The following is a 71,290-nucleotide window of genomic DNA, read 5'->3' on the forward strand; positions in this document are numbered from 1 at the left end:
TTGTGTTATTAGACTTTCCTCTCAAGGTCAGAAGTGTTTTTGTTTTTAAAATCAAAGTCAGGATGGCCCAAGATTGTTTACTTTATGATCAGCTAATGAGGTTCTCGCATGGGGCAGGGCATAAGCCACAGTAAATATTGCCAAGCTTTTACTGCAAGCCACAAAATTTGGCAACAATGAAAGATTTCTTTCTTTTTTCCTTTTTTTTTTTGAAACCTAGGTTCCACTAAAATCATTCTCACACACACACACAAAATAAAAGATTTAAGTGCATGAAACATTTAATATTAATGACATTTAAAAAGTCACATTTGAAAAACACTATAAACTGGCTTGCCAGAATATAACAGGAAGCCAACAATACTTGTGTGAAATATTTAAGGCACTTGAGGGTAGTCTGTTTTTAAAACCAGATAAGAAGACGACACAGCCACCTTCAAATTCTCATTTAAATAAGAACCACAACAAAAATAAAGTAACACTGAAAATAAAAAGGAGGGGGGAGGGGGGAGAAATTCCTCCAACTGTAAAGTTCAGGAAATAAACACAGAATAAAATTCTAATTTTTACACCAAAAAGTGGCAGAAACAGAGCATATTGAACTGCTACAGCAGACATACTGTAAATATCTTTCAAATACAATAATAATGTTCCTTTCTTTTCAGGTTGACAGACAGCCAATAAAGCATTTGTTAGGGAGAAATAATCCAGTGCAGTTAAATATTGGATTCCAGTTTATAAACCAGAGCAACCCCTGATTTTGTATCCTTTTGCCTGGGATATTTCCAGTTAGCTTTCTGGCCTTTTTTTTTAAGCATTCAGTTTTGTTTTCTCCTCTCCACACACATGAGGCTGAATGCCTCTGAATGAAGCAGCCACATCACCCTTGGAATCTCATCTTTGGTACAAAACAAAAGCGAACCCCTGAACAGAACAGCGTCACCCCCAGTCACACACCAAGCTCGTTCCTATAGACCCCACACAGTAACAAGCTCCTCTGTGATGGTGAGAGTTTCTCTCTTCCCAGTCTCCAAAGTTAATCTCACAATAAAATACACATACAGCATTCTCTTTAAACAGGGGTAAGACACTGGAACAGGTTGCCCAGGCAGGTGGTGGAAGCCCCATCCCTGGAGGTTTTTAAGGCCAGGCTGGATGTGGCTCTGAGCAACCTGATCTAGTGCGAGGTGTCCCTGCCCATGGCAGGGGGTTGGAACTAGATGATCCTTGAGGTTCCTTCCAACCCTAACAATCCTATGATTCTAATTGAAATTCTCACTCAGAATTCACAAGTGGGTTTTCTGACCCACTAAGCTTATGCACAGTAAGGTTTCTTGCCACTTCCAGGGCAGAGGGATATGACCAGCAGCCCTGGGGCACACTTTCAGAAGTCTGCTCCCAGAGATGAAACAGCTGTACAAGGTCTGCTCAGTGGTTTTTGAAAGGAGGAGGGAAGGAGGGAAGAGAAAAAACAAATGGGAACTCAGCAAAAGGAGTCTTGCCCTTCTCTCAAATGTTTGTCCATTTGTCACTCTTCTCCTGACACCTTTTGCCTATGTATGAGAGGCTTCTTCAGTGTAAAGCAGTTCCTGGCACGAACTTACTTAAACATTCTCATTTAAGCAGATTTTGTCACTGTGTGGCTGCTGCCTCACAGCTGAGGAAATTAAAGGGTGAACTCCGAGCACCATCACCAGCCTCAAGGCTCTTAGGGTCTCTGAGACAGCCTGCCAAGATGTCCTGAGGATCCCTCAAGAACACCACTAGAACAGTGATGTTATCACTGGATCCATTTTCCTTTGCAGCAGCCACCAGTCTTTCTGCTGCATTAAGACCCACTCCTTTGGTTTGCATTAAATGATCTAGGACCAAGTCTACAACCTCATATGGCTTGACAGCATCAAAGAATCCATCGCAGGCTAGGAGCAAGTAATCTTCAGAGCCGGTCAGATCAAATGAATCTCCATCTGCATCACCAGAGATATAGGGCTTCTGGCATACATCCCCTAAAACAAACAATCCAAACAAAGGCTTTCTTATTTCAAATGTAAACAGTTACTTCTCTCACTGATTGTTTTCACCATCCCCAAGGACAGCCAGAGCATATTCCAGAGGTACCTGGTGCAGGACAGAAGTAATGAAAAGCTATAGAACAAGCAGGGCAGGCCTTTGTTTCTTTAGGAATGCTTGGAACCTACCTAAATGCAGCAGCTCTCTATGCAGTTACCATAATTTATGCTTTCCTATTTTTTGCAGGGAAACTATGGAAATGCTTTCAAAGTTTTTTCTCTCTGAAATATATTTGTGCAAGGAGATAGTCAGGCCTTCATTGTGCAGGTGTGCCTCTTGGATTGCCTTCAGAATGCTATGAAAACAAGAATTTTCTTAGCTATCAGATACACAACACAATGCCATAACAATCTGCAAGCTGTGTTTAGTTCATTGGTTTCACACAGACAGGTTGCTATTGATCCAAATTTAGACTAATTTCCTTCCACCCATACATTACAGTTACCTACCGTACCTGCCCAGGGTCTTTTATCTTTTTTGCCCTAATTGGTGAGTAGTGAAGAAAGCTTAAGGACAGGATGCCATCCAGAGGGACCTGGACAGGCTGGAGAGGTGGGCTGAGGAGAATCTCGAGAGGTTCAATAAGGCAAAGTGCAAGATACTGCACCTAGGTTGGGGCAATCCTCGTTATCAGTACAGGCTGAGGGATGATGAGATGGAGAGCATCCCTGCAGAAAAGGACTTGGAGGTGCTCATGGATGAGAACCTGGACATGAGCCAGCAATGGGCACCTGCAGCCCAGAAGGCCAATGGCATCCTGGGCTGCATCAAAAGCAGTGTGGCCAGCAGATGGAGAGAGGAGATTCTGCCCCTCTGCTCTGATGAGAACTCACCTGCACTGCTGTGTCCAGCTCTGGAGCACTCAACACAAGAGAGACATGGATGGGATGGAGGGGGTTCAGAGGAAGGTCATGAAGATAATCAGAGGGTTGGAGCACCTCTCCTATGAAGAGCATCAAATTTAATCTGAACTATACTAACTCTGATGGTTTATCTTACCAATTGCTCTAGAGACAGCCAAGGTGCCATTAACCCGCCAGCAGTCCATATAGGTCACACAACCACCCAGAGCTTCAATCCGTGCTCTCTCGTCCTGAAAAACAGTAGAATACAATTTTTATACTGAAACCCTGCTATGGTTTGTCCACTAAAAAAGATCATAGAATGGCCTAGGTTGGAAAGGACCTCAGAGATCATCTACTCCAATCTCCCCACCATGGGCAGGGACGCCTCAACTAGTCTCAGCTGCTCAAGGCCTCACCCAATCTGGCCTTGAACATCCCCAGGGAGAAGGCATCCACAGCCTCCCTGGGCAGACTATTCCAGAGTCTCACCACCATCATACTGAAGAGCTTCTTCCTAAAATCCAGTCAAAATCTACTCTCCTTCAGCTTCAAGCCATTCCCCCTTGTCCTACTGCTAGACACCCTTATGAAGACTCCCTCTGCAGCTTTCCTGCAGGATCCCTTCAGGTATTAGAAGGCTGCTCTAAGGTTCCCCTGGAATTCTCTCTTGTCTAGACTGAACAACCCCAGAAAAACAGAGAATGCTTAAGTTCTTGTATCATCGTGTTCTCATCCATAGGGATGAGCACCCTTTGCTCCCACTTCTTTCCATCCCATCCAGCAACTGAGTAAATAGAGGAATCTTTGGAACAAAATACAAGGTAACCAGACTGTGACAAGAGCATTTGTATTGATACTTCTTGAATTACACCATTTTAACAAATATTCATACTCTGAAGGCCAAGGGTCTTGCAATGAAAGATCCCCATCAAATTTCATATAATGAAATATCCAGCTATTTAAAACATGTAGGGAATGCAAAACACTTTGAGCCACTTAGGATAGCAGTAGAGTATTATCAGCTTTGGAAGGATAGGATAGCATATTATTAAAGACTTGCATTATGCTAACATTTAAAATAGTTATGAATCTCAAAGTAAGTTAGTTCATTGGTAACAGGCAGTTTTAGATTCACACACACACAGTATAAATGTGTGGAAGTCTCCAACTGCTAGAAATTTTGAAAGGACCACCTGAGCAGGAATTGAAGGCAGGACTGACAGGACCCTCTGTACCTTCAAGAGTGGCATAGTTGTAAGGATCACCTTTTCCAGACAAAGGAGTGGATGTCAAAAAGGAAACTGTCAGTTCTCTGAATCCTCCCCTGCAATTTATGTTGCTGTGTAAAGCACCAAACACTTCAGAAAGTTTGAGTCCCAAAGGATTTGGGAGAGATTCTGACAACGCACATGGGAGAAAAAAGAACAAGTCAGACTTACTTCTCGTTCTGGTTTGTGAGGTTCCATTAATGTCACAGCTTTTCCTTGCTGCACAAGCATGACCTGTGAGTCCCCAAGCCATGCTATGTGCAGCTTGTTCCCTACAATCAAGGCAGACACACCTGTTGTACCACTGCGCAGCTTCTGCGGAACAAAGCAGCTGTGTTAGGAGAACATTCAGCAAGCCCTGCAGGTTACATGGCAATACTGCAAACTTGGGTTTAATCACACCTGAAAACAGGAGAGCAGACTGCCAATTGCAGCTCAGGGACCTGAAATAAACTCTTTACATATTCTGACACACAAAGGGTGGGTTAGTACTGCCTCTGTCATGCTCTTCCTTCTTTGCTATTAATTCCAAAACTGATGGAGGAGACTAAGACCTCTATTGTTCAAAACACAGAGAAACATAGGAAAGGAAGAGGATCTGAATCTCAGTGCTGTGAACATTTCAAGCACACTCAGGTCTCCCCAGGCCCTTTCACATACTCCACAACTACAGACCCCTTGCTCTAAATATATCCCCTTATTCTTGGGTAATCAAATGAAGATGTCAACCAAGGAAGGCACCTAACTATCCTAGGTTCCACATTGATTAGTGAGAGTCAGAAAGAAGCTGGTCCCTCTTTTGTAGCTCACTGCCAGAACTGAAGATATTTAACAATGAATACTTCTACCTAGTCCAGCCCCTCTGCAGTCAGCAGGGACATCTTCCACCTTGAAGATCTCCAGGGATGGGGCCCCAGCCACCTTCCTAAGCAACCTGTGCCAGTGTTCCACCACTCTCATGGTGCAGAACTTGCTGCTAACACCCAGTCTAAATCTGCTCTTCTCTAATTTCAAACCATTGCCCTTTGTCCTGTCACTGCAGACCTTTGCAAACAGTTCCTCTGCAGCCTTCTTGTAGCCCCCTTCAGGAAGGCTGCTCTCAGGTCTCTCCAGAGCCTTCTCTTCTCCAGGCTGAAGAACCTAAGCCTGCCCTTGTAGCAGAGGTGCTCCAGCCCCCTGATCATTTTGGTCTTGAACTGGGAAGCACTGTCATTTTGGTTTTCCTCACAAAAAGAAGTAACTGGATCAAAGCAAACCTTCACATGTAGTCTAACTTCATAAAGAAGTCAGTGATCTAAAGGAACTGTACTGACAGAATCTTCTGGATACCACCACCTTGTCCAACAGCTCTCAGTCTCGTTTAAATACAATGGCATGAACCTCTACCCACTCACCTCTCTTTTGGCTTTGACAAGAAACATTTCATCCGTCTTCTGGAAAGAGCATTTCAAGGCCTCAGCTGGATTCTTAACAAACTCTTTGTGCAGCCCAACATTTACATGTAAATGGGTTGCTGAATAATCAGCAGCATCCACTCCACCATGGCCATCAAATACTGCAAAGTAAGCACGATCCACTTCATCCTTTTGTAGGGAGGGAGAGAGAGGAAAACATCTTCATGTGTGAAACCAAAATACCTCACAGACTGGTACCAGCAAGCAAAGATTCTTTATTCTGGGCTTCCTTCCATACAACTTTGCACAGGTAAGGGCAATTTAAGGCAGTTAGCAAAATGGATGGAATGGGTAGTTGGCAGGGGAATTATTTTTCTTGGTTTGCTGTTAGTCATTTAATATCCTTGAAAATAATCTGGAATTGAAACTGCAGGCAGCTGGTATCACAGGCCCACTGCAGCTCCCTTAATTGGCACTTCTGCAACTGCTGTTCTCCCCTCTTCCTAACAGTTATCACAACATTGCCCAGCAACATAAAACTAAATGAACTCCCCATCTCCCTGTACCACTTAGGAATCATAGAATCAATAAGGTTGGAAGAGACCTCAAGGATCATCAAGTCCAACCTGTCACCCAAGACCTCATGACTACTAAACCATGGCACCAAGTGCCACGTCCAATCCCCTCTTGAACACCTCCAGGGATGGTGACTCCACCACCTCCCTGGGCAGCACATTCCAATGGCTAACAACTCTCTCTGGGAAGAACTTTCTCCTCACCTCGAGTCTAAACTTCCCCTGGTGCAGCTTGAGACTGTGTCTTCTTGTTCTGGTGCTGGTTACTTGAGAGAAGAGACCAACCCCTTCCTGGCTACAACCACCCTTCAAGTAGTTGTAGACAGCAATAAGGTCTCCCCTGAGCCTCCTCTTCTCCAGGCTAAACAATCCCAACTCCCTCAGCCTCTCCTCACAGGGCTGTGCTCGAGGTCTCTCCCCAGCCCCATTGCCCTTCTCTGGACACCTTCAAGTCTCTCAATGTCCTTCTTAAATTGAGGGCCCCAGAACTGGACACAGGACTCAAGGTGTGGCCTAACCAGTGCTGAGTACAGGGGCACAATGACTTCCCTGCTCCTGCTGGCCACACTATTCTTGATGCAGGCCAGGATGCCATTGGCCATCTTGGCCTCCTGGGCACACTGCTGGCTCATGTTCAGCTGGCTGTCAGTCAGTACCCCCAGGTCCCTTTCTGACCCCAGCCTGTAGCACTGCATGGGGTTGTTGTGGCCAATGTGTAGAACCTGGCACTTACATGTGTTCAATCTCATGCCCATCAGTCCAGCCTCTGCAGAACTCTCCTACCCTCTAACAGATCAACTCCTGCCCCCCAGCTTGGTGTCATCTGCAAATCTACTGATGATGGACTCAATCCCCTCATCCAGATCATCAATAAAGATATTGAACAGGATGGGGCCCAGCACTGATCCCTGGGGGACACCACTAGTGACTGGCCTCCAGCTGGATGTGACATGTCAGAAGATGGTCCTTTATCAGGGCAGCAGTTGGCCCCTAGCAATCTGAGTCAGTAAGTCCTTGCTCCAGCACAGAGGCAATAACTAACTTGTAGCAAAAACTTCCTGCCATTCACAGATCATCCACCCAGGGGTTTACAGGAACACTGAAACACCAACACATGGACCTCCCCAGTGTTTTCCAGACTTACTGCTAAACCAAAGAGCTGATTGAACTCTGGGAGCAGAACGTGCCGGTCCTCCATTTTCCGCCGCGTGTTCCGGATGGCGTAGACAGAAACAAGCAGGAACCTCCTCAGTGGCCTTAGTGGAGGCAGCTGCTTCTGCCACTCACAGCAAACATCCCGAAGCTTGTTGAAGAAGCAGCGCTGCAACGACTCTCCATCCAGCACTGACAGCACAAAGACAAAACAATACATTGTGTGCCCACCTTTCCTACATCACCCCATCTTTTAGCCTCTTTTTCCTTCAAGTTCCTCCCCATAGAGCTATGTGCACACATTCAGCACTCTGCAAGAATCAGAGCAGGCATGATGTGGAGAGAAAGTTGCAATGGGAAACAGAATAACCTTAAGGATGAGAGCAGCCTCTTCACTTAGGCATTAGCAGCCCTGCAGAAAAGGACTTGGGGGTACTAGTAGACAAAAAGCTGGACATGAGCCAACAAGGTGCACTTGCAGCCCAGAAGGCAAATAGCAACCTGGGCTGCATCAAAAGCAGCGTGGCCAGAGATGGAGAGAGGTGATTTTGCCACTCTGCTCTGGTGAGACCTCACCTGGAGTGCTGTGTTCAGCTCTGGGGCCCTCAGTACAAAAGAGACATGGACCTGATGGAGAAGGCCCAGAGGAGGGCCACAAAAATGATCAGACCAATACTGACCAGAAGACCATGCTGATATCAAGCCAACTCTCCCCATGCAAAGTGCTAGAAACTTGCTAAATCTCTGATCCAGACAAATAAAGGCTACAAACATCACATTAATGGGTGAAATACTTAGGGTGCAGCGAGACTTAATTCAATGGGTTCCCCCTCCTGCCATTTGACTTGTGGGTGAATATTGAAACAGGCTTCTGGAAAGCATCGTATCCTGGTCATTACCAAAGCTCTGCTTGGAGACACATCCTCTGGGGCATGCTGAACCTGCCTTTCAAGTTATCCAAGGGAAATGAAAGGATGAGCATTTCCCCTTACAGGACAGACTAGTTTGCCTAAGACATCTTTCCTCCGTTTTTATCTTCTACTCTGCCTGCATCCTGCTCCATTTAAATTCTTGGCACTGAAACTGAAGGTTTGGTGAAGTCTTATGTTAAACACTTCAGCATGTAAGTGCAATAGGACCATCTGCTACACGAGGCACAAACCCATCACTCAGTCACCAAGGTCTGTTCCCTCTAGCTCACTCAGGAGAAAATGCAGGCATCAGGCAGAAGACACACACATCGAGTTCTGCATCCCCCAGCCTCTCATCTTTACAGGGAAGGATGGGAAGGGAAGCAATAACTGATAGAAACTATTGAGAGAAAGAGCTAGAGTTTCAAGATATTCAAGTTATGGAGGGGCCATGGGTCCCAAAATCTTGTTCCCTAGAAGAGACAAAAGCAAGGTAGGTTATGTGGATGAATTGAAGGTGTCAGCATGGCTGCACAATAGCGGCTGTGATGATGCCAATGTCAAAACACAGGAATGATTAGCTAAGGTCAGTCTAGCAGAGAGAAAAGGGCTCTTCAAAAATATGAAGTTATCACCAGTTCAGTTTAAGTGAAATCATTCAATGAGGAAAATTTCTTAACTAGTTCAGGAAGCACAGCGGACACATCTCTTTCTGAGAAGAGGAACTCTCTTTTCTAGAAAGCCAGCCCACATGGTCAGTCTGAGGCTCCAAGACACCACATTTGCGTTTTGTCCACAGCTACCTTTCATCCCAGACACCCAGCAGGAGCAAATAAACTTCTGTGCAGTGGTGTTTGCCAGACAGCCTAACCAAATCTTCTGGGAACCATTTCAAAACACTGAAGTCTTCCAATAGACAGCCTCTGGGAAAACCACAGAAGGGGAAAAGTATACTTACAGGTGAACCTTTCCTCATCTCCTTCTTCCTCTGTTTCCACACTTTGCTGTTGAAATTCAGTCAAGTCTGTTTGGAGAACTTCATCAAGTGCAGCATGGATCAATGATGCTGCAAGAAGTGGTGCAACACCTCTGTGGGCAAGAAAAGGAAGCAAGAGCAAACCAGATTGCATTAGTTTAAATTGAGCTATAACCTCCCTGTTTACGGCTGGTGAGCTAGGAATTAGAAAGCATTACACACAATCAATAACTCTAGCTTCATTAGTAAACTCGTAGAGGAAACCCTGTGTTCAATATTTATCCATGCAAACCTTTAGTTAGATCTTTGGTTAGACAACTGCTGTCTCAAGAATTCAAAGAGGAAGAAGTGTATGAATCATGTTTTCAAACTGTTGCCTCACACTCCAGTCGCAGATGGTACCTCCTTCTCTTGAGCTCTCAAATGGTAACTGCTACCTTCAATTTAGCCTCTGAACACAAACATTTTGTTTCTACTCACTACATAATATTTCTTCCTTGCAGTCAACTGTCTCACCACACACAGTATCAGGATTTCTGCACTGTGCTACACACAAATCTCTAAAAAGGTTGCTAAAGACTTCAGCTGCCTTCCCTCCACAAGGGAAGTCATGGTCAGTACTAACCTACAGCCCTCTAACACTCAGTTTATCCTGACTGGAAGCTGCCCTAAGGAATCACCCAGGAAGAAGGTGCAAAACGTTGGCACTGAGGGCTAGGACAGGATCTCAAGACTTGTGATTCAGTTGAAGCTTTTAAGTAAGCATCTAGAAGGCAATAATACTACATTCTACACACCCTCTCCTTTTAACACAGTGCTTTATGCAGTGCTTTATACACACTTCATGTGAAGCACATACTTGTTATAATGCTTTTGAATCTGTAAATGAGTAAGCCCCATCCAATTCTAACATGAGGCTACTGGAAAAACACTCTCTTCTTTTCACCATATTCCCACAGCAGGCACTAACAATCCCAGTACATAACACATCCCAGACGTTTCCTATGAGCACAATGAAGAGTAAGCACAGACATCCACAAGAAGCATTTTATCCGCTGTTCACAGAGTGTGTGATACCACAAAGTCTCAAATTAAACACTACAAGCAAGAATCACATTAAGGCACCATCAGCAAGTCAAGGACAAGACTGTTTTCCAAGAAACATCTAGAAAGTCCTGCATAAAAGTGGCTGGCTGTAGAGTACGAAGTAGTGAAAGCAACTGATCCCTGCAGATGTTCAACAGAAACGATTGGTTCTGTGCATTCAGAAGAGCAGGGAGGGGACAACCACGAGGTTTTGTGCTGCCGGCGACAAGAAGCTGAAATGCATTTTGCTATTGTTTCTGAAAGAAGGGCCTTGTCATCTCCTCACGGCCGTGTGTGAGTACCTCCTGTGGCAGCAAACAGAAAGCACTGTGTCAGGCAGCAGGCTGCTAACAGCAGCGTGGTTTGTGTTTCGAGGTCTGCAGCGGTGACGGCTTCCTTTAATGAGTCATTTTGGTACTTCAAAGAGACGGCAACAGTCCGCAGTCCTTCCAGTGCTAGCTGCAGTCACAGCACATTAAGGAAAGCCAGAAATCCGACGTTTCTCTCTCTCTTTTGGTTTTTTTTTAAAAGGCTAATACGTTTAGGGCAGTCAGTTCCTTTCCTACCTAAGTCAAAAGTAACAATTCCTGCTTATAATCACTCTAACACCAACAGACAACCTTTGGAAAGGTCAGACAAGAAGCACATCTGAAACGGATATGGCACGTCCTCCCCCCTAAAAATCCTGCTTCCTGCTTTTGTTTGCATAGGTGAAAAAGATAAGAATATGAAAATACAAAGCATACAATGGCAGATGTGCAGCTGGTGCTGCTGAAAGTCAGAAGGTTTAGTTAAAGTAGGATTCAGCTCCAAGAACAGAGACAAAACCCATTAAACAGCTATGCATTTAAATGCACAGTGAGAGCTCTGCTGGAGGACAAATTCAAACCTAGCCTAGCTTCCCAGCTCAGCATCAGACGATGCTTTGATTTTCAACTTTGTAAACTTCTGCTCTGCAGAGTCCTTCCTGACTTGCTGAACAGGGTCAAAAGGAAATATATTAAAGTGCTATAATTTACAAGTCCTGTCTAAAGCCCTGCTTACAGGATGCCCGTAACAAAGACAAGGGTTAGCAGTTACTATGTAACATCCTTCGACTTTTTCCAGTTGCCACCCAGTTCCTAAAAAGGAAATTCAGGGACTGCTCAGTACTGATAACATTTCATTTAGCTTTGCTTCCCATGCATTCCCTCCCTCTCCATGCCCTGGCAATTCTACACCCCCAAAATAGTAGTTGCTTGGGATTCTGTTACACACCAGCCACAGCAAGGAGGAGCGGATTCGGACACAGTAACAAAAGATAAGAACCAAAAAGCTGACCCTACCTATTTAGTTCACCCTGAGTTCCCAAGAGCTCAGCTGTTGGTTACTTTCTAACTCTTAATAGTAGTACTACTATATTGGTAATGGCATCCTTCACTTGTTTTCAATATCTACTGGTTCTAATTTCATCCTCTACATCACAGAACGTTAGAGGTTGGAAGGGACTTCTGGAGATCATCCAGTCCAGGGGGCCACCAAAGCAGAATCACCAAGGGCAGGCCACACAGGAAAACATCCAAGCAGGTTTTGAATGACTCCAGAGGACTCCACAGCCTCTCTGGGCAGCCTGCACCAGGGCTCCAGCACCCTCACTGTAAAGAAGTGTCTGCTTGTGTTGAGGTGGAACCCCCTGTGGTTTAGCTTGTACCCATTGTGCCTTGTCCTATCACTGTATACCACCAAAAAAGCGCCTGGCACCCACATCTTGACACCCACCCCTCAGATATTTACAGGCATTAACAAGATCCACCCTCAGCCTTCTCTCCTCAAGACTAAACAGCACCAAGAGCTAGCAAAATATATAATTAAAGTAAGAACTGTTCTTTTTTTGAAAGCTATAAGGTCTCACTTGGCTAGAAAGTATCTGGAAGTAAGACACAGTACCTATGGCAACCAGTGTAAAAGTAGAAGCCCACTGCAATTACCAGAACAGACTTCAAACCTTTTCTGGAAGCAAATGCCACTTATTGTTAGCATTTTCCTTTCAAAGAAGCCCATGACACTCTGCTGACAGCTGAGCCAAGTACAATTTCATCTTCATGAATCAGAAGAAATACTGTAGCCATACCCTAAGTGCCAAAACAAGCGTGTTGGGAAGAAGAGGGACGTTGGTGGGGTGCCTTATGTGAAAAGACATTTGTTGCTTTTGCTGAAGAGTCCTAGAAGAGCCACATCTCAGCCCCATTTCTATGACACATGCCAACACCAACTCCCTAGCCTCAGAGTGCAGAGGCTAGTGTAAACACATGAAGGATTTTTTTGCCACAGGCTATTTCTTTGCCAACAAAAAGGGTGTGTTTTGACCACAATAAAAAATATTTCGGAAGAATTAATGCATGTTGTAACAGTGCAGAGCAGGCGCTGCAGCCTCACCACCAGCTCCAGTCAGATTGTTAGTGGCTGGAGCTTGGAGTTTATGTCACAGAATGGGTTGGCAGGGACCTTCATGATCATCCAGTTCCAACCTCCCTGCCACGGTCAGGGACACCTTCCACTAGGCCCGCGTTGTTCAAGGCCTCAAGCAGCCTGGCCTTGAACACCTCCAGGGAGGGGGCATCCACAACCTCCCTGGGCTACCTGTTCCAGTGTCTCATCACCCTAACTGTCAAGAATTTCTTCCTAATCTCCAGTGTAAATCCCCACTCCTCAAGCTTAAAGCTGTTACCTCTCATCCTATCACTACCAGACCTTCTAAAAAGTTGCTTCCAGATCTCCTGTAGCCCACTTCAGGTACTGGAAGGCTGCTCTAGGGCCTCCTCAGAGCCTTTTCTTCTCCAGGATGAACAGCCCCAACTCTCTCCACCTGTCCCCATAAGGAAGGTTCTCCAGCCCTCTGATCATCTTTGTGGCCTTCTCTGGACCCACTCCAGCAGCTCCATGTCCCTCTTATGCTGGGGGCACCAGCACTGGACACAGTGGTCTAGGTGGGGTCTCATGAGTTCATATCCTCCAGCCACTTCACAGTACAATACAAGCCTACCTTAGAAAACTGGAGTATAGACAGAAGTGGTAAGTTAAAGAGTAAACCAGTATTCATGCCAGTAAAGAACATGCTTAAATTTCTATGCCATCCTCCTCCTTGAAGGAGTCTGGACTACTGGACACACAGAGTACTGTCAAAAGCAGGTATGCAGAGCTTCTGGTGATATACACACCTGTGGACCAAAGTAGAGTTACAGACAGAGGTAGAAAGCACTTTCTGTTTGGCACCTGATACCGAAGAGAAGTTCACTTCTCTCCTTGACCATCTTGTTTCTTTTCTGCAAGACAGTTCAGTTCTGTGGTTTATTTCACAGCCACAGCCTAACCCTGAGTGCCAGATCAACTGTAAGATTCTTATTGACCCCTTACATAGCAGCCTTCAGGAGGAAAGGCAGGGTACAAACATGTTTCTTCAGGAAGCAGAAAGCCCAGCAAGATAACTTCTTGGTTTTGTTTGGGTCATTAACTGCCCAGGACACTTGCAAGGAGTGTTTCAAACAAGTCAGCGGAACAAAAAAGCCCCATCTCTTCCTCCTCTCAAATTTCAGAGGGTATGTATTCATGAGTCTCTAGTAAACAGCTTTGTGAGCAATCCAGAGCATTGAAGGTCAGGGCACCACATCTTGTCCAGAGCCTCAGCTATGAGCACACTTTTTCAAAGCCTTGAAAACAGCTGACAGACTTTCTGTTGTGCTCTACGCCCACAGCTTACAGCAGCTTTGAGAAGGCAGAGCAGTGCAGCAGATGGCAGACTCCCAACAGCTGCTCTTCAGCACTTGGAGCAGAGAGCTCTGCGTAACCTGGTGAAGAGTGGTACAAAGCCTCACCAGGACATACCAAATAGTCAGCATCTTCACAAAGCCTTCTGAGTTTACATTTCCTTTTTGGGAGGGAGGAATAGAATTCACATCCCACTGCCCCTAACAGACATTCTCCCACAGGACTCTCAGGAAATCTCTGTAGAAAGAGAAGCAGAAGCAGTCACTAAGTCCAGTGGCCAAGCTGTTGGTCACTTGTCACCTTTCAAATTTAAAAGCAAGCTACATGATTTTCTTTCTAGATCACCACAGTCATGGCAACAAGGCAGCAGTGGTATTGCAGGCCAGAGCACCACTGTATGATCCTTTCTGCCTTTCAGAGTGTGCATATATATGTTGGGGAATGGAGAGGTACTGTATTTGCTAGCAAAAGCTTTGAGCATAACTCAGCTGCAGCTGACTTACACAGTGGGGAGATGTAATTGCGCACTTGGTGCTCCCCAGGCTCTGTCACACCAGAAGATGACACACAGTGCAGCTTTGCCAGGAAAGCAAAGTTTGTGGCTGTAGACTCAGTGTGCATTTCTAGCACATTACAGCCCTATCAGCAAAGTGTTTTTAGTGCAGATCTGCAAATGCTAGCAGTTCTCTAGCAAGTGAAAGATCCTCTCATCCCGCCAAAATAATAGCAGGTCACAAGTTTCCTCATAAACAAAAGCTGCTTATATTCAGTATTTTCTCCCCAATCTGCTACTTTTATTTCCCTCTCTCCTTTTTCTTTATTCTTATACTCAACTACAGAACATTTCCACTCAAGTGGCTGTAAGCATTAGCATTTATTACAACAGCACCCAGAGTTCCCAGGGAGATGATGGTGGGAAGAGTACAAATATCTATCCACTGAGGAGAGAACATCTGACACGCTACAGTGCACAGGAAGTTGTTTCTGTTGTTAATGACACAAGGCCTGTACAGTAGATAAACAAGATGGAATCAAACCAAACACATAAACAAAGCCACATACAGAATTTCACTTTTTCACATTTCCATCTTTAAATGAAGCAGTTTCTTCCAGAAATTTTCTGTTTTCTGAAACTATCAGAAGCTTTAGAATCCAGAATCCATCTGCTTAGATCCTTCAGTCATCAGTGAACAGTGTTTTTTCCACAGAAAATGTGCAGTGAAGAGTCACCTGCTACTTTCATTGCATTCTCAGCAGGAAGAAAGAACACCCAGCAGAACAGGAGAGGATTAATTCCAGAAAAGCCATTTTTCAATTAAGCCTTAAAACTGCTGTTGCAAAACTGGGTATTTCTTATCCTGATGCCCAGTTCAAAGAGCAACAGAAAGGGCGTTTCACACAGATTGTGAGAGCAAAATGTGCAAGTTCTGGGGAAAGATAACTTCCATTTTCCAAAGAAACTGATTTAAACAGCAGCAAGTCAGCCTGAAAAGTTTCCTCATCATTATTGAGCTGATCATCTTTCCCACCACCCCACCCATAGCATTTCGTCAAGTTTGTTCTCTCATGTATTGCAGGCATCCCCACACAAGCGCTTTCTTTTTCAAAGCAAAACTCATTCTTTCCCAGAATTACTACTGAGAGTATCCTGTAACAGGGAAAACTCCCAAGGAGACTTAAATCAAGAAATGTATTCCAAAAGGTAATTCATTGACCACAAAATTCACAGTTTGTCCAGCTTCTTTATACTGTTGGAGGCAGCTCTGACCTGCCTCCAAACTTTATTATCCAGACACAGAGTGTGAGCTGCACAGCACTTCCCTCAAGCTGTGTACCACCCTGCCGTCAGCTTCAGGAGCAACAGTGCACAAACCACTCACAACAGGCAACCAGTTAGTTCTGACTACCACCCAAAATTAGGAGAGCCAGTTTGTTAACCATTTGCTAAATTAACTACTGAACAGCAGAAGTGCCACATTCCTCTTGTGCATTAACTTTATCAAGGCTTCCCATTCTAACATTACTCATCACAAAGCAGTGAGAACTCTGGTGCTCCTGAAGAAGTAGGCTGCCTCTGCTAACCCCATGCTTGCTTTTCCAACAAGCACAACTGGTCCCATGAAAATCAGAAAGTTTGGTGCAGGCAATCACACATGGAATTCACTTTCTTGTCTGAAGTGAATGGATCACTGATACTGTAAACATGTTCCTAGCAATGACAAGTGCACTAACATCCACTAAAGGGTACAAATTAGGAATAAAGTTTAGGGGACTTATTAAAAGCAGAGGTCACAGTAGATGGAGCACCAAGTAGTTTTCAGAGAGGAAGAGATTAGAAAGAGTTTTCAGAAGAGATTAGGTAAACCAGAGGCAAGGTAAGATTTCACACACACCATCCCCCATTCATGCTTACATCACATAAAAACTTCAAATTATCAGAACTGCTGAATTAACTGTTCTAAAAGCAGGGAGAAGCTGAAAATAAAGATGCAGGGCCACACACACGTTGGCTGTAAGCATTACGGTGTAAAACAGGCACAAAACAGGATGCTGAAGCAACCCGGAGATGAAACAGAGTGAAATCATTTGGGAGGGTGGGAGGCTGAACAGGAAGTCAAACTCTCACAAGTGTTATTGTAGTAAAGTCCCCTCAAACAGGAAGCCTGCAGGAATTCCCCATTGTTCTTTGGCTGTGTCACAGGATGGTCATACAAGTTTCAGCTCCTACCAAGGGAAAGGAGGAATTTCTCCATTTGAGAGTCTGATTTCATCTCATGTTGTGTTTCAGTACGAGTTGGTAGTAAAGCTTTGGAAGTAACTAATGGACTCCTCATTCCCACAACCTGCCAGCACACATAGCTCTTGCCCAAAAGCAGATGTTAATTACAGTTCCACAGAAAAAGATTACTTAAGCCTGCCCCAATTCTTCAGAACATGATGTATGTATTCAGCTCTATACAAGGCAGGCAGTTTCACTGATTAAAATTAATTATTCAAAGTAGGAACATCTGCAAAGCTTCACTGGATTAGCGATTTAAGAGCAAGTCCTGCCAGGATGAGAGAGCAGTTGGCTGTCTGAGCTAGAGCTTGGCTAAGCTAGCTGTAGTTGCAGAAGATTGTTAAAATAATTCATTTCAGATTAGTGAAGACATTCAAGGGAATTAGCCTGAGATATCCAACTGCTTCCATGCAAGAGCTGTGCATAGCCTTAGAGAAGCAATAGCATTCAGAAACTCCTTACTGGGCCTAACAAGCATTTTTCTTTACCTCATTCTCTTCTCAGCAGCAATCCTGAGGCATATTTCTCCATGCAAAGATGAAGGTTTCTGCCTCCAAGCAACTAGATGGACAACCTAAACTCCACCATATGTTGTCTCGTGAGCCAAGGATATCGCAGGACCTTTACTGGCTTGAGACCCTCAAGGCATGACCTACACCTCTGTGTGGGTGTGAATGAGGAATCTGACAATGCGGAAGCAAGAAGCAGAACCGTGTGCCAAATTCAATTCCAGATAACTCTTTGAAGTATAGAAAAATCCTTCATCATTATTAATCATCATGTAAAACACACTCCGTGATGCTAGAGTGTTAAAAGTACAGAACAAGCACCAATGCCAGAAGCCAGTAAGGTACATCCAGCAACACCTTCATAGTGTTAAGCCTGGTTACATTGATACTGTAGTATTTGAATACGTATATTTTCCACCTGTGTGTAGGGAAGCTCCCATGATAGCCTGCAACAGCAGATTGCTGGATCTAAGCTACAGTGACCTCTCATGAGCTCGCTTCTTGATCTGGCATCACTTGTGCATCTTCAACAACTTTTATACATAAAGTGCCTCATGTTTCTCCTATCTCCTTACAGTCCCCCACCTAGTTGATAAGAGGGTTTGGGGGGATTTGGATCAATTGAAAAGTTTATTTAGCCCTCAAAATTCCATTTAGATTTGATCCATGCTATCAAACATGGAAAAGAAAGGGCAAGGTTGAGCAGTTTCTCGCTCAATCCTTAATTCCATGGAGTATGAGAAGGTGCCGCCACTTTGAGAATACTGGATCCCTGCCTTGGCCCTGGGCTCTGCCAGTCTTTTCCTCCATGTGCAAGAACTTAGCCTAGCCAACTGGAAGCTGCATCCTTTTTGCAATTGCAGAATGAGGTTTCTCTTTGTCATAGGATCCAAAGCTGAGCTGTACATATGCTGGGATCCCTACACTTCAGGTACGCTACACTATCCCCAAGCACACAGCTTCACACAGGGTTGCTTCACTGTTCTGCCTGCAGGCAGCCATGAGTATTTGCAAAAACACCTTATGTGTTCCTGTTTTCCAAACATTTTGTGAAGAGAAAAGGAGAGAAGTAGATTGCTGCACTTTTATTCTGCTTTGCCTTTTTTAGCTATCTTTCCCTTCCTTTATCTCATTTATTTTGTTCCCCCCCGCCAGCTCAGGACTTTAGACAGCCTGCTTTGTGGAGCTTCTTATCAGAACTGGCTGCAGGGCAGATATGTGAAAAATGCAGCTTCTGACAGGACAGGCTCCATTCTGTGTAAACACCAGGAATGACAGGTGAGATGAAAGCATTGCAAAAATCAGGGCTCTTTTTCTGCTTCCCTTTGTTAATATGCTCACCAGAGAACAACAGAGTGCTAGTAGAGATGGAACTTGAAAACACTGTTTTAAAAATTGCTAGAGTCGAAAGACCTTATCCCGTATCTCCACAGCTTCTTCCCCTTCCACTCTGAAACAACTTTGGAAAACATTTCCCCGGCCCCTGTGGCAGATGGGTTGCCATATGGTAAGGATTTGTTCAAGACTGGCATGACTCTGTTCTTTAAAGCACTCATCCAGAACCACTCTTCCTGCAGAGTTCAAAGATTCAGTGCATGCCATGAATCTGCAATCTCATTTAGGAATGCAACAGCTGTGCTTTTTTTCCAAAGCAATTTAGTCAAAGCCCAAGTAAATAATGCCATGATCAACTGGATTCTTTACAACTACAACTTCAAAACTTTTTCTTCCCTCCCTCCCCCCCCCCAATTTCATTAAATGCTTTTCTCATCCTTAGGCTTAGGCACACTGTCTGACTGAATGATGCTACGCCCAGGAGTAGCTCCCCAACATGAAGCACAGAAGTAACTGCATAAAAATCACTTAGACAATTTCAACAGTGAAACCTGTTGAGTGTTCATAAACTCACCAGATGATAGGCAGAGACACAAATAATTCAAACTCTGGCTTCTATCTCTTTAGCTTTACCTCTACTAACCAGGTAACATTCAGCATGTACCTAAAGAGGACTGTTTTCCCTTACCTCCCTTGTCCTCACTACTCATCTCCAGGACCACAGGACAAAGTCAGCTCTCAACTTAGAGTCTTTTAGATCATCCACAATCCCTGTTCATGACTCTTAACACATTCATGAAGTAGACTGTGGTAGGAAGTTTGTAAAACCCAGAGCACAGAGGCCCAACCACTGAAGTGCTTCAGGATGCAGATGTGGAGAAGAGTATCAAGGGACAAGAGGTCAGAGGAACACAACTTGTTCTTAGTGAAGCACTAGCGTGCCAAAAGTGCGTGCAGCTTAGCTATGTTAAAGTTTAAATTTAGAGTGGCCTTCCAGTACCTGAAGGGGGTTGTGGGAGAGCTGGGGAGGGACTTCTGATAGGGGCCTGTGGTGATGAGGGGCAATAGATTGGGGCTTGAAGAGTGCAGATTTGGAGATTAGGAAGAAGTTCTTTATAGTGAGGGTGGTGGGACACTGGAGCAGGTTGCCCAGGGAGGTTGTAGATGCCCCCTCCCTGGAGGTATTCAAGGCTGGGCTGGATGGGGCCTTGAGGAACCTGGGCTAGTGCCACGTCCTTGAACATGGGAAGGGGTTGGAATTGGTTCCTTCCAACCTAAACCATTCTGTGAATTTGTTAACTGATAATGCTGAAGGTTGTAAAATGGCTCTCCTGAAATCAGGGGATGACAGAAACATCACTGAAAGAAGAGCTGCATTCTCCACTGGCGGTGTGACTATGCTCCCGAAGTTTTGAGAAAACATCAACTTGAGAAACCCACACAAGCACATCCTACTCACCAGGACACCTGAAGAGGGCTGGGAAGTGGAATACTTCTAGCTGGCTTGCTTCTTACACCTGACAGCCCTGCAAGGCAGGTTGCAGCTCACTGACTGACTTCCCCCCTCCCTCCCAGACTTTCAAGCAGATCCACACAGGTGCCCTTAGGGACTCGAATTCTAACTATTGGCACTTCACCACAAGAATTGCCCTATCACGCTAATTGCAGGATTGTAATTTAATCTCTCGCACATCAGGAGTGGGAGATACACATTTTTGAGAGCACGCAAACATTACTACACAGGCACAGACCTCGTCAGGAGGCCTGTGACAGAAGCTCACTTGAAAAAAACCCAGCTCTCAGGAGAAAGAACAATTCAGAAAGGGGAATTAAAAAAATAAATCCCCAGCAGACACTGAGCCATCGCCCCCCGCGCCGGCACCGTGGGTCCTGTCCGGGCAGCTGCTCCGGGCCGCCTGCACCTGCTCCGGCCCTGCACACGCGGGAAGCGGGGGCAGCCCCACACAGAAGGGGAAGCGGGCGCAGCCCCACTCCCCTCACCGACCCCACTCCCGCCGCCTCTTAGCGCGGCACCGCCCCTCGCCCGCCCGCCAGCCGCCGGGCTCTCACCTGCTGGTCAGGAGGCTCCTCGCCCGCTCGGCCAGCGCGCCCGGCACTTCGGCCTTGCTCAGGGCACCGGCCCCCGCCGAGCTCCACGGCAGCGGCTCCCCCGGGCCCAGCGGAGACGGGAAGTCCCTCAGGAAAGAGGCCAGAGGAGCCCCGGACGCCTCCACCTCCAGCGCCATAGCGGCGCCGCGCTGAGGCGCGCTGCCTGACCGCTGCCGCCACCTCGCCTCGCCGCGAGCGGGGACGGGCGGCGACAGGCAGGCCGGGGAGAGCACAGCAAGGGGAGAAGACCGCGGCCGCGGCGGCTCCTTTAAGCGAGGCGCAGGGGCGGCGCCGGGCGGCCGGGCGAGGCCTCCGGGGCAGGGGCGGAGCCAGGAGCAAGGGCTGCGGAGGACACGTGGCCGGACGGGGCGGCGCCGGGGCGTGCGGCAGGACGGGGTCGGTAGCGGCCGCGCAGAGCGGCGGGACAGAAGTTTTCTCCCGAGGGCAGGTCCTGCTGCCCTCTATCCCCCCCAGTCTCTACCCTCAGAAACAGCCTGGCTGAAATCGGAGCATTTACAAGGGGCATTACTGAGCTCAGCTGGGAGCTCTGCTGGAGCTCGGCACTCACCAGCAGACGGATTTCCGACACCAGCTTATTAAGAATTCCATGTCCTGACAGGTCACACCCAAGGGTAGGTGCAGCTTGGAAGGGTGCAAAGGCACACAAAAGTAAGTATCAGATTATTAAAACAAAATAAATGATTATGTACTTTGATATTCTCCTTGCTCCCGAGCACTGCACTACGTCGTGTCTTTTGGTGCCAGCTTTCTGGGGAGACCAACTGCTGCTTCCCTCTCCCCAGGCTGGCACAAGCAAGCACCCTTAGTGCCATCTCAGCAGGGACAAGTGTGCACCCACAGACCATTCATTTTCAGTCTTTCATGAGCTATGGAAGCTGAATCAATCTCCTTTTGGATGAAAGATGCTCTGTGGAAGCTGAATCAATCTCCTTTTGGATGAAAGATGCTCTTCAAAGGTGACTTTCTAAATAATAAAATCTTTCCTATGGCATATACGATGAAGGTAGAAGAGATTTATTTCATAAGCTGCAATTCCTTTCTTTCTTCCAGTTAAGAACTGTAGGCATGAGACAGGGTAGTGCTCACCTTAGAGACAAACCTTCAGGGACTTTAGAATTTTAAGAAGTTTGTTTCTGTTTTCCACCTTTTAAAACAATCCCAGGAATATGCCCCTAAGTTTTTAGTAGAGACAAAGCACTTGGAATCTCCACATTCATTCCACTCTAGAGACAATTGCCACCATCAGCCTGTGTGCCAGCCCACAGCACCAAGAACTCCCTGCGGCGCCTCCTGCAGCACCCTGGTTTCTCCTAGGCCATGCCTACCCTGCACAACCCAGCTGCAGAAGGACAATCAGCTTCCAGGGCCACTGGTAAAGCACAAACCCAATACCTCCATTCCTCAGGCACAGGCAGCCCCAGTTCTGAAGGACTGTTCACAGTGACTAATGTATCTGTATCAGAAAACATTGACATTTGTGGTGGTTACAAGGGAGCACTGAAATCTGCCAGAACATATAAATGGTTCATACAAAGCACTTGAGAAAAAACTCCCAGTGCTTTATTTCCACTAGTACTAATACAGCAGAGATTTTACAAGCACAAGTTTGCATGCAAATGGCCAGAATAGAAGCCATGCTTGGACAAAGAGTTCTTACACAGCTCAAAAGCCACCAAGAATAACTAATGACACATTTCCTACACAGAAATCCCAGCCCACAGCTAGTGTCACACAGCAGCAGAAGCTAGCTGAGCACACAGGTATTTTCAGAGCAGTACCCTCATGTGCCAAAGCAGGCTACAGAGGAGAGAGAAAAGTTGAACTGAATCAGTATGAGCACTCTGAAAGCTGTTATGGTTTATGCTAAAATGTCTGGCTCTGAGACACTACAGCAAGATGAACTTTAAAACATGAAAAGCTACTCACTCCAGGTTAAGGGAGATGCAAAGACAATTTGTTTTTACCAGAGAGAACATTTAATATTTAGGAAAACAAACAAACAAACAAGAACTACAGAAAGAAACTTCTACCTATGGCTGGGTCTTTTAAGCAATACTACTGAAACACAGTTCATGTTTGAGCTGTAGCTGTATAAACATTTGATCAGAGGAACAGGCTTGGGGCCATGGTGTTTTGTCTATATTCTCTTGTTCAGTAAATGCACACGCTGTGCCAACTAAAACAGCAGAGCTGTACATTACCTTTTGCAGGGACTTGTCTTTCCTTTCTGTTGCCAGTGAATCACGTGTCAAGTTGCTCTCTGCACATTCTGTGTTCAAATGCCTTTGCACCATGTAAAACTGTGATGGCATCCTCCCATCCAACCACTAGTGCTGAAACTGGTTTTTTGGGGGGGGGTATGGATGATACAAACTTTTCTTGATCAGATGGACCAGACAGGAGCACATGGAAGGAAAGGAGAAAGTATTATGTATTTGTACAGCTGGATTGTGAAATGTGGCACCCAACAGTCCAATAGGGCTCTAAAAACAAGAGGTCACCCTCTTTTTGGCAATAAATCTAACCAGCACTGAAATGCCAAAGTGGGGTACAGACAGTACAGATTGTATGTAATCAGCTGAGTGAACACAGGAAAAGAAGAGCATGAGTACTCTACCCAAACTCCAGCAGCAGGAAGAGGTCTCATTAAACAGGAACCCACTGACCAAAAGATACATGGCTGCACAGACCATTATTTGCAAATCACTGCTCAAGGCAGACATTCCCCTTTAAATTTATCATTTCCATTTTATGAAGTTCTTGGCATTATTCTCATAAGCAGAAGAGGGAGATTTGAAGCAGCGCTCTTGCTACTGCAGATGTGATTTGAAAACCTGGCGGCTACCAATTACTTTCTGGTTTGGAAAACTCAAAGGCTGATGAGCCAAATCTCATTCTACACCTAAATTTTACACTGCAGCAGCCTAACACTGATCCCAACCAGCTCTTGCAATCCTGGCACTTGTATTGCTGACAGAGACCCCAGAAATGTCAGAAAGGGGAAATTTTATTTTCCTTCTATCAGCCACAAGTAACAGTCAAGGTAGACATCCTTGGCTTTTCCTACTGCTTGTGAGCTCTACTCAGGCCAATGAATTCCAATGAAAAGCTTAAAAGGCTTCCTCAGTCCCTAAGAACAGGAAAGCAGCGAAGACCAAAAATACTTTCAAAATGAACCTAAAGGGAACCAAGTTTTTTCTAAGAAGTTTATTTTCTGTTGTGTGGCCATTATACAAAGTAAGCAGCCAGAGCTGCCATTTTGTCCTTGGGTTTCTTTGGGTTAAGCCTTCCTCCAGGCCTCCGGCCTTTACCTCTTCCTCGGCCTTGCCTTTTGCCTTGTCCCCCACGGTGCATGGGGTGCCTCATGGCTGCATGTTTCAGCTCTACCAGATCTTGAAACACAGGGTCACAGAACACGCAGCCTGAATGCTGGGTCTCGTCCCCAGGCAGAGGAGCTTTGGCTTTGTTAAAATCTACGTCGACCAGGGCCGCGTCGCACAAGTCGCAGGTCTCGGCCGACACTCGCACCTTGTGAGCGTTCTCAAAGAAATGCACAATCACGTTGCATTTGTTGCAGGCCATCTTCCACTTGGGACCTGATGTCGAGTCCAGCACCAGAACCCCATTCTCACATTCAACACACTGCCCAATTCCAAGCATGCTAAGAGAATGCTGGCACGTGGGGTGGGTGCATTCGTTACAGCCCATTCCTGGAGGAAGAAGAGTAAAACCATACCACAAGGCCCTTTATATCACTACCCAGTTTGGAGGAAGTGAGACACAGAAGTCAAAGACAGCTTAGTATATTATAGGTGCTGTAAACCACCAAGGAATGGAACCACACTCCCAAGGGCAATTTGCCTTTTCACAGGTTCAGAAAAATCCCTTGCTCTTCTACAACGGCTTTCAGAACTGCCAGGCACAGCCACTGTACAGTACAGGCAGCTGGGCCACATCAGTGATTAAAACTAATTATGTTTTCAGTTACATGTATGGCTCCTGACTCACTGCTGTTTTATACTTGCACTACACAAGGTTAGTACAAGACCTTTTTAATTAAAAGATGGCAATAAAAAGATGCCAGAAAGCTCCTGATACTTAAAGTAGCACTTTGAAGCTCTGAGCAGATTTTAGGCTTACAGTTACCAGCCTAACTGAAGCTTTTACCTCTTCTCATACTCTTCAACACCTTCTGACACACCATCTACCTCAGTATCAAGACACTCTCAAGACCTGGTCTTAATCCATAGTCCTATCCCTCCCAAGCATGCTCCAGTTCGCAAGGTGTCAGAACCTCAGTGCCTTTCACTGCGTTCTGAGTGTTACAAAGGTCACCTGCCATGCATGCACAGAGATCAATTTCTTATTTCTTTAATAAAGAAAAAAATAGTACTTGGAAATAAGTTTAATAAATTTTGGTCAGTGAGCTTGATTTTAGGTACCTGTAATCTAATCTGAGCAGCACCTTATGCTAAGCAACACTTGCTAAAAACTACTGGCTACACTGCACCTGATTTATTTCAGGGAAGGTCAGCCCCTGCATGTTGCAGAATTCCTACCTTTTTTCATGTCCCTGAAAGGAGGGTGGTTGTAGCAGTACGGACAGAGTGGGTAGCTCTTTCCTCTGGATCCAGACGACCATAGCACCAGCTCAAAGTCATCTAGGGGGCAGCGCAACTCTTTGTAGAGCTTAATGGTCCCATTCTGTGGGAGACTGTAGGTATCATCACAGTGAGAGCAGTGCAGACGACTTGGTTTGGCCTGGAAACAGCAAACAAATCTCATGAACAGCTGTAATGTCAACAGAGTTCTCATCTTGCAGTAAATCCAACCGGGAATGCTCTCTGGCTTGTTCCCAATGATAGAACTCTTTTTGTTTTGGAAATGCACATTCAAGCCCACTTGAATTCAAATTCACTAGTGGAAAAGGGGTTTCTACTGAATGACCCTCAGCAAGTGAAATTTAAATGCCAAGCATGTGGTGAACTTACCTGAATATACTTCATGAAACGATGGCATTTGCCACAGCGCGAAAGAGGTTTACCTGTGGCAGCTAAGGGTGAAAAGGACACTTCCATCAGCTCATCCATACCTGTGAAAGAGAGATCACATTTATGTTGGAAGCCTAGTTCTGAAGAAGAAACCTTGCACAAAATCAAGTGAGAATTAACATATTCTGTTCACAGAGCTTTCTTCCTTATTTAGGCTATTTACATACACAGTACTTTGCACTGAATGTGGTTAGGTAGCTCAGTTAGTCTAAAGTATTTGAAAAGTCACCACTATACAATCAAAAAAAGAAAACCTGAAGCAGAGTTTTGGAGCCATGATTCATTCCATTTCCTTCTGAAGAGTAACTTAATTTGACTGCAATCCTCCATTCCTGGCTCAACTATTCAGAAAGCCTAAAGCTCCCAAAGGAGCCTAATATACAAGGATTTTCTACTAGCACCTTTGCAACAATCAAGTAATGGTAGTCAACTCCACACGTGAAATGTTTTACCTGCAATAGAATCCACAAAATAGTGAAATTTCCTTTTGAAAATGTCAAGGGTGTGCTCCAAGACCTGATGATAATTTGCTTTACCCAGAGCTATTAAGTTGAGTTGCTTCTCTACGGCACTGCGGATTGTAGGAAGAACCAGTTCTGCATCTAACAGAGACAGCAGCAACAGAGAAACAGCAATGAAAGATCCAAAAATGTGGGTGGGAAACTGTTTATACATAAACTGACATTAAAATGAACAAATAAGTTGTAATTATTACTGTCTTTAGTATTAATGATAATTCACTCCAGGCATCACTTCAGACAGGAATGCTCATACAGTGACAACAGTCCTTGACACACTGAAAGCAAAGGAAGTGAGAAGATGGGAAGGGAAGGGCATTTAACTGACCTATTTTGTAATAACCATGAACCAGAACAATGCCAAGGTTTGTAGGCTTCAGCCTCCGACCACTCTCCACTGTGACATAGTTTCGCTGGCAGATGTTGTTAATGTGGACTGGAATACTTGCATCGGTTCCTACCACACAAAAGAAAACAAAGTATCCAGTCTGAACAAAAAGAGTAATTTAATTACTTCTCACTTCTCTGGCTTTATGTTAAACTACAGGGCTCCTGCTTCAAATTCAGAACTGTTACCTAACTCCCAGGGCATAATAGTAAAAAGGGATCTGAATTTTAAGTGGTAACTTAAGTGATAACTCCTCTTTAGTAACTCCTATGTTCATCTGCAGTTCTGAAGTGTGTTTTAACCTTAATCCTTTCATCTCTTGTAAGGAATTATTACTAGGAAGTCACTTATTCTCACAATCACTCACTATGGAAAAACACAATGAAGTAAGACCTGACAGCATCATAGAATTGTTTCAGTTGGAAGAGACCTTCAAGATGGGAGTCCAACCTTCAACCTTACACCACCATGGCCGTTAAACCACATCCCCAAGTGCCATGTCCACATGTTTCTTCAACATCTCCAATGATGGCTACTCTACAACCTCCCTGGGCAGTTTGTTCCAGTGCATGATCACTTGTAGGAATGAAATTGTTCCCAATATCCAACCTGTGTTAACTACAGATGAAAGAGATGGGGCTGATTTAGTGCTGTCAGCTTAAAATTATGGCCTGCTAATAGCTCAGTAGAGGCCCTGCAGATGCACAAAGCATATCTGCTACAAAGGAAGAATTACTGCATGCAAATGAACACAAAGTGGAGGTTAAATACCAACATTTTTAATGTCAAAGAGAAATCTGCCATTCTAGAGCCTCTTTTAATAGGTAATATTAATTGATATTAAATGAATAAAGAATGTTTGGGTTTGGGGTTTTTCTCAGGGACAAATTCATTAAAATGTATCAAAGGAAACAAGTCAGATTGAAATGTGGCACTGTGGTGTTATTAGATATATAAGGCCTATGATTCAATTTGAGTCAGCAAAGCTGAAGCAAGCTGTTAAGAAATCACTCCTAAGAATAGGAAGGTGCCTCCTTCCACACAACATCAGCTATTTCTGACAGAAAAGTGACAAGGATGAGTTTGGAAAGAATAAGAAAGGGAAATGAATGCCTGAGAGAGACAATCAACCATCTGCTAAGAGGAGCTACAGGCATTGTGGTTTAAAGGGAAAAGAGATGATTATTGTAGCTGTTCAGATAAATACTGAAAGGCCAGTACTGCCAAGAGAGTTCAGAGGAGCATTTCAGACTGTTGGTAGATGTATTATAGGATAATGTAAGCTAAGCAAGTTCCTACCAATGCCATGCTTCTCCATCAGAGTGATAAGCTCTGCCTCTGTCAGGTAGTCAGGAGGACTGGTTTGCTTCTCCAGCAATTTGATTTCACCAACTGGATAAAGATCTCCTTTCTCACAGTGGGGAAGGCTCTCTTCTAATGGGATGCTGTGCCAGGGCATAATTTCTGTGAAGCCTGGAGGTAAAGAAACAAACAAAAATAATGAGTTTACCTTCAAAGCTTTCTAAAGGACAAGCTATACATCTCTAATTTTAATACAGGCTGCATTATATAGATCAAAGCTAAGAGGCTGTCTGCCATACCATGCAGAAAATAACTGAGGCTATACTGTATTGAGGAAATACAGTATCACAGACAGTATCATTACACAGAATGTCAGGGGCTGGAAGGGACCTCAAGAGATCACCCAGTCCAACCCTGCTTCTAGGGCAGGATCACCTAGGGCAGATTACACAGGAATGCATCCAGGTGGGCTCTGAATGTCTCCATAGAAGGAGACTCCACAACCTCTCTGGGCAGCCTTCTACAGTGCTGTCACCCTCACAGTGAAAAAGTTTTTCCTTATGTTCTTGTGGAACCTCCTCTGCTCCAGTTTGCCTCCAGTGCCCCTTGCCCTGTCATTGGACATCCCTGAGCAGAGCCTGACTCTGTCCTCCTGTTACGGTGTGCTCCAAACCCCACTTCCCCCATCTCCATCAGCGAAGGTTTCAATGGTGAAAGACAAAGGCACGAAATTGCCTTCTGCTTCGCCTGGGGACAGGTTATCAGCTCTTCCCGCCAGAGGGTTCCTTCCCCATGGGGGAAGTCCACTGGGTTTGGGAGCTATGTTTAGCAGGGTGCTTTCCGCCCATTATACATTGGCCTTGGACACTTTGTCGAGAAACACCTTCGAGTGGCCAGAAAGCAATCCGGGCTCTTGCCATCATCTTGCTCCTACTTATGCTCCTGCTCTGGCTCCTGCCTTCATCTGGCTGGCTCCACTCGGACCTGGCTTCTCGCAGGACCCTGCCTGCCTGCCGTCCTGCTCCCTGCCTGCCGTCCTGCTCCCTGCGGCTTTCTTGCAGTGCTGCTGCTCACGAGTTTCCCCTCCTAGCAGCCGTGTCTATGGACACTTTGATTCTGGAGGGTCCTTTTCCTTTGGATCGTGCTGCATTATCCACAAATTGGATTACAAAACCTGTGGTTCCTGGAGCCTGACACCGAGGAGAGACCTAGGGACCATCGCCAAATTCCTGCTCTGTCCTTGTGAGTACAACCTGCCCTTCTCATCGGCATTCCCAAGGTTCCTGGCTTGCCTCTGATTGTAAGTGGGGTAAAGCTATTTTGTGGCTTAGCCTCTTCCATTTTCTGAATTCTCTAAATTGTGCTAAAGTTGCCCATAAGCATCCTGGTAGAATTTGTGATTGAATAGAACCTGTAAATAATCAAGTAAGTTTTATACCTAATTTCGGGGCAGGGTTGTTGGGAAAAATGAAGATAACTATATCTTTGTAATTTCCCTCCTCGTTAATTCAGCCCCTATCAAGTCACCTCCTGACACTGCCCTGCACACCTTTTCAACAGGAAGGAGGTCACCTCTCAGGCTCCTCTGCTCCAAGCTGAAGAGCCCCAGCTCCCTCAGCCTGTCCTCACAAGAGAGATGTTCCACCCCCTTCAGCATCTTTGTGGCTCTGTGCTGGACTCTTTCAAGCAGTTTCCTAACGTCCTGCTTGACCTGAGGGGCCCAGAACCGGACACACTGCATGAGATCTATTTTCTGTGTAACTTGAGTCAGGCTGATGTGTGAAAAAAAAGCAAACACTTTCCTTAAATGAAAGCAGAGTGCCAGAATGGATTGGAACAGTTTCCTAAGGAGGAAACACACATAGCAAGTCATATTAATATAGTGAGGATTACTGGGCCAGCTTACCATAAAAATCCCTGTGGTGGTGCTGCATTCTTTTCAGAGAGGCCCAAGAAACAAAAAATCTGCCTTTATCTAATTTAACCCCCAAAAGGCAACTGCTATCTGTAAGAGAACTGGTCTTCACATTGGCAAACGTGCTATTGAATCTTTGAGACTACCACATGAAAAGTAAAACCTTTTCCATTGCAACTGACATATGGAGATCAAGACAAAGATTTGGTCTCTGGTCTTGACAGCTCCAGAACTGGCTTCCAACTTCTACCTGTCCCCAAAGCTTCACTTTTATATCCACTTTATTAAAAGGAGTATTAAAAGGGGGTGGAGGATGGAAACAAAACAAAGACTGTAGCTAACTGCTTCCTCTGATTAGCCTTACCTGGTGAAGTGACCAGTTTCCCAATGCAGGTGAAACGTTCAGGGCCAATACTGAAGGCGATGGTGGTCTGCAGGTACTTGCAGTCAGCGCTGACCGTGGCGATGAAGTGCCGAGTTATGTACTCGTACAGTCGCCACCCATCTCCACCTGAAGACAGACAACACTTGACCCACACAGATCAACTCCTGCAGCCCTGCCTGAAGCCTGCACTAAAAAAGTACCAGATCTCCACAGGTATCACAGGGGGAAAAAATGGTATCTACAGGAAAGTAACATTCAAAAGTCAATCCAGCTTCCCTTTTCAAATGTCCTGCCTGTGGCATCAGAGGGCTGGAGCACCTCTCCTATGGAGACAGGCTGAGAGCTGGGGCTATTCAGTCTGGAGAAGAGAAGGCTCCAAGGAGATCTTACTGTGGCCTTCCAGTATCTTAAGAAAGCTGGTGAGGGACTTTTTAGGGTGTCAGAGACTAAACTAAAATGCAGTTGATGTCTGACTTAGAAGCACAAAAAATACAGCAAGATTTCAATACTTGGAAGCTACTGTTCTAGAGCACATTTCTCCTGCCATTTAATTAATTCTATTTTCTGCCAAATCTCAGGTATCTTCAAACTAGCTCCAGTATCTCAAGGAACTAATTTCCTCACAGAGGATTCCTATACCTAATTCTGCTTCTGTTGCAGCTCTCATTGGGGTGATGGGAGGATGGTCTCCTGCATCATGGCCTTTCCTGGGACGATTAATGCCTTCTGCTAGCAATGCTTTAACCTGGGTAAAGGAAGAGAGAGAAAACAGGATGGCATAAGTGGGTAACAGATCTCTCTTGGCAGGTTAAGAAACTTTTCAGACCTCATCCATAACAATACACATCTATAAATAAAAGCAATTAATTACAGATACTTGTTACTGAATATCTCTAGGTCACAATGTACCAAGTAAGGTGCATTCTAAAGGACAGACTACAAGATCTCTTAGTACAGGTCTTGTTTCATGTACTCACAGTTTCTGCCCAGTAAGGATTATTGGATTGTTGTCTCAAACACCCTTTCAGGTCAAAGTTCTCTGGATAATGGGTGGTTTCAGTCCGAGGGTAGCTGATATAACCCTGCGTGTAAAGCCGCTCTGCTATTTGCATGGCATGCTGAGGGCCCATTCCTAAGATGGGAGAGGAGAAAAAAAAAGAAATGCTCTACTCATCACCTCATGATCATTGCTTCTTGCATCTGAAAGCACACCTCAGCAAAGCATTTCATCATAGATTCATAGAATGGTTTAGGTTAGAAGGGACCTTGAAGATCATCTAGTTCCAATTCCCCTGCCATGGCCAGGGACACCTTCCACCAGCCCAGCTTGCTCAAGGCCTCATCCCTCCTGGTCTTGAACACCTCCAGGGTAGGGACATCCACAGCCTCCCTGGCCAACCTCTTCCAGTGTCTTTCTAAACTTGATCCCTCCCCCAAAATGATATATTATAGGGAGAGAAAAACATTAAACTATATTTGAATCCAAAATATTTTGCTTTAAAACACGTGAAAACTTTAACTTTTAGACATACCTAAAGCAGCACTGGCCACTCGTAGCATTTCTACTGTGTTCAGAGCCAGTGGCCTCTGCTTCACCTTCTCTTTTTTACTCACAGATTCTACCTAGAAAAAAATTTTGAAGTTTGGTACCAGGTGTATGGATTATTTCAATCATGTCTATAAACATGTTGCATACCTACCATTATCTCTTCTTCATAGAATGGCTTAGGTTGGAAAGGACCTCTGCTCCAATCTCCCCACCAGGGGCAAGGACACCTCTCAAATGAACTCAGCTGCTCAAGGCCTTAACCAGCCTGGCCTTGAGCACCCCAAGGAGGAGGCATCCACAACCTTCCTGAGCAGCCTATTCCAGAGTCTCAACACCCTTGCACTGAAGAACTTCTTCCTGAGATCCAGATCCCTGCTCTGCCTCAGCTTCAAACCATTCCCCCTTATCCTTTCTCTAGACACCCTTATGAAAAGTCCTTCTGCAGCCTTCCTGTAGGATTCCTTCAGGTACTGGAATGCAGCTCTAAGGTCCCCTCATAGCTCTCCATTGGATTCTCTCCAGCAAATCCCTGTTTCTCTTGAACTGGGGAGGCCAAGACTGGATCCCAATATTCCAGGTATGGTCTCACCAGATGACCACACTAGCACAGTATGAACTACAACCAAACAAATCTCTTGCCTTTTATTCTCATTTAGGCAAAGCTGAATGAAGCAAAACCCAAGACACAGATAGTCTCCCTTCTTCAACAAAAGCAAACAACCCAGCATGCACAAATGAAGCATCAAATGGCATTTCCCTGATACGAAATATGGCTCTTCTGACACTTGGCAAATACTCTTACCTTTGCCTCTTTTGCCATCTTTGTTATGTTCAGGAACATTTGAGCAATCTCCCGATCAAAGACTCTCACTCTATCCCAATCCAAAGTGAGAGAATTTTCTTTTTCAGGGTTCACCTGTTAGACCAAAATAAACAAATAAATAAACTTCCACCAACTCTGTTACCAGAAGTGTAAGAATGCAAATCTCCCAACAAGAATCCAGAAAGCAAACCTTTGCAATACCTGTACTAGGACACAAGTGCCTCAAACATACAGGGGCTTTGAGATCTGATGGCAGGGGAATTACTGGAATTATTCCTGCAGTTAACTGAAATACTTTTCTTTTTTTTTTGCAGAGCTGGGAAAGAAAGGCTGAAATGGGCAGAAATTTAAGGTCTACCATTCTGATGTAGCAAAATCCATAATTTGTTATAAAACTGTAACTAAGTCATGTTTTTAATCTCACGTTCAAAAATAAATGTGAAGCCACCGAGACGAAAGCACAAAACTCTCTGAAAACAGGCCCTGAATATTTCCTAGCATCAGAAAAGAGATGACAGTAGACACCAGATTTCATCTATTGTTTATTTTAAAGTCTAAAAATGGCAACTTTTTACCCTCTATCCCTTATTTGTTTAAAAAATCCTTGTGATCACAAGCAGTAAAACCATGTTGGTTTGCTCTCAGAGCTTGGACAGCAGCAAGGCTATAAAACTGCTGTCAGTTGCCAAAGCACTTCAAGGGCTCAATTGCCAATTAACACAATGAGCATTTGATTTGCTTTAAAATTCCAATAGTCAGCAATGCCAATGTTTGTTGGCAGCCTAATTAATTCCTGGATTCAAATTAACAACAGAGTCAGTCCACAGACCCCAGGGAGCAAAACAAAACCATTTAAAGCCCTCTTTTTGGCTGAGTCTAAGTTTAGATGGTTAACACTTAAGAATTCTTACAAGCAGAAGACAATAACCACTTTAATACAGAACTGGCATCCTGGAATCTGATCTTGAGAGAGTGGTGACACAGAAGGGAGCTGAATGAGAACACATGGAGTAAACTGGAGGCATTGTGAATCCCTGTCAGCAGCTGCAAATTTATGAATGAAGAAAATGAAAATAGAAATGCATTTCCTGGTAACAATGCCTGCTCCTCGTGTACAAACAACTATTGTCAAACTTACTTTAGCTTGCAGCACCCAGTAAGTCTCAGGCTTAAATGACTGGATTTTGTCGTGCCTTTCAACACAGAATCCAAGTGTTGGGGTCTGGCATGGCCCAAAGGAGATGAGGGAGCTGTCTAAATTCCCATATTTCCCCTGAAAATATTTAGTCTGAAATCTAAGAGAGTAAGAAAAAAAAAGAAAAAACCACAAAGCAGGAGTAAGTACATTCACACCCTCACTCCAGTGCAAAGCAGAGGTTTTTAACCTATACACACAAATATGAGTAATTTCTAAGATCATTGAGGCACTGGGAAAAAAGCATTCTGAGAAATACCATCTCTCACAGCTACATCAGACTTACTTTGCCTCACTGAATCCTGTTTATTCCCAGAGAAACATTGGAGAACATTGTAAAATAAGATCCTATCACAGTTGCTGATAGTACTTTACCCAGCTCAGTCAGTCATAACACCCATTTTTCACTTCTTTTTATCTGTTTGGTGCTGTGCAGAATCAAGCACTAGAATTCAAGAAGGCTCCAAGGAAACCTTACAGTAGCCTTCCAGTACCTGAACGAGGATACTGGAGAGCTGGGGAGGGACTTTTTACAAGGACATGCATGGGGCAATGGCTTTGAGCTGGAAGAGAGAAGATTTAGACTGGAGATTAGGAAGAAATTCTTTGCAGTGAGGGTGGGGAGACACTGGAACAGGTTGCCCAGGGAGGTTGCGGATTTCCCCTCCCTGGAGGCGTTCAAGGCCAGTCTGGATGAAGCCTTGAGCAACCTGGGCTAGTGGGAGGTGTCCCTGGCCAGGGCAGGGTGTTGGAACTGGCTCATGCTTAAGGTCCCTTCCAACACCAACCACTCTGACATTCTGTGGACAGAGCAGCACACCTGCCCCTCTCCCAGAGCTGTCTGCTGTCTGTGCTGTCACCTTGTAAACGCACAGCCAATTCTGAGATCCAGCTCCTGGCGGGCATCCACTGACAGAGCTTCGTTGCGGTTGGGCTCTCCCAAGTGATTCATGGCATTGCAGATGTCTGTGTCAGTAATGGAACTGAACTTAGCTCTGTAAATCATCCTCTCTGTGCCACGAGGCTTGTTCATAACAGGAAGAACAGCATCAAGAACCTAATCAAGAGCAGAAAGCATGTTTTAAGAGTATCTGAAAGGTCAATATTTTCCTCTCTAAAGAAAAAGAACCACTCTCCCCAAAGAATCTGCTGATCTGTCAGTACCTTAAGTTCAGTCAGATGCCATGTCAATATGCTAACTGGTAAGCAAAAGCAGTGTTTGTCCAGCCACTCAGAGATGTAGGAAGTATTAACAAATCTGAAGAGGTTGTTTCTTAAACAGCAACTGCTGGCAACTTAGTTAAGTGTGAAGACATCACTCAGTGCAGCTGTATCACCTTTTGGGGAATGTTTGGGGGGGGACCTTAGAGCTGCCTTCCAATACCTGAAGGGATCCTAGAAGAGGGCTGCAGAGGGACTTTTCATAAGGGTGTCCAGCAATAGGACTAGGGGGAATAGTTTGAAGCTGAGGGAGAGCAGGGTTAGACTGCATCTTGAGAAGAAGTTCTTCAGTGCAAGGGTGGTGAAACTCTGGAACAGGTTGCCCAGGGAGGTTGTGGATGGTTCCTCCCTGGGTTGCTCAAGGCCAGGCTGGATGAGGACTTGAGCAGCCAAGTCTATTTGAGAGGTGCTCCTGCTCCTGGTGGGAAGGTTGGAGTACATGAGCTCTGAGGTTGCTTCCAAACTGAGCCATTGTGTGATTCTATGAGTAGGTATCAGTTTCTGCCTGGCTTTATTTTACATATTGCCAATGACATTTAAAGAACTTAAACCAATTACTTGATCAAATGTTCTTCCTTAAACAAAACCCAAAAATAAATTCCTCATGTGGATTTCTAGGAATAGGATGTAAATAAATAAATAAATAAATATCTTGGTGCACCAGTTTTAGTTCTGTATCTTTTCCCATGCAGAATCCACATTCCTGTGGTAAACCTGCACTCAGAAGTGGCCTCTATGCTCCAAAGAGTCTAACTGCTTAATGACACAAGATAATAGAGATCAAGTTTTATAAGCACAGCAAAATAACTACTCCAGCTGTGAAATACACACCAATTCTCAACACACTGGAATGTTCCAACATTTAAGAGGAGTTATTGTTCACCTCAGAAGAGCAACAGCTATGAAACTGGTTTATACTCTTGAACTGACATGTTAAAGAGTTCAAAAGCACATGGATTTTTCCATGCCTTTAAAACTTCAAATTAGTTTGAATTTTATTGCATACCCACAAGACAGTATGCAGACTGTTCTGCATGTCACAGTACAAGTATATGGTATTTTAAGGTTTTTTTTAAACAGAATCTTACTTCAAAACAGATGTTTTCACCTTCCTTATCACAATCCAACCACAGGACAATACAATCACAGCCTCTTCCCTCCACCTGTGAGAAAAATCACCACAGTTAGAATAGAATAAATAGAATAGGATAGAATAAATAGAATAGGATAGAATAGGATACAATTAACCAGGTTGGAAGAGACCTTTGAGATCATCAAGTCCAACCTATCACCCAACACCATCTAACCAACTAAACCACGGCACCAAGCACCCCATCCAGTCTCTTCCTAAACACCTCCAGTGATGGTGACTCCACCACCTCCCCGGGCAGCCAATCACCCCTTCTATGAAGAACTTCTTCCTAACACCTAGCCTAAACCTCTCCTGGTGCAGCTTGAGGCTGTGTCCTCTTGTTCTGGTGCTGGTTGCCTGGGAGAAGAGACCAGCCCCAACCTGGTTCTTCAGCAACTCAGAAAAAGTCCTACCTTCTTGCTAACTTTCTGCTTCTCTTTTAAACATTATCTTATTTAATGCAAAACCAATTGGAAAATAGCAGTGGAGTCTGCAGTGGTTGAAGAGAGTAGCTTCATGGGACATGAAGTTTGCTTACAAGAAGCTTGTTTTGCAGGACCTGAAAATAAATCAGCATAGCTCTATCACAGTGAAAATCTCCTGAAACTTCCACAGTCTGTGTGTGCAGCCTTGGGCAGTCACTTCCCCTTTCTGATGGACAAGAAGCTGGACATGAACCAGCAATGGGCACTTGCAGCCCAGAAGGCCAATGGCATCCTGAGCTGCATCAAAAGCAGCGTGAACAGCAAATGGAGAGTGGGGATTCTGCCTCTCTGCTCTGGTGAGACCTCACCTGCAGTACTGTGACCAGCTCTGGAGCCCTCAACACAGGAGGGACATGGACCTGATGGAGAGAGTCCAGAGGAGGGGCACAAAAATTATTAAGGGGCTGGAACACCTCTGCTATGAGGACAGGCTGAGGGAGCTGGGGGTGTTCAGACTGAAGAAGAGAAGGCTCTGGGGAGACCTTAGAGCAGCCTTCCAGGACCTGAGGGGGGCTACAACAAGGCTACAGAGGAATGGTTTGCAAAGGCCTGCAGTGACAGGATGAGGGGAAATGGTTTGAAATTAAAGAGCAGATTTAGATTGGATGCTAGGAACAAGTACTCTAGCATGAAGGTGGTGGAACACTGGCACAGGTTGCCCAGGGAGGTAGTTGAGGCTCCACCCCTGAAGATATTCAAGGCCAGGCTGAACAAGGCTCTGAGCAACCTGACCTAGTGGAGGATGTCCCTGATGACTGCAGAGGGCTTGGACTAGATGACCTTTGGAGGTCCCTTCCATACCAAACCATTTTATGATTCTGTGAATCTGTAGGAATTCACATTTTTGAAAGCAAGGCTAATTGCTAACAAAATGCTACACTGCTCTTTCAGATTCATCAGCAATACTTATTGCTTTCCAGCACCACAGAAAAACTGCATTTAATTTTCTTTTTGGGAAAAAAAAACAACAGGTGTTGTTGCTTACTCCAGCAGAGGAAGATTAGGAACAATGAATACTTGAATAGGCTCCAGATGAAACAGAAGAAAAAGAATGCCAAGGGGGAAAAAAAGAAAAATATGCACCTCAAATAAACCTTGTAAGAAAGAATACCTGTAAAAATTTCACCATGGTCAGTTTGGGATTAGCTTCTTTCTTTTCTGTGGGAGCTTTGCTAAAGAGTTCTGCTGGATCCACTTTGTCCCAGCTGTTGTATTTTCCTGAAAGGCAGAAATATGTTCAGTCGAGCTCTGAATGTACACTAACCACCCCCCCCAAACAAACAAACAAACAACAAACCAGGAGCAAACAACATCACTTTGGTTTCTAGACTGGTCTCAAACCTCTCTACCCTAATTCATCTTGCTTTACCCCTAACATTATGGGAACTGCAGCTATCATTCTGAACCAGGAGGGAAAGAAATATTACGCAGACATCTTTCAGAAATTCTACCCTGAAGTAATAGAAGACCTTCTGGTTGTACAATTAACTGATCAGATGAAGGAGAGGAAGCTATTTTTGCCTTGTTTTCAGCGCACACAATGTGAACATTGCACTGATTTACTGTTCATTGTTTACATTGTTATGTCTGAGCTGTGTTATGCCATGGAGCATCCTACCAACACATCCATTCCTTTCCCTTCCTCTGAAGCAGTTTTAGAAACACTGCTTACCAGTTAAACCGTGCCCCTTCTAAGCACTGTGAAAATAAGTCAAAAGTTTAGGCCTCAGAAAACTTGTGAGGTCACTGTCATTAGAGAAAATACAGCAGCCACACAGATAGTCCCACATTTCAAAGCAAGTCAGTGACAGGTGTCCCTGTGCACTACCCTCACCACATCCCTGTTTTGCAGTTTAAAGAACATCCCTTTGGAGTCTGCATTCCTTAATCACTTTTCATGCAAAGTACCAAAGCATTTTTACAAGCTCACAAATTGAGCTTCACCTCCCCTCATTTTCCAGGGATGTAACTCAGGCATGAAAACATAAATGGCACATACCCAAGGTCATGCCAGAAGTCAGCTAGAGAGCTAGAAAGAGGAATGAAGAACTAATGACCAGAAAAGATCTGTTCATCCTCCTTCCTCCCTCATTCTAACAGTCCTCCTGAATTATTCCCGCAGGTATTTTTCTATTAGAAGTCCTTCACAGTTTTACAACCCAAAGAAGTTAAAGCATTTGACAAATACCTATGAAATCCAAAGTCATGACGTGACCACAGACGGAGGTCATCTTGAAATGGGCACTCTGCCCTATGAAGGACCCGGTGTACTCATGCACAGAGCAGGCACCGTTCAGCCCCTTGCGAGAGGACATGTTTCCTGTGGAAATAGGGTCACAGAGATCAGCAGGGGAAACAAACTATTGGAATCAGTTATTTTGTATGAAATGACAGCCCTCTTTCTCTTAGGTCTGGCAGCACGGAGCGTCCTGAGCACCAAATTCTACTCACTGACCAAGTTTTGTTTCAATTAATTATCACAGAACCACAGAGTGGGTTGGGTTCGAAGAGACCTCCAAAGGTCATCCAGTCCAACCCCCTCTGCAGTTAGCAGGGGTATCGTATCCTCAACTAGACCAAGTTGCCCAGAGCTCTGTCAAGCCTCAGCTTGAGTATCTCCAAGGATGGGGCCTCAACCACCTTCCAGGACAACCCGTTCCAGTGTTCCACCAACCTTATGGTAAAGAACTTCTTCCTAACATCCAATCTAAATCTAACCTTCCCTAGCTGGAAACCATTGCCCCTCGTCCTATCACTACAGGCCTTTGTAAACACTTTTGACCATTTTCAATTGAACCCATCCATTATCTCCTCCACCCTTTCCCTCCCACCAAGAACCCTTTATGAAATCACAACTTGTTTTGTAGACCAGTACAGCTGGAATCAACTCATTCTATTTCCTATGTGACATAAAATATTTACTATAGCTTCAAAAATCTCAGAACAGCAACTTGCTACAGGATTGACACTGTCCAGAAACCATATACACTAACAGACACTACAGCTATATAAAACAGCAAAACCAGATTCCTTCATTCTTGAATGGCACTGGCATATAAAAATAAACAGAATGTGAAAGGCCACTCAGTTCTTCCATGAACTGCACCCTGTCCTAAGCCAGTTTTGCCTGGTGGAGCTGCATCGCGACAATTAAGTAACTCAGCAGGGTGCTTTCTCAGCCTCACTTCATCTACAGCAGTATCTTGGCAGCAGACACTTTGCATTTCGGCTCTGCCACTGCTAGAACAAGCAGGACTGAACCGAGACGCTTTCCTACCCCTTGAAAGGATCTTGGCAATGGACTGAGCCAGAGAAGGCTTCTCCGCGACCATCAGAACAGTCTTCATCTTCAACTGATGAGACAGGAGGTGCCACAGGAGTAACGGTACGGTCTGGGATTACTGGAGACCGCGGCGCGCAGCTCAGCAGCGAAAACCAGTTCTCAGCCTGGAGAACGTAAAACAGGGCCGCTGCGAAACCACAGCTATGAAAACCAGACAGACGGAGGTTTTGCAGCGCCCTTCCCTCGGGGTTCCGCAGCCCCCGGTGCCTGAGCTCGCCCCGTCGCACCAGACCTTCGCCGGGACTCCCGCCGGGGCAGAGGGGCGGCCGGCAGCCACACGGCCGGGAACCGCTTCACGCCCGGGGGCCTGCGGGCAAACAGGGGCAAAAGAGAGGCCGAGAGAAGCCGAGAAGCCTCCTGGCCCCGCTCCGTCCCGTCCCGCCGCTTCCAGCGGGATGGCTGCGGCCGCCCGGTGCTCTGCGGGAAAGCAAGGAGCCGCCGCGGCACAGCCCAGCCCCGCCGCCGCTCAGCAGGCGGCCATGGCCCCGCTCTGCACTGCCGGGTCAGGCAGCCGGAAGCGAGGCCTCGCCGCTTCCCTCGGGGCGTGCGCCAGCGCCGCCTAGCGGCATGGGGGAACGGCGAGGGCTCGGTGAGAGTGGCTCAGACGCGTCTCATTCATTCCAGGGACCGAAACAACGGGGGCGCTGGCGGCGGGAACTGACGTGGGGTCCGTAACCCACACAGGAGCGTCAGAACAGCGTCCTGTCACCCCCTAGCCCCAAAGCCTGTGTGCAGAGTCCTGTGCAGCAGGCCCGGACGGCGCTCGGCGCCTCATGGTACAGGGCAGCTCAGCACTGGCCGCGCTGGCTTCAGGCGAGCATCACCAAGGGGCAGAATCAAAGCTCTCCCATAAAATCCATCCACAGACGTTGTATTTGCTTTATTCAGGCAGATGAAATTAAACCACTGTCCCTGTGCACTGCCTGTAATCCGGCTCCTAGTTTCCATAGGCTTAAAGCACTGTAAATTCTCCCTGCCACTAGCAGCAGCCCTTCTGCACTAACCACGTCCCCTCCACACTCTCCATGCTAAGTGTCCCTTCCACAGCAGCAGCAGCCAGCCCCTTCCATGCACAGGAATTTGTCCTAAGAGTGTGAGGAGCAGCCAATACTCTTGCACCCAGAGAAGATGATGTAAATAATACTGATGTTTTGAATGATCTTGAATGTGCATCACAGCCTCTTGGAAAACACCTTTTGCATGTTAAATTTTAGTTGAATATTGATTTCCCACTTATTTTTCAAGGGGAAAGGCACAGGAAGGGAAGGACTGGGCAGAAGCACATCTTCCCTCACTCCACATTTCCCCAGGGAGGAGGTGAGGAGTGCCCCAGTCGGGTCCTGCCCAGGGTCAGAGCTCCATTCCAGCAGAGGCTCTTTGCCCTGGGTTCCACCCCTGAGGACCCAGACCCTGCTTGGTAGGTTTTGTGGCTTGGGGCAATTTTTGACCTCTCCTGCAACCTTCTGCTCTTCCACATGTCCAAAACTGTTTTTATGAAGGACAGTGCTAAAGAGGGAAACTCTTTCGGGAGGAGCTCATCTCCCTGGTTTTACCCCTGTGGTGTGCATCGATTATTGCCAATGCTTATAGCGCTTCTTTTTCAGATGTTCCATGCCACACAAACCAGAGAGAAGATGAGGAAGCAGCTGGGATCGGGATGTACATCAACCTCACACTGTCTGGAATAAAAAGGAACTAATTCACCTTCACTTAGATTAGCAGACAATTAACATATATAAGAATTACCAGTGGGGGAAAAAAATCAAAACAAACCTTGGGCTTTTAATTCTTTGGCAACACTGAAGTTAGAACTTGTTAAAACAAATGTGTTCTGCTGTTTCGATGCCTGGGTCCCTTTGACATCTGGGGAACATCTGGAACAATCAGGATGCAAGTTAAAGCCCAGTCTTCAGATATGTTGGATACATATTTTTCAATTTCCTCTAGTAAAAGCCCTCTAACAAACCCCAACCTTTTCATTTTGAATGTGCAACGTAACATGCAAGTCCAGACTGGTACTTGGTGCAGCTGGGTCTCAGCGATACCTGTTTGGTTATTCCAGTGGATGGTTACTTAAGCAGTCAAAGCTCTCACACTGACTGAGATGCCCATGTCCCACTTCTCCATTAAGGAGACGCTGAATAAACTGAGGGATTTTGGACACTGTGCCATGCTGTTGGTACAGACATGTTGCAGTTCATTGGGTGACGCAAAAATTTTCCCAGCCTGACAGTTCCGTGCTCACCTAAGCATGCCAACCCTCCTTGTCCTAACCCACACGAGGTCATGACAGTCGCCTTGGCAAGCCCTTTGCAGCCTCACCCTGCGGCATGGAGCTGCATCAATCCCACTGCTGCCGAGAAGCAACATCTCGTAGCCGGGCTGGAGACAGGCTCCAAAACCCTACAAGGCAGCTTCGGCCGGGCTCCGGCCGCTAGAGAGCACTGTCGCCGCGGGACCGGCCAGCGGAGCCGCCGCCGGACTGGCCAATGGAGCCGCCGCCGGACCCGCCGACCGATGCGCGGGGGGCTACGGGAGTTCGCGGCGTTCCTTCGCAGAAAGAAGTGGGTTACCCTGTTTCCATCACTTTTATTCAGCGTGCCACTGGCTGTGGCTCAGGACGCTCTAACTCTCTTCGCTCGAGGCTGTATCGTATTTCCCTGGGCATCGACTCCTGCCCGCTGCGGCAGCCCGGGATTGCCCGGGATGGCCCGGGGGAGCCGGGCTCCCACCCCGACCTCCTCCCACAGGGCTTTTCCCCTCTGCGTGTTGCTGCTGCCCTTTCCTTAGAAGCATTTTTCACTATACTGAGGAGTCCAAAAGCTGTCTTGTCTGACCCCGCTAGCCCTGCAGCGAGTGCCTGGGTCTGGAAAGCTCTCCATTCCCACTCCCGGGAATGAAGTTTCATTCCAGGCTCCCGGGAAAAGAGGCAATGTTTACCAAGACACCAGTTACCTACAGCACTGGGGCAGGCAGGCTTCATGCAGGACTACTGTCACTCCTGTCCTTTACCCTTCTTCAGCTCTGTCTAGTTTCTTTACTTTTCTTCTGATGAACTGAAGGCCATAAACACAGCTCTCAAACTGTATGAATAATAATAAAACCCCAAAGCAAGTAGCCTCTCCTGTGGTCTTCCCAGAGAAAACCCAGTATTTCTAGGTTTAAATCATTAGCTAGATTTTAGGTTACATTGACTTGTTAAGCACATCAAATTGAGAGAGCTGCAGCTCTGGGTAAAGCACTTTGCACACTGAGAACACTTTGACCTCACTTGGTCCTATTACCTGCAGAGTCCCAAGTATTTCAACACCATTTATCCTTCCAGTGATTTCAGTGGATGGTTATTTAAGTGGCTAAAGTGCTCACCCTGAGCAAGATGTCCATGTCTCACTTCTCTGTCAGAAGAGCACTGACTCACTAATTCACTCTGGGACCTTGGTGCTTCCTCTCACCTCCAGGACCTGGGTAGCAACTTCCCACCTCAGGGCTGTTTCACAGAGCTGTATGTGTGAAGCCCATTTTAAAAGCAAGATAGAAAAAAAAGGTACAGAAATATGAACTATGGTAAGGAGTATATCATTCCTGTTTCAATTCCCTGGGCTCATTCTTGACCTTAGAGTAACTTTTTCCTGTTTGTTTCCAAACACACTCAAAAAGATTGCCATGAAATTAATAAGTATTGACAGGAGGGTCAGGCAGGCAGAAACACATCTGGAGGGATGCCACAGACGTTAGAAATGATGAAAATGCAGGTCAAACTATTAAAATAGGGCTTGGGTTTCTTTCCTTTTCTTTCCTTTTTAAAAACTAAATAGGAACTATGAGGCCACAAAAAAAAAGTGCCTGAAATCTTGACTACAAGTCTGGGCTCCAGATACTTCAGTGCTGGAAAGAAAGAAAGCCTATCATGCACAGAGCAACAACAGTACTTGAAGTGTTTTTTGTGCTGGATTAAAAGTTGTGCTTGTGCCTCTTACAAGAGTTTTTATTTTAAATAATCTTTGAATAATAGGTAAGAGGAGGGTGGGTGCTGATTAAGCAGGTTATTGTTCATTGCTGAGACACACATGCACACACAACTCATGACATCATTGGATCTTGACTCTTTTCCCCCTTAGGTAGTAGCTTTTTGTTCAAAGGGAAATGCAAAAGCTCACAAATGCTCTGTTAGCAAACATACAGCTTCAGCCCCCTATATATCCAACCTACATCTGCCTGTCAGTGCAGTCCTGCTTAGGAACAAAGGCTCACCTACTAATATGAGGGAGGTCAAAACAGCAGAATAAAGATACTATAGAGTTAAAGCACCCATTTACTATACGCACATTTCTCCTCACTTTAAGGCCGCCTTAAATTGAAGAAAAGAGGTGGAAATGATCTGTGTGAGAGCAGATCCACAAGGTTGAAGCAAGAGAAACTAAACACATGCTTTTGTTCAGATGGAGTTTGTACCAAGCACCATATGATCCAGCCCAGGTTTGGTACTGGCAGTAATCTATAATCCAGGGAGTCCTAGACAGTCCCTCTCCAAATGCAGTCTGCAGCAATTTTAAACAAAACCAACCAAATAAAAAAGGCAGAAAGAAACCCAAAGGCAAGATGATGGTGACCATGTGAAACTCATGCCTCCATATGTGTGTAACTGTGCTGCAGATCTATGAGTAATGGCTGAAGGAGGCACTGACCTCATCTGCTTTCAGAGGGTCGCCTGCAAATTAACAGCAGTTTAGCTGTGGCCACACAAGGTCCCAACTTCCACAAAAGTTTCTGAGGCCTGGGTAGCGCAACCCACATGGGAGCCTATCTGAGCAGAAGGATATGCATAAGCTGCCATCTCACTAGTTTGGTGTATGTATGTCCTGAGATCATCTACCATCAGCAGACTCAGCACACTCCACTGTCTTCAGAGCGTTTATCTTTCCAGTGCTCCCAGGAGAGATAAGGTTGTCCTCGTCACACATCAGGGAAACCTTTGGCACAGGGGCATTGATGTACAAGCTTCCCAAGAGCTGAGCTAGCTCTCCAGCTTCTGCACAGGGTTTCCCAGCTGTGGTTGAGCTTCATCTGAGAAAACTGGCTTTGCTCTGCTCCACACTGAGGATCTTCTGATTTCGTACCTTGAAGATCAGCTACTGCTGCTCACACTCCTGACAACGGCTCGGGCAGGGCTGGCACACTAAGAAACCTCTCAGAACATGGTTCGCAATTACAGTGGTTTTAAAATTATACCTACATAAGAGGTTCACGCAGCCACCTAGCTTAATCCCAAAGCTTTGCCTGTGAGCTGTGTGGTTGCTGCTCCACTGGTTGTGGCCCTGGCCTTTGAGCTGTGAGTCAATTTTGCATTATACGTTTTGAGCTAATGCCCCCGCTTGTGCTGAAGTCCAAATTTGCCTTCCATCTCTACTGTTTGGAAGTTGCTTTGGGTCTGAATCCGTGCCATAGGTCCCTTGCCACCAGCTCCAGGCACATGCAGAGTCCAGGGAGAAGAGCCCTCAGCAGACCCAATTGTTTGTTGTAATAACTTTTATCTCTCTCCTGCAGGAGACCAGCCTTTCCCTCTCTTTACAATTAGAATGAAAAGCAAACCCAGTCGAGTAGAAAAGTGATAGAAGGGGGAAAGTCTGATATCTTGTCTTAGCTATTGCCTCTCCTGCTTTGCTGCTTGGAGCTTCAGACGCAGCCTTGGCTTCAAAATCTTTACCAGATGCAGCCTACAGAGCTGAGCATCTTCTACCTGAACTGTTGGTTCTGATTTACACTGAGAAAGAGACCTCAGGTGTCAGTGCCTTTTGTGAAGCTCATGGTAATGCCTGTTCAGCCTCCTCACCTGTCTTGGGCTCTCTGCATGCTTTTGTCTGGTCCCAAGGCAGCTCCACTGTTCCTGCGTCTTTTCTCCCTGCTGTGTAACACTTCTAAACAACTGCAGCACAATAAAGCATCCAAATGGGGACATTTCTTTCGCATAAACTGTTGACGTTTGACCAACAGAATTTCTGCCTTGTGCCTTTCTGCCTTCTGCCTTGTTGCAGAAGTGTTGACACCTTTGTGAAACACGTTCCCTTGACTATTCTACTACAACAATGAAAACCTCTTTACCTGGCTATCCTTCTGCAGCTCTGGCTACCCACTCTCTACCTGTACAAGCTCCATTCAAACTACCTTCAATGAGTTTGTTAGCCCATAAATAACATCAATCAGCAATTGTTTTTGAGGTAGGCAAGTAACTTGACAGATTCTTTCAGAGGACAATTAGGTTCCTAATTATCTGTGACCTCGTGTGTTTCAGAATCATTACAGCCATTACAGGACATCACTTGTCTTTACTTTGACCGTTCCTGCTTCTTTTGCATTCTCCAACATTTTTCCTATTGATTTTCAAAGAAACTGATGGGCTCAGACTGCGTCCGTCAGCGGTCATGAATCTCCAGCAGCCCTAGCAGCTCATAATCAGACCAGGGAATGACAAGCCCTATATTGCAGGACGCCTTAAATTCTGAGCCCCGCACTGCTGCTTGGGAGACTGAGGAGGAAGCGAAGTTCATCGGGATGGATTTGCCACTTAAGATAATTGCCTGAAAAATGGGCTACCACCCAAGGGAGCTGCAGGGATAATTCAGTCTTTCCTGGGACCCTCCTGACTATGCTTGCAGCCCTGCAAAGGCGACAGTCAAGGAGCACAGCCAAGATTTTCACGTCTTTCCCAATTGCTAGCTACAGACACTTGGCGGGAGTATAGCTGTAGCTCTTGCAACAAACCTGAGCCGAGCAGAGAGCTGCGGGCAGTCAGGGGGAGGCATTCTGCAGTCACGTTTGCAATTTGATAGCTCTGGAGGTATTTTAATGCACAGCCTGCTGCCATCGTTGTATCACCTGAAGCTGAGGGAAGAGAGTTTGGATGAGCCAGCGGCAAGATGGCATTTTACACATATTAGAACTATAAGCTCAGGCTGAAATCAAAGAACAGCCAGCTGTCAAGAACATTTCCATGAGAGGTGCCTGAGGTCATTTTTTCCATAGTTTTCTGAATAACTCAACATCTTTGCAGAACTGCCTGGAAAATATTGTGTCCAAAGCAGTCCCTCTCTTTCCATCTTTGAGCCCCTATGGGTGGAGTGAGGGAAGGGGTTAACTGGGCGAGAGGAGCATGAATTCTGGAGACATTTTAAGATACCTGGGGTACCTTGGCTCCACAATGTTGACCTCTGACACTCGAAGTTTATCAGCACGTTCACTAATCAGGGGTGTTTAATGGAACAGCCACACGGATTCCTGGCATTCTTGAAACGTTATGACCCTGTCAGTTGTATGAAGACTAAAAGTCTCTTGCTTTTGAACTCACCCGAGTTTGCACTGTCTTAGAAGCCTTTGATAAGTACTTGCTGGATTTCTTACCTAGCTTCTCTAATCTGCCCAAGGTCATAATTCCAGGGTGGGGGGAGGTAGGGGGAGGGGGGAATAAGTTTTTATTTTGTGGGCATTCCTCACTTAAATGGATCAAATCAATATTTTCTCAAGTTCTGGAGTGGAGAAAAGCATTGAGTGCCACGTTTATGAAAGCCAGCAGATAAAAGATTTATTTTCATTGTTACACGTGGGGGAGCTTTTGTTCACCATCAGTCTCTGAAGACAGGTAAAAAACAAATGTGAAATGTATTCCCACTGAGAAAACCCTACCATTACTTAAACACATCTCACACAAGGTTTCACCAACATGCATGTTCTTCCTCAACAGCTCACACTGGAGAGTTTAAGCACAAAGTCCTGGATTCAGTTACACTCAGAGATCCAAGCTTGGCCACAGAGATATGTGATCCAAAGCTGGACCAGAATTTAAATGGACAAGGATTCAAATGGGGTGAATTCCCCAGTCATTTTTAGAAACCAAAATGACCCAAGGAAATCTTAGAAATTAAAGAAATATTTAACTGACACTTAATTTAAAAAAAAAAAATCATCATAAAAGCTTCATGTCCAGGATACAAACACCATACATCAATGTCCAAGTATTGCAGCTTAAATTGTGACCAAGCAAGATTTCTACTGAATTTCTTGTGACCAAGCTCCACCATACAGAGCAAACCTTGCTGGCATCAATGTAAGAAAGCCTTGTAGTCAGGGTATTTACAACAGGCAAAGAAAAGAGGCTGGAAATATCAAGAGTTAACAGGTGACTTGCTATGGATGCCTGTCTCTGCTCCAAGGCTTTTAAAAGCAAACAGTTCACATAATTTATGAATGGTTTCATAGGAAGGCTCACATTTATCCCAAGAGGCCATACCTTGGCATAGCAGACCTCCCAGGAGACTTTTCAGGTGTCTCTTGCTTTAGCAATCTTATTTTATTACTCCTCGTTCTACTGTTCTGCTGTTTCACATTGTATCTCTTGATACTTTTAAACTCATCCCCTATTGGCAGCTTATCATTAGATGTCATTGTTCAGCTGAGCTGCACACCCTAATTTTGAGACTGAAAACAGCAAGAGCCTGACCCTTTTCAGGGCAGGGGAGAAGTATATCAGAAGAGCAGAGGAAGTCAGATGCTGCACACAGTGGGAGCTGAGATGCTACTGTCAAGTAGAGCATTGAGTAAAAGCATCTCGCTTGCAGGCTAACATAATGGTCACCCATTGCTGCACACACTCCATCCTCCACCTCTTAGCTTTTACCTGATATGGGGAGAAACTGCAGAACGAGCAGTGAACAAGACTGCTTCCACTGCATTCAACCTCACCAGCACCCAGGCAGATGCTAGCTCACATACAGTGCACAGTTACCTTCCATTTCCTCTTGAGCCTTCTTCTGTGGGCTCAAAACCCAGGACGAATTTTGTAGCAATCCTTGGGACATCTTCCTTTCCTCATTACCTCTCCTGACCTCGCAACTGGTGGGCAGGATAGGAGTGATCTTTATTTCTAGGTCAGATCTTGACTTTTTTTTTTTTCTTTACTGCAGAATCCCTCCCTGCTATTTCCTCTCAGCTCTTTTGCAGGTTTGCCTTTCAGCTGCTGGTAGAGCACTTGTCTGCCATTCTCTCCTGCCCTCTTGAGCCTAGGGCAGAACCATTTGTACTGAACAGGAAGTCACTTTTCTTCTTCACCCCATCTATCATATCCCCACATTCAACTGAGGTAATACAATGAGATATTTAAAACCACAGAAACTCTCAAAATCTGATTTGTTTGTTATCTAATGGCAGAGCAGAAAGCAGATGGAGAACCACTGATGTAAAACTCACTTTACCAGTGAGACTCACTTTTCTGTCTCCAGCCTCATGCTCCTCTGGTCAGTGAAGCCATGGAGCATGTCCAACCGCTCTATCCTCAGTCCAGCAACTGCTTCACCCAGCATACAGTGCCATGGAGGCGGATTAGGCATGTCACCTAGCAGTGTCCTGGACTCAGAGGCTAAGGGAACCAGTGACTTTTACTCCGTAGAGTTCTGGTGTTGGGCATATCTCTGCTGCCTGACCCTTCATCCTGCTTTGAACTGTATTACCATGAACACAACATTCACAGTTGCCTTTTCAAAGTGACTTGGTCCTGTGCTGGCCTCCAGCCATCCCAGGACTTGCTCCACACCCTATGTGCAAAGCCCTGGGCAAACCTCCTCCTTGCAGCCCAAATTTTCCTTCAGGTAAGTGGCAGTTTGACAGACCATTGCTGATGAAAGCCTGGCACACACCACATAAAGCTCTGAGTAGAGCAAAATATGATTACCAATTTAACAGGCATCAAAAAACCCCAAGTTTAAAAGATTAACACCATATAGGAAATTGCAGAGCAATGGCAACCAGAAGAGGAAAGCAGGAGAGCACCACAAAGGCCTTGAAAGGCTGCAGTGTCTGGGCAGAGATAAGGCAGAGGCAGGAAAACTCTCCTCCTCCGCTCAGCCAGGCTCCCAGCCTGCAGTTAGTCACTCATCCTGGATGACAACAAATACATTAATTTAATCAACTAGCTAGAAGCAAAGCTTCAGAAAGAAGTATCAAATAAATCATGGACATCCCATGTATAAGAGCAAGCAGTATGACGTGAAACCTCAGCACAGGCCAGCTGTGACCTGCGTTAACCTGCCCAGCGTCTGGCACTTGAGAAATGCCAGAGAGGTTTTAGAGAGGGTTGCTAACTTGTACAAGAACTGCTGCTTCTCTCTACCCCACTCAAGGGAGAAGGAGCTGGAAGCATAATCCCAACTGCTTTTTTTTTCATTTTCTTCTTTCCTTGTGTTTGTGGATTCTGATCCACAAGATACAGCAGAGCCAGGCTGTGGGCATATATCCTTTTCCAGCTGCTGGTGTTTCAGCTAAGAGGTAGCTCTCCTTGTTTGCCTTCACTTCCCATTTCCACAGCCTCCTCCTGCCTTTTAGAGATTATTGCTCTTTGAGAGCTGAACATCTTGTGTGGCATTCAAGAGGAGATGAGTTAGTTTCAAGGAGCAGAGCTTTGCCAGCTGACCTGGCTCTTTTAATTCATACTGTGCCATGAAGGGAGCAATCAGCTCCATGAAAGGGAAGGACAGCAAGTAGATCAGAGCTGGGAAAGGCTGCAAGAGGAATCAGAGGGGGATGAATCTACAGGCACACCAGCTAGCAGAGCCCTGGCTTCTAGACTCAGACTCTTCAATCAACAGTGACAAGTAGGTCCCATATTTTGACCACATACTTACTTGCTGTTGCAGTTTCTGTGGTATGCACATACAGGGATGTGCTAGTGATGAGCAGCAGGCAGGCTAGATGGTCAGCTTGGACCTCAGCCCGTCACTCAAGAAGTGCACAGCAGAGCAGGAAACCTGTAGGGCAGCTATGTCCTGGCTGGCACCTACAACCCCCACCTTATCCCTTTCTCAGCTTGCCCCTTCAGAGTGAGTTTGCCCTCCTGGTAGAGGCTGTAGATTGAATGCTCAGTAATGCAGGGAAAACACTTCCTTCACATTTGTTCTTTCCTCTATTGTTCATTTTAGGGAAGGGACAGGAAAGGAAACTAGAAAGTGTTTGAAACCCACCAGTCCCTTGGAGGATGAAACATTTTCCACTCACATGAGTGTTACTGGTTTGAGACTATAGGGTAAGTGGCTCATTCATGGCAAAGGCAGTGAAATGTTAAGGTGGCCATACCACTGCTCAGGCTGCAGGACACTTCGGCTACTGGTGAAAGTTTAATCATCCAAGCTGATGTGACCAGTTTAGCTGAAGTGAACAGTTGATTTCATGATTCCCTTACTGAAATGCTCTGATCTGCATGGCTCTCCATTTGCTGCAGTTGCTGTGCACTTGATGTGCCTTGCTTTCCGTGTGTGCCACTTGTGTCTGCTGCTCTGGGTCTTGTGTGCACTATTAAATTGGAGCAATGAGATACTTTAAGGCAGGCAAAGTGATAGCCAGGAACTTCAGTCACTGCCCCCTGAAAAGCACCTTCATCTCTGGGGGTTCCCAGCTGTTGGTTGGGTCCAAAAGTGCGCTTCAAGCCAGAGGCTGCTTCCACAGCTCCTCAGCTCCAGCACCTGCAGAGTTCTCCCTCCTTGCTCCTTGGATGAGAAGTTATTTTTGGCTGTGTTTTGCTATATTAAATATTAGCTCTAGGCTTTCCCCTATGTACTGTGTAATCCTGTGCTGTGTGGGTTTTATATATTGTTCTTTTGACATTATCACTATTGCATATTAATAAATTAAACTTTCAATTCCTGTTGCTCTCCTGGGCCAATGTATATTGCTAGGGGGTGAAAGGAAGGGATTAAACTGTCTTAAGGTGTTCTGCTCTTGTACCATGTTACAGCAGATGCATAAGAAGGCTCAGGGAGTTTTCTTGGCTCTGAATTGTTATATTAATAGCAAAATTGTGGGGTCATAATTTTTATTACACTCTTTTAATAAGCTATTGATGCAGGCACATTTTACACCTATGGGGAAATATAATTATGCTGGAGCTGTAACATTGGATGTTCTTAGCACAATATCTCAAGGTATTAGGAGAACAAGGCTTCACGTTAGGCTGACTGAAGTTTTAGCAAGCCTAGGGGAGAGCTGAAGGTCCAGGACAGAGAAAAAGCAGTAAAAACAATGTGAATACCTCTAAATTTTAGTTACTTTGAGTTACTAATTAGGATAGCAACTGGGGAGCTGGTGCATAAACTGAACTCCTCAATAGGAGCATATCCAAGTACATGATGTGATGCTGCATGTAGGCAACAAACTCCAGCAATAAGAAAGCTCTGAAGAAAAGCCTCCTGGTAGTGTACAGCTTCTGCTGGGCTTCAACTCATATTTCTCTGTCTTATCAAGTGCAGTGTCAAGGTGTGGAAAGGTAAGGCAGAAAATGAACCAATGTCAGTTGCAAACATCCCATCAGCCACCTCCAAAACTGGGGAAGACCTAAAGCTGACTGAAAGACTGTCTGTGATGTGGGGTTTGATGAGGTAAAACGATCGGAGACTCTGTGGAACCCCTAAGAAAAGAAAGCCACAGACTAGAAGAAGGAAAAAACTTGGGGGTGGGCAGCTACTCTGTTATCTCCCACATGCCAGAGGAGCCAGTGCACATCAGCCACTCTGCAAACAGCTTCTGCCCAGCCACCTCCACTTCCTCACTTGAAGAACCCAAAACAATTAAGCCAGAGCTGAGGGCACATACTTCCCCCAGAAACCCCATGCTCCTTCAGGCTATGGCAGCACATCTGCTAGAAAAGGCACACATCAGAGAACACATCAGGGAGCTTGTACAGCCAGTCCCATCCAGTTTGATTTGTGCTCAGGCAGCCAACACCACAAGCCCTACATCTGTCCATGGCTCAAAGCGACTTTCCCCAGAAGGTGAGATGTTCCTGTAGCCTGGTAATCAATGCCTAAAATAGGTACAGTGCCAGACATAGACAAGTGTGTCTGTTATTGCTAGTGTGACTATTTTATATCCTGTAGCACTACAGATGTGACAGGCTTTTGGCTAGTAGGTTGAGAGAGATTCTCTTCCCCCTTTACTCTGCCCTGCTGAGGCCACATCTGGAATATTGTGTCCAGTTCTGGGCCCCTCAGTTCAAGAAGGACCTTAGGGAACTGCTTGAAAGAGTCCAGCACAGAGCCACAAAGATGTTGAAGGGAGTGGAACATCTCCCTCTGAGGACAGGCTGAGGGAGCTGGGGCTCTTTAGTTTGGAGCAGAAGAGCCTAAGGGATGCCCTCGTTCCTGTTGATAAAGATGTGCAGGGCAGTGTCAGCAGGACGGAGCCAGATTCAGCTCAGGGATGTCCAATGCCAGGACAAGGGGCAATGTGTGCAAGCTGGAGCAGAGGAAGTTCTACATGAACAGAAGGAAAAACTTTTTCACTGTGAGGGTGCCAGAGCCCTGGAGCAGGCTGCCCAGAGAGGTTGCAGAGTCTCCTACACTGGAGTCATTCAAAACCTACCTGGATACATTTCTGTGTGATCTGCCCTAGGTGATCCTGACAGCGGGGTTGAACTTGATGATCTTTTCAGGTCCCTTCCAACCCCTAACATTCTGTGATTCCATGTAAAGAAAGTCAGTTGCTTGCTCTGAAAATCTCACTAAGAACAGAAAACTATTGCCTTAGCTCTTGGTTTGTGGTTTAGCACTTGCTACCACAAACCAGCTAGGATACAGGACAATTCTACAGAGAACTGGGCATTTTTTTCCCCAAACAGTGACTCCTGGCTTATGATTCCTGCTTGAAGCCCTGTCAAATGTATCTTAATTTGTTAACAGTTTTGCTCCATTAGGCTGACTCTGCTAAAAGGCTATAAAAAGTAATAGTCCGTTTGTGAGTTTACTGCCATCAGCTACAAGTGTTAATTCATGCACACAAAAAGAAGATATAGTTATATACTTTCAGCCAGAAATGGAGGAGAGGAGATTACAGGGTGGGTGAGAAAATGATTCCCATTGTAGGTTTGGTGCATACTAATCTGTAAACAGTCATCCCTCCTGCCTCAAGTCAGTTCTAATTGCTTCACAAACACCACTACAGGGTAGGTCATTGGGCCCTTCAGCTTCCCCATCATAACAGTGTGACTACTCAGGAGAGGAAAACAAGTCCTCAGCCACTTCAAAAGCTGAACTAAAGGAAGTGATAGAAAGGGAGCCTTCTAATTTAAGTGGAAGTGGAAGTCCTGACCTACCTATTCAAGTTAACTTAGGTGTTCATGCTTAGAACAGGGATCTCCCCAATGAGCTATTTGCCAGAGGATGCATGGACAGACCTTCTGCATCTGGAGGAGTACAGACTCCAGCCTGCCACCTGCTTTCACATAAAAGAAAGATGAGCTCGTTGCCATTTTTGACTGTGCTGATTGTCAGTGCTTTTCCTCTCTGGTATCACAGAGAGAAAACCAAATCCTGGCAGGTGCTGGGCAGCACATTTTTCTGCAGAAATGCCTGTTGCCTCCCCAAGCACCAACACAGCAGCTACTGCTCAGCTGCCTCATCCCGCCTGCTAGCACTGGGCAGAGCCTGGACAAGAACCAAAGTGCCTTTGCAGCAGCTCTGCAGCAGCATCAGGTCTTTGTGATACCCTGGGGCAGGCTGATATCACCAAACACTAATTCTCTCAGGTAAGCCCCTAACTGATCCCTCAATATTAGGGATAATTTCTTTTACCAGCAAGAACAAAGTTCTGCAAAACTGAAGTCCACGAAGGAAACCAATTGCAGTCATTGTTCCCTAGCCTTGCAGAGCAAAGAATGGTAGTTTTCTAATCATAGGCCATCTCAAGAAACCACAGAATAGGGAAAGCTGACAGCTTAGCATCCCATTGCTGCAGCAAAGTGATTGTACAAACACATGACAAAACTGCATCAAGGAACCCTAACCCATTCCTTTTTATAAAGATGTGCAGGGCAGTGTTGGGAGGATGGAGCCAGGTTCTGCTCAGGGATGTCCAATGACAGGACGAGGGGCAATGGGTGCAAGCTGGAGCAGAGGAGAACACGAGAACAAAAGGGAAAACTCTCACTGTGAGGGTGCCAGAACCCTGGAGCAGGCTGCCCAGAGAGGTTGTAGAGTCTCCTTCTCTGGAGATATTCAATACCTGCCTGGATGTGTTGATGTGTGACCTGCCCTAGGTGATCCTGCTCTAGCAGGGGGGTTGGACTGGATGATCTTTCCAGGTCCCCTCCAACCCCTGACATTCTGTGAAAGCACATGCTGTGTACACACACAGCTTCTCTTGTACATAAGCCATGCTTCTCCAGAAGCCTTTTCTGGCTTTCTGGGTGCCACTACATCAGCACTGCAATACTAAGAAACGTTTGACTGGCATGAAATAGGAAACATGAGCATGGCCTTGAAGAGAAGATGAATAGGAAAACAAAAGAACTTATCGTAATTAGAGAGCAAGACTGAAGTGAGACCACATGGAATGAGAAAACAGGGAATCTGAGCAAAGAAAAATATTAGAAAAATGCAGGTCCTGTTTGGTGGAACAGGATCTTGAAAATCTGAGAATGTTAGCAAAGCAGTGCTAGTTCCTGGGGGATATCAGGTACTAAAAACCTGCCCGAATTTGCTATCCTGGGTTTAAAAACAACCCTAACAAACAATCAAAACTTACATAACCATGTTTCTAATTACTTTCTTTTTAAAAAGTGGCAGGTCTCTGAACAAAGGTCTCCAGTGAAGGAAAACCAGGTTGCAACTACATGTGTCAAGGGAAGAAAAATAAAGCAATATGTATGCAAGAGCTTTGTGCTACATCACACAGAACAGAGAAAGCCCTGGGGAGCTTAACGTTGCTTTGACTGTCGATATATAGAAGCAGAAGATACTAAATCCCATTTTAGCATATATCTGGAGAAATATTTATAAGCCTAGGGAAATTATTCTCACCACATTGTATAGGGATGGTGAAAGCAGGACTAGTGTTGTCACTCAGTGGCCTGCAGTTGCACAGACTCACATTTTCCCTGCTGTAGAGCCTGTTTTATGGTCACGTGCATATGTACAGAACGGTACCTTCACCCATGTCAGATCTGCCTTGACTGAAACTGTTCTAGGAACATTTCATTCAGTGCTCAGTAGCTGAAAATCAAGCCCTGCTTGGTCCAGACCTCTTGCTCATCCTTGGCCAAATGAGGTTAACTTTCAATGATGTTTTTGTTGAGTTCCACCTTGTTGGCATTACGTCACACAAAAATGCACTGCAGGAAGGTTCTTCAGAACAACATTATGTTATTAGTGATAGTGGGAGAAATTGTGACATTTAAGCATCAACAGAAATAGCTTCATTGCCTTTCAAGAAGAGATGGGAAAGGAAAGAGAAAAAGGGACAATGAGCTGATATGTCAAACGTCCGCATACAAATGATGATTCGGAGAGGGGTTATAATGGTACCAAGGCTAATGAGACACTACAGATAATATAAGAGACACAAAATTGAGTTCTCTTTACAATCTCAGTGTATTACAGAGCTAATCAAGAGGAAGGAGGAAAACAAATCATTGCTTGGAGAAGTGGAAAGAGGGGGAAAAAAGTCAGCAGATGACTCAGTGCTCCTGGGTCATTTGAGTTTCAGCTATCCATCGACCTGCCTAGAGAAGTTTGAAGAGTACTGTTAGAAATGTTTCAAGTGTGCACTATACTTTCTTGACTGAAAAGGCAAAACCAGGACAAAGAAGTGGGATATATTTCTAGATTTGTCATTTACAGCTAGGGAAGAAACAGAGCAGAAGAGGGTGTCTTGGCAGTAGCTGATTAAAGAAAGAGCTGTGCTGCTGCAGGCGAGCACATGTCCTCATCACTGCACGCATCCTCATCAGCCAATACTGCTCTGTTGATCAAACTTCTTCTTTTAAATGAAAAAAAAGAAGTTGTTTGGTTTTTAATTCAGTGGCCTTTTAATGACACAAAGTATTTGGGTTTCAGTCTTGGGTTTGCATCTCTTTGATCACCCAGCTTTCCCTGTATGGGAAGGAACATCTGATGCTTTTACACTCTCAAAAGCACTCCCCTGCTAGCCAGACCCATGCAAGCAGCAAGCATCCAACAGTCTGCCAGTGGGAAGCTTTGAGAAACACCCATCCAGGATTCACATCTGAATCCAGAAAACGAAAATGAGCCAAACTCAAGGTGCACCAAACTCACTACACCTCTGGGAACAGAACTCAGCACAGTGAAAACTTGACATTTCTTAATGCCTGCCTGCGTCCTGTGCTTTCCTGCAGACTTGCTCTTAAGTTAGACACTCTTCTCATGCTTTGCTTTCCAAATTGCACAGAAGCCAAGAGACTGTTTTGCAGCTTCTGGGATAACATGTCTGATGCTGATTACCTTGGTTATCAACACTGAGAGATTCTGGGTTTATGTTCTTCAGAGAGAATGATTCAAAAGCTTCTGGAGCTGGAACTGACTCAGGCTCTATGCAGTTCGAGAGAAATCCATAAATATATTGTAGCCTTTTGCAGACAATGCATTACATTAGCCTGTGTGTTCTGTCATAATGTATTCCAAGTGCTGTGTGATGATGGCAGATCTGTTACCCATTAAAAAGGTGCTGAAGACCAGCTTGTCGGAAGACTTCCTCCCCTCCCTCCCCCCCTCCCCCCCAGTTTGACTTCTCATTAGTTTTTGAAGCCTGGAAGTTACAGAACAAAGTTCACGTTAAAGGCTACCACTAATATTATCATGCTGCTTTAATGCTGAAGTAATCAAATATGTGAAAACTATATTCTCAATTCCTAGCACCACATTTTCATTCTAAACATTAGAAGAGCACACGGATCCTGGAGAGAAAACTGTTTGCAGCTGACTAATATTTATCTGCAAAGCATGATTTCCTCCAGAGCAGCTTGATGCAGCTTCCTGCCTGCCTGCCTCGCACCGCTGGGTTTCTGTTTCAATGCTTGCACACTCTGCAAGTGGACACTAAGGGGTGTAAATTCATCAGCTTCTACTGCACTTCATATTCACATGGTGCTGGAAAGTGAGGTCAGAGTCAAACTGCAGGTTTCCTTCAGCAGTGTGAAATGTGCCTGTGGCTCTGTGTGCAATGAACATGCAGAGAGGCAGGGTTAGTTTTATTCTCTTATGAAAAACCCCTAAAATATTAATGGATGATACTTTCCTCCCAACCCCACCCCTCCTTTTTTTTTTTTTTTTTTCTGTTTAGGGAAGGAATTGATCTATATTTTGGTTAGGTATTACAGGAGCACCTTGTCCCTGGGCAGGTTGAGCACCAAATCCACCCATCCAGGCGGCAGATGGAGATTGGTCTGCTCCAAAACCCTGTTGATTCCATGCCTGGCCATACATTCCCTATGATGGTACTTGCCACCCGTTAGCCATATATTGCCCAGACTGTTGTGGATTTCCAGATACTTGGCTCCATTGCCCCCACTGACTGTAATCCACCTGTTGGAAGTTTTTAGTCACATCAGGGGATCACTGTGACACTGTGATATTTTGGCATGTATTCGGACATTTCCCTGTGATTGCACTGAGTCAGGTGCTTTCCATCCCAACCTTCACACACGACGTTTTGGAACTAACTTTTAGTGCTTTCACCTTACATCAGCTACTGAACTAACTTTTAGTGCTTTCACCTTACATCAGCTACTAAGACATCTTGGACATATCCACTTAGTCCTTCTTCAGACACTTCAAGATTCATAACAAAAGATTCTGCACATCCATCACTTGAGGAAAAAACAACCAAACAAACAACAAAAAACCCCCAACATGCCATCATGCCAAAGTTTTCCAATCATCCTCCCATGTTGCTTCTATGAGTAATACACCTAATAAAAAGTCTGTTAGAGGCTTCAGCAGGATCTATTTGGAAAGGCACTTCAGTGCTATAGATCTCACAGTTTACAATGCTTTACAACTGATTTACAAATCTGATGAAGACTGACACAGAAATGAGCAAATCTCTGTACAATCACCTTCTGAATGATGCTGTTGGGAGACATCACTTTGGAAGCAGAAACTTGTAGAATTCAGAATTCACCAGCAAAGCCACAGCTTCAGACTGCACAAGGAGAGAACAGAGATGCTGAATATTTGACAGAGAAGATGCTGAAGCTCATCTGACAGGACTCTGAGTGGTCTCTTCCAAGTATGTGGACAATGTTCCTTCAGGGGCACCCACAGTTTACAGGCTTTGCTTGATGCAGGTAACATCCCCCCTCAGTGTATTCCAGACAGCATTTTATTAAGCACTCACTATTCAGCACTATCCAAATGTCTCACCACCAGAGATACCTCCCCTATAAAAGTCTGAACCCTGCCCATACATCTGTGCACACTAACAGCAGGAATGAGGTCTATCATGGCAACAGACAAGTGGCCCTCAGAATTTTATATGCTCCAATGAAAAAAAAAAAAAAAAGCCTTGGAAGAGATGGTCAGAAAGCTTTCCTGGTCAGACAGAGCCATTCTTCATTCCTGAAAAGCAGGTATTCCAAGACATCTCTTTGTAAGGACAACACTGAGAGAGCACATGGCAGCTTTCCAGTATTAACATTCTTTAACTGAAGGAACTTTATCAGCTAGCTGGGCTTTCCTGAGCCCTTCAATGATCACTTACAAATCCCTCTATATATTTGTAGAGGTTTTTAGAGAGATCTCTTTTAAAGAGGGAAGCACAATGGTAGAAGATCTCTCTATGGCAGGGCTCGCAGGAGCTTCGGGGCCTTCAGCCTTGCTCTTGCTTGGAAAGTGCTGGAGCCCTTTGCTCACACTTCCAAGTACAAGGAAGTTCCAGCATCATTTCAAAGGGTGGGAACTGACAGCAGGCACCACCTACAGATAGAACTGTTTATGCTGATGTAGGATAAATGAATGGAGATCTCCATTAATTGCAGCCACTGGAGTAAACCTGGAAGTGTTTTCTTGCCCAGGGAGATAGCAGTGCAGGCAAAGAGTGCAGTGGGAGCCTTGCTGTGGCTGCAATTGGTTCTTTCCTAGGAGGGTCCCTGCCACTGACATCATTGCTATCAGAGCAGATAGTACAGCGCCCTGCAGAAAGGCTTAGGCCAGAGTAAACTGAGGAGAACTCATTCAATTACAAGGTGGGGTAAAGTCCACAGCCTGCTCTCATATCTCTGCAAGCTAAACATTCATTGTACACCAGGACAGTCCTGCTGTTTGTGTTGCAGAAACCCCAACAGGACTGCCCAGGAGCAGGACTGACTCTGCTGGATGCTGTGTAGAACAGTTAGAGTCAGGCCTATGCCTGCCTCAAGGAACAGAGACCAGATAAAGAGTGGGAAACAGGAAAACACTGCTGTCCATCACAGTGTGTTGGGACAGACCCTGATCCTTCCAGGGAAGGCAGGTGTCCTGTGACTCAGCAGAAAAGGCAGATGAGCTCCTCCCAAGAAGACAGTGATGCTGCCTAAGGCCATTCCCACCCATCCCTGGAAGTGTTCACAGTGGTAGAGGCATGTTGCTTGTATGCACAAAGCTTCTTTGAACCCTTGGCAGAAGAGCAGATCTTCGTGTACCAGTCTTTCTACTTTCAGTTCCTTCCTGCAAAGTAGCCCTGCGCAGCATGCAAGATTGGGATGGAGAATTTCTCTTCCTGCTTGAGCCCTTTGGAAGTAGCTAATTTATTATAAAATGGAGAGAAGGAAAGGATAGTGAAACACAGCTCAGCCTGGGCCTCAGAGCCATCTCAGATTCAGGAGGGAAGGAAAGCACAAAGAGCTCAAAAACCCACCCCAGTCTGGCTCTTTGCAGGACCTCAACATATCAAATTGAAATGGGCCTCTTTTTGCCCCTGGCTGTTCCTAGAGTTTAAATGCTTTAACCTTTTAAAGTAGCATTCAGGAACCATGGTACTTAAGTGTTAAAGCTAACTTGGGGTGTACTTTTGCAAAGGGGAAAGAGTTTTACAGGGTCTTCTACCTCCCAGTCTTTCATTTCAGCATAGGTCATGTGCTGGCTCTGTGTATAATCTGCCCATGGTCCCTTGTCTCAACAATTTCCTCAGTCTTGTCCTGAGAAGATCAACAGATTATGAGCAAAGAGGATTTAAGGCTTCTTTTACAGTGGTGCTGAGTGCCTGTTGCTCCTACTCATTTGGATAGGAAGGATGCTCAGCACTTCTGCAGGAGGCAGCAATTCATCTCTATCAGTGCTGCTCTTTGCTCTGGTTTTTAAAGATCGTTTGAGACACTGGACAAGAATTTAAGAAAATCCTTTCCCTATCAAAACTCTCCTCAATTTTGCTGGTACAAATATCCCTAAGTACAACCCCTGATCATCCTCAGAGCAGGCCCTATACAGTCTTTCTTCCATTGAAACTTTGCTCTTGTTCTGCCATGGAGTAACCTTACTGCCATGTCAGAAGTGTCTCTGCTGATGTAGTTGCTCATCCAGACCCCTAATTCCTGGATTTGGTCTCCCTGTCCTTTTCTCTCATTTCACCTCCATGGTTATTTTCTATATGTTTGCTCCTATACCTACAGATCTCAGAAAAGTACTCTCCTGACATCATCAACCTTCTACTTCCTTCCTGTGGTTTTCCAGACTTTCCTACTCTTCCACGCTGAGTCCCTTTTCCATTCCTATCATGTGGCTTCAAATGTCTCCTTTCAACAAGCACTCTCAGGGTACCAGTGGCCTCCTTATAGCCAAAAGGTGACCTTTCTCTTACACCTGAAGATCACATCCTCCTTGGACACAGTCAGTGTGTCCTCAGCTACTAGCTACTAGTTTCCCCTTTCCCTACCTGATACTCAGATTTCAGTAATTTATCTTCTGTCCTGCCAGCATCCTGGACACTCTGTAGAGTTCTGTCTGTCTGCTGAACTCTGCTAGATATTTCTTTTCTGCATATTTTACCTACCAACAACAATCTCTGCAGGCAAACCCCTGCTCATGCAGCAGTGAGAAAAGAGCTTGTTTCCTGAGACAATTCACCCATTAGAGTCTGTTCGCTGAGACCATCCTCAAACACCACTGAGAGGATACATTTTGTTAGAAGGACATCTCTGGATCAAGAGTAAGAAGCAGTTCTCTTCATGCTTTGACTGCCATTACAATAGTAAGGTCTGGATTATGCAAGTAATTACCTGCATTCCTTACATAACATGAATATAGCAAAATTTCAGCAGCGATCTCAGAACAGAGCAGGCAATCATAGAATCACAGAATGATCCAGGCCAGAAGGGACCTCCAAAGGTCATCCAGTCCAACCTCCCCACAGTCAGCAGAGACATCCCCAACTAAACCAGGCTGCCCAGGGCCTCATTGAGTCTTACCTTGAATATCTCCAGGGAAAGGGCCCCAACCACCCCAACCCCAGCTCTGGGTGGCTGCTTTTCAGGCTGCCTCACGTCTGGGAGCAGGGCAGAAAGGAGAACACCTCTACACACCATTAAAAAGCCAGGCTTCTAGTATGACACAGCAGCCAACAGCTTTTCATAATGTTTCCACAGATGTGTGTCACAAAGAGAGTGACTGAGCATGCACCAATCCCACCCAACAAACACTGGGCATCAGCAAAGCCTCCAAAGAAGCTCTGTATTGCTGGTTTCTAGATAATTAGTCTCTAAAACTGAAAAACAACATGGAATACCTCCACATAACCAGGTATAACAAGTCAGAGCTCCTGGCACCAACATTTTGGCAGAGCCCTCCTAATCCTGTCATAGCCCTGTGATTTTACTCTTTTATTTATCACTTCTCTGAGCAGAGGAAGCCAAAGCAAGAGATCAACTTTATCAGAAGCCAAAGAAGAAATTATTTGGGGGTGTAGTGGCATTTGGATATAGCTTGCACTCAGGTCTCCAAAACCCACAAGACATTCCTCCCATTAGTATGGTGGTGGAGCAGAGCATATACAACTACCTCCCCTTCCAATCAAGAAACACAGTTGTTACACTCACAAACAAAGTACAGGAGGTAAGACATGCAGATTGCTTCTGAAATATAACCAGATGTACAAAATATCCTTAAAACAGAGTGGCCTTAGCCCCGGCTGAGTTCCAGGTTAACCAAGCCCTAGCTCAAAACAGTCTTCAAGCAGCCAAGATCTTGGCAAAGAGCAGAGACTGCATGAACTTAGCACTGCCGAATGACTCCAGTGCTTGAGACAAGAGCAAGATCCCAAGAAGATGCAGCAGTTGGCCAGAAAGCAGAGCAACCTTTCAAATGCATTTATTGCTTGTAGATCTGTGCTAGATCACTGCTAACAAGCTAAAATAGGTTTTCAAATCAAAGGTGGTTGATTGCCTTTTCCCCTGCTTTTCATTTTCCTCTTTTTCTTCCCACCCCCATCCCCTGTCCCCCACCCCCATCCCTTTAAGTAACCTTTTACGAATTAATCTTCATCTTTCCTAAATTGTTGTTTCTTCCTCTTTCTTTGGTTAAATCTGGACTGAGGTTTGACTGCTGTAGAACAGAGGTATGTTAGGAAACTTGATGCAAAGGACAAGAAAACAAAAATCAGAGGTATTTGGTCTGAAAAGAGGCTTTGTCCAAAGCATAATTCTTGTGTGTTTAAGGACAGAGTAATAGATTTGGAAGGATAAGTCATATATCTTAGGATTTTCTTCCCTGCCCCCTTTGATTGATTAATTCCAGTCTCTTCAGATCTTTGCCTGTTCCCACAAACCTGGAATCTCAGGATTGTTTGATTAAGTCATGGTTACCATGACAATAAAAGTGCCTCTGGCCAGTTTGACCTTTGACTGGATTCAATTCACAGAGAGAAATGGACAGACTATAGAAAAAGCTTCAGTTTCATGTCCACTCCTGCAGACAACGGACTCTCCTGCATGCTCAGAACACAAGCTGGTCACCCTTTTTAAAAATGAGAATTGTTCCAAAATGCTCTAGAATATATTTCTGAGGGTTTGGTAACCAGTTTCTTGGTGAATATCACTTCAGATACGAACTGCACACAGTCACGTGGTTGGAGACTTCTTTTAAAATGTGGCTATGCCACACAAGAAAAACAAAGGCTGGAATCAGGGCTGACATGTCCAATGGCTACACACCCCCCCTATTCCAAATCATGCCAGAGCCGTGCCCATCAGATGTTTTACAGGGTTTGGGGTTTGTGGTTTGGTGGGGGTTTTTTCACAAACATGTGGATCGTTGTGGCTGCGCAGACAAATCTAAAAGCGGATTTGAGATCTAAGACTCGTGTCTCAGGCGGTGCCCCACCCCCACGCTGCAGGCTGCAGGAATTGTCTTGCTGGTTGCTCATATAGATAATGATTCACTTTCCAAATACTTTCATTGTAAATCCATTTCAGCAAAAATAAAAAGGGGGGGGGGAAGTGGGGTAGAGGGGGAGGGAAGAGAGGTTTCCAAATTAAACCTGTTATGCGATTTGTAAATGGGCCTGACAGGATGACAGCCGAGTGGCCGTTGCAAGGCAACTCATGCATGCAAGATTGCCAGATCCCTGGTGGGAGAGTACGCGGTGCCCGCACGTGTGGGGGCTCCACTTGTGCTCTTCTCCTGGCTGCTCTGCAGCCCCCTTTATTTTATGGTTTTTTCATTGTGAAGGAGGGAAATCTTTAATTACCCTTCTGAGCCGGGCTTAAGAAAAGACAGCTAAAAAGAGGGCTTGCTTCTGGAGTCATTGGCTCCCCCAAACACAGTGGTGGCAGACAGAATCCGTGGCAGGAGCCGTTTGGGAAGAGTGGGCTTTGCTAGGCACACCACAGATGGAGCAGTGAGCAGCCCTTCCTCCCTGGATCCAGCCAAGGTGAATGTTAGCCAACGAAATGGCAAGGAGCCAAATAAAGGGAAGAAAAATAAACACAAGCACTGTAAAAACAGAGAAAAAAAGGGTGTCTGGGCTGAGGTAATAGCTGCGTTGACCTTACTTGGGTAATAGACAATGCTAGTTTTGAAGGCAGACTGGAGTGGGCAAGCTGGAACTTAGAAATTGGTTTTCCCAGTTGAAATAACCTTTTTCTTTTCTTTTCTTTTCTTTTTTTTTGTTCCCTCCCTCTTGATTTCTTGCTTATTTACAGTCAGGAAGATCCTCCTTCTCCTCACCTAGCTATCTTGAATCCTGGAGTCTTGAGAAATAACTGAAAGGGATTAGTTGAGCCCTCTCTTAGGCTCTCAGACATAGAATCTTCCTGCTTGCCTTGCTGGTCATCAGGACCATATCCTGTCAAGTGGCACATTTTCAGCAAGTTCAGCAGAGGTGCCATTGTTATAGGATTTTGGTTCCCACAGCAAGAACTGGAAGAGATATTTGTTTGGGAGGAGACACAGAATGGAGGATTTTGTTTGGTGCTTGGTGGGGGTATTTTTCTGGGTTTTTTGTGAGGAAAACCATCAAGAAGTGTCTATGATCTTTACTGGAAAAGCGTTCTTGCCTCCAAGAGAAGTCAGAGATAAAATTTTCAATAGCAACTGCCTGACCTTCAAGGCAAATAAACTCCTAGAGATCCTCTGACTTTAAAAAAAACCCAACAAACACATCTCTAAATCTTTCGACTTCTGTAGTTCCTAAGTGAAACTCTTTGGATGATGATGATGATGATGATTTTGCCTCTGTAGAAACAGCAGGCACCCACCTCACTGGCTCAATCACCATCCTTTGCCACAAGATGGGAGAACATTATTAATGCAGAACTCGCCTGCTCCATCTCGGCCTTTCCCTCCCCTGACTCTTTTGATGCTGAGTGCTTCCAGTTGTGCCAGTCTGTAAACTCTTGACAGGATTTTGAATTTTCCTTCAGTCTCTCTCTCCCTCTCTGTAAGATTTCACCAGCCTATTAGTGTTAGAATGTGAATGTTTATTAAATCCAGATATCTATTTATCTATTGGTCTATCTTTATGCAATTTGTATACAGGCATGTCTGCTGAAGCATGGTCCTGGGTATAATGTTCCATTAGAGTGAAATGTTTACGTAAGGAAACTGAGGAGTTTAGCTATTATAAACCTGGACACTGTCAGTTTACTTACAAGAATGTCATATACAGTCCATGGCCAGCCTTAAATTGAGACCCTATCACATCTCCCTTTTCAGATCTGTCCCTTTTTGTCTTCTGTTGCGGCCCATCGCAGAATTACCATGGATTAGACCACATGCTACGAGAATCTTAGTATTGAGTGCTATGGTTGTTGGCAAGACATTGTGGCTGTGCAGGGTGAAGATCAGACTGGTTTTGTCTGAGGATATCTATTCCTATAACCTCAGACTGTGACATCTGTCTCTCTCTCAGAAATAAATCTACACACAGTTACTAATTTTCTTTTCCTTTTTTCTCTTGCATACATGACAAGTCCCTGGTTCCCTCCCATCAAGGTAAGCAGGAGGAGTAACCCTCAAAGAAGCAGCAAGGGTCATTGGACGAACCAGGGATTTCCAGAGCCATTTAGAAATACCTGCCTTTCCATGCAGGCTAGCTCCTCTGCTCTGGGCAAACACAATGTATTTTTAGAGCCAGTAAATAACTGGATGTTAGGTGACCACCCAAAACAGGGGCTGATACCTTTTAAACCCTGCCAGATAGCTGTACTCATCTCCAGAGTAACCCTTAGCATAATCACAAACAACTGGTGTGATTTGAACCATAAGTGTCTGGCTGTGGCTAGCAATGTCATTATCTGGGGAGAGTAAAAAGCAGCCTCTCTCCCCTCTTGTCCCTGCTGCCAGAGTCTGCTGATCACACGGTGGCTCTCGCTGCCGGCAGCGCCATGCTGCTGCCTGCCCCTTCTGCAGCCCAGCTCCCTTCTGCCTCACCCCCTGAAAAGCAGCAGAGCTCTAATGACCTCCCATGCACTTACATCTAACAGATACGTTTTTGAAAACAGAATCAGACCTCACACATCTACAACCACTTTAAAAGGCTTCTCACTGCACCTTCTGCTCTCTGTTCTCTACACTCAAGTGGAAGAACTGCACAAACACCCCCTCTGCCCACCCTTTCACCTAGCTCTTCCCCACAGCAAGAAAAGCTTAAAAGAGCCAAAGGAGAGCTAAGGAAACAACTCTGGGTCCTGTCTGCTCGGGGAACAATTTCCATATCTGGCTTTCACTGCTGCTAGAGGGCTGGGTGCAGCTTTACTGTCACTTCTCTCCCTCTGTGCCCTCTGTTCTCCATGGCTCCACAGAAGGAGGGATTTTGTTTGCTGAGTCAAGCCAGTCAATGGGAGAATCTTTCCATCACCACATCCCAAGGACTGTCCCTTCTTTCCCTCTGATGCTCACCCACTCATGCAAAAGGGAAACAAACAAACAAACAAACAAACCCCCAAACAAATCCCAGAATCTGTCTTGGTTCACTTCTTCCTTTCTTTATTACTCTGTTACTCCCACCCACCAGATTTATGGACTTTTATTGAGTGGTGTGGGCTGAGTCATGTGAGGACAAATTTACAGGGCTGTGTTATCCTGCACATGTCACAAAGGGTGTGTGATCAGAGGCTGGGAATGAACACGAGCATCACTGATGCTCTACTGGGACTTGTTCACAATTGCACTGGTTAGTGCGGATGCTTAAAATCAGGCAAGATCACAGCAGCTAATAAAAACACTACAGTAACTAGTCACAAAATCACACCTTGGCTGATACACTCTTGTATGATCTCCATGACAGAGAACTGAGACTGTGATACACCTCTGAATGTATAAATCAATAGCAAAGGCAAAGTTCTCCTAGTTTGGAGGGGGATAGCATTCGGTAAAAAAATACCATAACCAGAGCAAAATCATTACTTTGGTATAAACTCAGTCCACAAATTCTTAACTCATTACAGTTTGATAGGGCAGCCCTCATACTGAGAGCTCTTCCAGTGGATCAGGTGTCATCCGTCTGTGCCATTCTCTTGGTGCGATGCCAGATGCTGCGCAGCAAAGCCGGCAAAATCTGCATCAAGTGCTCTGGGCAATTCAGCAGGACCATGACCACATGGCCATGCCTGGATTGGATAAAACCTGGGCTGCCAGGAGGTCTGGCACTGCACAATGACACCTGAGTTACCCTCCTTTAATTGATCTAATTGTGACTTCTTTAATTAAAGAATTGCAACAGGCTATTTTGCAGAAGTCGACCAAGATGACAGCTACAACCCAATTACATTCAACTAGAATCTTCCTCCAGGAGCCCTCTGCTTCACCTCTTTTCTAGCAGCCATCACTGGGGCTCTCTCCGTTCAGCTCCACTTGGACCCACATGGGAATTGAGAATTGGTTTACCTTCCTCAGAAGCAAAGCTGAGGTACTGGATGCTTCTTACATTACTCATCACTTCTGCTAATTATTCCCCTCCACTTTCACAGTTATGTTGCCTGCCCTTTGCTCTTCTTCCCTAATGCCTCTTTGGTGAATAGAAGAAAACAGAAGCAGAAGAGGTGATTCATAAAGGCTAGAAAAGAGTTTGAACTTCCTTCAGTTTTGCATTTTTTCTGACACAGAACTGAAGGAGCTGCCAGTCCAGAGAAGAACATCCTCAGCCAGTGCATACCCTCACTGCCAGCCTAACATTACCCTCATTTTTTGGGAGCAAGAAGATCCACTGTTAAGAAACACCCAGGGCGATGATTTTTCTGTCATTCTGAGGCCAAGGAAAGCCTCTGACTTGGCTGGATGCAAGGTGACAAATTTAATTCTTCTCTCTTAAATGCTTCTTCACTAAATCTGTGCTGCCCGCTAATCCCCTGCATCCCTGTAGCAAAGTCGCGACTGAAGACTCGAGTTGTCAAAACATCACTTGTCTTTTCCACCAACGCTGGTGGAAGCATGGCTGTGCTCAGCCAGCACAGAGCTGAGCTGCCTTTTAGAAGGTCCCTGTTTCCAATTTAGCACAGGTCCCAGGAGGTATTACATTTCCTGGTGCAGAGCAGAAAACGCTTTGAGATCCTCCAGCACAAAGCCTTGTTGTTTTAGTCATTTGTACTGCTGAGCAAATGCTCTTTTCAAGACTTCCAGTGGTGAAATTTCCTTCAGCTTCTCCCTAGCAAAGCCCAGATTACCTTCACCCTTTTAATGTCTAGAAAGCATGATTCCTTCAAAGACTGCCTTGATTTCCTGTATTCCTGGAAGATCTTTTTAATTGCAAGAAACACTCTGTTCCTAATTACAAAAGCATTTGAGCTCATCCTCTGTTCTGTTGTGTGGTTGGCAAAGCCCTTGGAAGAGCTCTCCAACCTGAAGCTTCCAAGGAATCTATTAGGAAACCCATCACAGCTTCCAGATAATATGCTGCCAGCTTTATTAAAAGAGCAGTGCTGGAGCAGGCTCACACACGCATCGCAGCCATTCTTGGCACTCCTGCAGTCTCCTCCATCCAACTCTTCCGCACCACTCATTCCACTAGCTGCCCTCTTTCTACCATCTCCACAACTGGTGTCCACAAGCACCTTCCAGGATGCCCTGCAGCACGTGTATTTTATAGCACTTCATGAATTACACTTCATAAAGCTTCTCCAAGGTCATGCCTGCCTTTCCCAAGAGACAAACAGAGGCAGGGAGCTGACCAGAGAAGCCACAGCCTGAGAGGTCTTTGCACCAGCAGCCGAGGGCAGGCTGCCTGTCTGGTGAACCCGGGACGGTCTCTCTGATGTTTTAACATGTTTAACACAACTCTGTCCCCAAGCACTGCTGTGAACTGACCAGATCCCAGTGCTTTTCTCGAATTTTCCCCAGATTACAACCAGGGCAACTTCACTGCCTCTTCCAAACAATGTTTCCCTGATTACAACCTAGGCTGACAATTATAGTGATTTAAAACCAAACTAATTGTGAGGTACTTTGATCATGCTTAGCACAACTTGTGGTTTGTAGGCTGCAAATAGTTGAAAGGAACTCTTGGGTTCACAATTTCCTTGAATATAAATTTTATTTTGATACATAACCCTAATACTAATGTTTGTTTTTGCCTCTCATCCCATTTCTTCTTTGAATATTTTACTGCTATAATTTTCTCTGCCTAACCTTAACATTTGCCACACAATTTGTTTTAGCTTAACCCTAGCTTTCCTTATTCATTTGCTTTTATTAAGAAGATTTTTCTGAAGTTTTGGGGGATTGGGATTTTTTTTGTTTGTTTGGGGTTTTGTTTTTTTTTTGTCCCAGGCATGAAAGTTTTTGTTTGTTTTGTTTGGGGTTTTTTGATCAAAGAAGATGGGTTGGCAATGCAAATCGCTTTCTTGAGGGACAGAGAAAGGAGGCATCCAAGCAGCCGCTCAACTGACTTGAGTTAGTGTGAAGATCTCTACTGGTCTGACAGAAGTCCTAGCAGCAATTTGCACTGCATTAACTCAGCCCATGTACAGCTTTTTGTTACCACAGTATGGGCAATAAATTCTTCCATTTCTTTCTCCTTTGTCTTGCTAAGAGTACAGGAGTTTGCTTTTGCAACGGCAACTGGTCAGATTAGTTGATTGTAGCCAAAGCTCCTCTAAATGCTTCTTGCCGAGCACCATGCATGGATCTGTACCCCAGATCACATTTGTCTGCAGCATTCCTTGAGGACAATTAACAAGGTAGCACAGATACCAACCCTCATCAGTGGAATGTCACATTCCTCTCCATTACACACTGCTGCTTCTGCCCATTCCTGGAACAAGCCTCCATCCTGGGCTGCCCTGGACTTTTCCCATCTCCTGACCAGTGCATGCTTGCTTTCAATGTGATTTCAGGTATGAGTGGCTGGTTCAAAGGGAGGTGCACATGTTGGCTCCATCCCCGAACTGGCGCCTCTCTGCCTGGGAAACCTGAGAGTTTCTGTCCTTGCTTATGAACCGTGACATCTGCGCATTCCTCGGGCGCTGACCCCCGGGGGCCAGAGGTCACCCCAAGGTCAAGCAGTTTCCTCTTTCACCACCAATAGAGACCTTGACTAGAGGTAAATTATGTTGCAGTTTAAGGAAATAATTTGAAACACTCTTGTAATTATAATAAATTTTGCTGTTTACATTTTAATCTTCAACCCTTTCACCCTCTGGTTCTCTTGTTTAAGAAAAAAAAAGGGGGGGAAAAAAGTGGGGAATTATATATTTAACAGAACAAAAAACTCCTGCCATGGCGGACAGTTGAATAAATAACTGGAGTTCCAATAACGCAACAGCTCCAAGGTCTTTGTCTGCCTTCAGCATGAGTGTGCACTATTGTAAGTGCAAGATCTACTTAATCTTCAGATAAGTATGTTCCTGCAGCAAGAATGGAAACATAATATTGTGTTAGGAATGCCACGTGATTCCCAGTTCTCCACGTTGAGTAACTGTAAAGTTACTTGAAGAAAAATCTCAAGCATCTTACTCAGGCAAAATTCCAGTTGACTCCA

At 45.3% G+C, this 71,290-nt stretch overlaps 2 protein-coding genes across 2 annotated transcripts; both read right to left on the bottom strand.

The window, feature by feature from the left end:
• Window positions 1-242: 242 nt before the first annotated feature.
• Window positions 243-20,979, bottom strand: PPM1F (protein phosphatase, Mg2+/Mn2+ dependent 1F). Its single transcript, XM_054172881.1, has 7 exons — window positions 20,715-20,979; window positions 9,174-9,304; window positions 7,297-7,496; window positions 5,578-5,766; window positions 4,355-4,498; window positions 3,070-3,163; window positions 243-2,006 (listed from the first exon to the last, which is right to left on the bottom strand). Exons 1-7 carry the CDS (start codon window positions 20,888-20,890, stop codon window positions 1,633-1,635), a joined length of 1,308 nt encoding a protein of 435 aa, XP_054028856.1. The 5' UTR covers window positions 20,891-20,979; the 3' UTR covers window positions 243-1,632.
• Window positions 20,980-23,178: 2,199 nt separating this feature from the next.
• TOP3B (DNA topoisomerase III beta) lies at window positions 23,179-40,354 on the bottom strand. The gene is made up of 17 exons (XM_009910990.2): window positions 40,016-40,354; window positions 38,927-39,058; window positions 37,850-37,956; window positions 36,210-36,284; window positions 34,761-34,957; window positions 33,844-34,000; window positions 32,685-32,798; window positions 31,866-31,956; window positions 31,311-31,465; window positions 30,973-31,078; window positions 30,313-30,459; window positions 28,031-28,204; window positions 26,672-26,800; window positions 26,278-26,427; window positions 25,766-25,866; window positions 25,334-25,535; window positions 23,179-24,484 (listed from the first exon to the last, which is right to left on the bottom strand). Exons 1-17 carry the CDS (start codon window positions 40,083-40,085, stop codon window positions 24,003-24,005), a joined length of 2,589 nt encoding a protein of 862 aa, XP_009909292.2. The 5' UTR covers window positions 40,086-40,354; the 3' UTR covers window positions 23,179-24,002.
• Between the last annotated feature and the right edge of the window lie 30,936 nt (window positions 40,355-71,290).

The sequence above is a fragment of the Dryobates pubescens genome, chromosome 25 (assembly GCF_014839835.1).
Source record: "Dryobates pubescens isolate bDryPub1 chromosome 25, bDryPub1.pri, whole genome shotgun sequence".
NCBI classification, from domain to species: Eukaryota; Metazoa; Chordata; class Aves; order Piciformes; family Picidae; genus Dryobates; species Dryobates pubescens.

Excerpts from the sequence above, each read along its gene's own strand:
- PPM1F (XM_054172881.1), bottom strand. The coding sequence starts at position 20,890 with ATGGCGCTGGAGGTGGAGGCGTCCGGGGCTCCTCTGGCCTCTTTCCTG. Across the intron at positions 7,497-9,173 it reads AGATGAGGAAAGGTTCACCT|TGCTGGATGGAGAGTCGTTG; the intron begins GTAAGTATACTT and ends TTGTGCTGTCAG. Across the intron at positions 5,767-7,296 it reads ATCAGCTCTTTGGTTTAGCA|GATGAAGTGGATCGTGCTTA; the intron begins GTAAGTCTGGAA and ends TCCCTACAAAAG.
- TOP3B (XM_009910990.2), bottom strand. The coding sequence starts at position 40,085 with ATGAAGACTGTTCTGATGGTCGCGGAGAAGCCTTCTCTGGCTCAGTCC. Across the intron at positions 36,285-37,849 it reads CCATGGTGAAATTTTTACAG|GTGGAGGGAAGAGGCTGTGA; the intron begins GTATTCTTTCTT and ends TTTTTCTCACAG. Across the intron at positions 34,001-34,760 it reads ATTGGCTGTGCGTTTACAAG|ATTTCAGACTAAATATTTTC; the intron begins GTGACAGCACAG and ends TTACTCTCTTAG.